The 72089-nt window shown below is 42.2% G+C and overlaps 2 protein-coding genes across 5 annotated transcripts in view; one reads left to right on the forward strand and one right to left on the reverse strand.

Moving 5' to 3' along the window:
• Positions 1 to 2339: 2339 nt before the first annotated feature.
• Positions 2340 to 43809, forward strand: amn (amnion associated transmembrane protein). 4 transcript variants are annotated; one of them, XM_068038301.1, is made up of 12 exons: positions 2340 to 2526; positions 5291 to 5409; positions 5503 to 5547; positions 13443 to 13530; positions 20939 to 21174; positions 21701 to 21838; positions 24072 to 24180; positions 26972 to 27054; positions 30062 to 30248; positions 32480 to 32648; positions 37321 to 37380; positions 41477 to 41554. In XM_068038301.1, exons 1-11 carry the CDS (start codon positions 2487 to 2489, stop codon positions 37331 to 37333), a joined length of 1227 nt encoding a protein of 408 aa, XP_067894402.1. In that variant the 5' UTR covers positions 2340 to 2486; the 3' UTR covers positions 37334 to 37380; positions 41477 to 41554. The 4 variants fall into 4 exon arrangements, with proteins under 4 accessions (XP_067894402.1, XP_067894399.1, XP_067894400.1 ...); XM_068038298.1 differs by lacking the exon at positions 37321 to 37380 and adding an exon at positions 37168 to 37282 and having other exon boundaries at positions 2341 to 2526; positions 41477 to 43809; XM_068038299.1 differs by lacking the exons at positions 5503 to 5547; positions 37321 to 37380 and adding an exon at positions 37168 to 37282 and having other exon boundaries at positions 2341 to 2526; positions 41477 to 43809.
• Positions 43810 to 67614: 23805 nt separating this feature from the next.
• cdc42bpb (CDC42 binding protein kinase beta (DMPK-like)) overlaps positions 67615 to 72089 on the reverse strand; it is a 268863-nt gene continuing 264388 nt past the window's right edge. Inside the window, exons 38-39 of the mRNA XM_068038967.1 lie at positions 68934 to 68995; positions 67615 to 68786 (exon numbers count right to left, since the gene is read on the reverse strand). Of these exons, the coding sequence (XP_067895068.1) occupies positions 68658 to 68786; positions 68934 to 68995 (191 nt within the window). The 3' untranslated portion in view covers positions 67615 to 68657. The remainder of the gene's footprint in view (positions 68787 to 68933; positions 68996 to 72089) is intronic.

Genomic DNA, 72089 nt, shown 5'->3' on the forward strand with positions numbered 1-72089 from the left:
AGATGCTAGCTTAAGCTTTGCCTACAGAGAATTGCTGAAAATAGAGACATGTTGTCGAAGCTTTTCATTTTGCACTTATCAGGACAATATGCAGGAATAACCAATATAAGGGAAAACAACAACTGAGAGTGCTGATTCGTTGGCAAGTGAGCTCTGATTGGTAGAGGCATTGCCATGGAGAATATACCAGTTTACAGTGCCTGACAGTTAACTGCCAAGCTTTGTTTGAAATTTAAACCAGGCATCTTGACTCTGATTGGTCAAGACATTGTCTGAGGTATGAACCAGCAAATGGCTGTCACTTATTCTGTTCAGCTGAAACAGGCGCAATGTGTACATGTTCTTTCTGTCTGCAAAGATTCCAACCACCCTCTGGATGAAATTTTTTTTCCTCGAGTCCCCTCTAAACCTCCTGCCCCTTACCTTAAATCTATGCCCCCTGGTTATTGACACCTCCACTAAGGAAAAAAGTTTCTTCCTATCTACCCTATCTATGCCCCTTGTAATTTTGTATACCTCAATCATGTCCCCCCTCAGTCTTCTCTGCTCTAAGGAAAACAACCCCAGTTTATCCAGTTTCTCTTCATAGCTGAAATGCTCCAGTCCAGGCAACATTTTGGTGAATCTCCTCTGCACACTCTCCAGTGCAATCACATCCTTCCTATCTTTCAGTGTTCTATGGGTGTGTTCACCATATTGTATATTGTTGATAGCGTTTAAGATGCTAGGTCAAGCTATATCTACAGAGCTCAAGTCTGGGTAGGTCTAAACAATAACTCGTTTATTGTATTTACATAACTATATTCTTCTTCTTCTTCTTCTTTGGCCTCCTTATCTCGAGAGACAATGGATAAGTGCCTGGAGGTGGTCAGTGGTTTGTGAAGCAGCACCTGGAGTGGCTATAAAGGCCAATTCTAGAGTGACAGGCTCTTCCACAGGTGCTGCAGAGAAATTTGTTTGTCGGGGCTGTTACACAGTTGGCTCTCCCCTTGCGCCTCTGTCTTTTTTTTCATGCCAACTACTAAGTCTCTTCGACTCGCCACACTTTAGCCCCGTCTTTATGGCTGCCCGCCAGCTATATATATATATATATATATATATACATATATACAGCTATATATACATAACTATATACAACCTCCTTAAGCATATCTTGCTAGCACCTCTTACGATGCTTCTTGTTTCTTCCAAGTATATTACCATGTGACTATTACATCATCACCGCCACTACAGTGGGAGTGGCTCAAACATAAACCCTTTCAGACCCTTATGCTACAGTGGGCACTAAATATAGGAGGAATCAAAAAGTGTGTATCAAATGCCTGCCTGCTTCAAATATTTGTTTACATTTATTCATGGGATGTGAACATCACTGGCAAGGCCAGCATTTATTGCCCATATTAAAGGTTTTAGAACTGCAGTGCATATAGGTTTGCGATTTCCTGATTCAGTAGCTGAATAGCTGCATCGATTTAAAGTGATAGGTAGAAGGATTAGAGGGGAGATGAGGAAAACCTTTTTCACCCTGAGGGTGGTAGGGGTCTGGAACTCATAGCCTGTAAAAAGGTGGTAGAGGCAGAAACGCTCAACACATTTAAAAGGTGTCTGGATATGCACCTGAAGTTGTGTAACCTCCAGGAATACGGACCAACTGCTGGAAAATGGGATTAGGCTGGGTGATTCGTTTTTCGGTTGGTGCAAACACAATGGGTAGAGTGGCCTCCTTCTGTGCCGTAAATTTTTCTACATTTTCTAAATATTCAAAGAGGAGGAACTTGCAGGACTGTGGGAAGAGGGCGAGGGAATGGCAGTACATGAATTCCTCCTTAGGAGGGCCAGCACAGGCACAATGGATTGAATGACCTTTTTCTGTGCTGGAGTGATTCTAGGATTCTATTCTATGACTGGCCTTTCATCTCTCAAGATGTAGTTTTGAATCCAACCTCGACTGATGGGATGCAAATCTTATCTCTCTGCTGGCTATCATGATGCTATGTTAAATGAGTTTGCACAGTCTCAATCCAGTTCCAAGTGGTCAGAAGCCTCAACACAAGACCAATTGGCTACTAAATTGGGAATCTTTCTCCGAGATGCCACAGGATGTCCAGTCTGGGAAATGGAATAATATCACATTGATGCAATAAAAGGTAAACTTCTGAAGTTGCTGTAGAGCTGAGGGAACATTACATTTGCCTATGACCTGGAAGTGCTTGCTATTGCTAGTGAACACCTGGTATTCTGATGAAAGGTCATCAACCTGAAATGTTAACTCTGTTTCCCTCTCCACAGATGCTGTCTAACCTGCATGCCATTTCCAGCATTTTCTGTTTTTGTTACCATGCACTATACTTCATTACTGTTTAACTACTGTACTGCAATTCACTTCTTCACATGACATTTCCACACAGGTTGTTCAAAGTTTACTGTAAAGTACAAACAAAGATTGCATAACAGCTGAGGAAACTGTTCTCGCTGGGTTTAGCAACATGAGGTCAGCACACTTCATCTCCTTCGGCTTGTTTTTCCGTGAGTATTGAGCTAGATGAAGTAACTTCAATATTTGCATTGTTAGGACAGAAGGAAATAGCTGAATTGTACATTGGAATGAGAAGAAAGAAAAAAAATTTTCATTGCAAAGCTTCCTTTATTTGGAAAGTTGGGGGTTTTCCAGTTATACCAGATGGGAATTCTCTTAGAAAAGCTGGCTGGTATCTTTTCCTTGGTGCAGTGAAACAAAGCCAATACAATGATTGTATGTGCCGTCCTAAAATTACGTTCACTGGTTATTGGGGAGAATTTGCAGCTCAGGAATATATAAACAATGGAAGTTTATTATTATTTTACAATCTGTGCCGCCCCATATGTGCCGGAGTTAGCCAGCAGAACGAGCAATAGAAAAAAGCACTTTGCCAATATCACAGGCGCAATTCTACTCATGGACAACATCAGTCACTTGTGCTTTATGTAACTATTTATAAGAAAGATAATAAAATAAATGTGGGTAACTATAAAACCATTGACTTCACATCAGTAATTGACAAAATAATGGAATCAATTATAACAAAGCTTGCACAAAAATAACCTACTAAATGGCAGCCGATTTGGTTTCTGGAGGGGCAGATACAACCCGACAAAAAAGTTTGACTCTTTTGACATCCCGAGTGGATGTTGGAAAGCCTTATGTGACTAGTGGTGTACACAGGGATCTGTGTTGGGGTCTCAAATATTCACCATATTTATGAATGACTCAGACAAAGGGATACAGAGCCACATATCCATCCATGACACAAAGATAGGCGGCACTATAAGCAGTGTAGATGGAAGCATACAATTACAAAGAGATATTAATGGATTAAGTGAATGCGCAAAACTGTGGCAAATGGATTCCAATATAGGTAAATGTGAGGTCATCCATTTTGGACCTAAAACAGCTAGGTCAGAGTACTTTCTAAATGGTGTTAAGCTAGAAATAGTGTAGGTCCAAAGACACCTGGGAGTCCATATGTATAGATCATTAAAATGTCATAGACGGGTACTGAAACTAATCAAAAATGCTAATAAAAGGCTGCCTTTGAGGACTATATTACGAGGGTGACAAAGTTATGCCACAGTTATACAAAGCCCTAGTCAGACCACACCTGGAGTAATGTATTCAGTTCTGGTCACCACACCTTAGAAAAGATTTCCAGGCCTTGGAGGGAGGGCAGCATAGATTTACCAGGATAATATCTGGACTCCAAGGATTAAATTACAAGGAGATATTCCACAAACTAGGGCTGTATTTGCTGGAGTTTAGAAGGTCAAAGGTTGATTTGATCAAAGTTTTCAAGGTGTAAAGGGAACTGATAAGGTAGATAGAAACTATTTTTGCTGGTTGGGTAGTCTAGGACTAGGGGATGTAGCCTAAAGCTTAGGGCCAGGCCTTTCAGGAATGAAGTTAGGTAGCATTTCTACACGCAAAAGTAGAGATTTGGAACTCTCTTCCACAAATGATGAAAGGTCAATTGTTGATTATAAATCTGTGATTGACAGAGTTTTGTTAACCAAAAGATATTAAGCATTAAGTGGCAAAGGCAGGTATATGGAGTTAGGTCACAGATCAGCCATGAGCGAACAATGGCAGAAAAGGCTCGAGGGCCTACTCCTGTTCCTATGTTTTTATGTTCTTATGATATAGTACACATCGACTTCCAGATAACTGTTAATATTCACATATGTTTTAAGCAGTGGGTATACTAGGCAAAACTTGAAAATTGTTTCAGTACTGCACCAAAGAGTCAGTCAAGATTGCGTACTCATGACTCTGGAATAGACCTTGAACCCCTGACCTTCAGACTCAGAGATGAGGGTGCTACCACTGATCTAAGGCTGCCACCTAACTGGCTAAAGCTAAAGAAGGTATTAGCATTAGTTAGGAGAGTAATATTGGGTTGTAAAGTCAAACTGAGTGGAGTGTGCCAGTATTTGATGCTGGAGCTGCTGGAGATTTCTGAACTGCAATTAAATCATAGAATTATACAGCATAGTTGAAGGACATTTTGCCCGTTGAGCCTGTGTTGGGTCTCTGAAAGAGCCTTCCACTTAGTTTCTGTCCTGCCCTTCTCCAACATCTTTTGATTTTAAAAAGATTATCCACTTTCCTTTGAAAAGCAATTGTGGATGCTGTTTCCACCACCGTTTCTAGTGTGGGCACTCTATGGGTAATTTTCAACTTCACCATCTGGGCAGTAACCTGATGGAACAAATTGCCTGCCATTATACAAGCCATACAATTTTCATCTCATTGATTACACTGTTTCTCATAGGTTTCTGCAGCTCTTTTCCTGAAGTTACGGGGAACAAATGTTTTATGGAAAACAACTGCACAAATTCTTGCTTACAAAATTGAATAGAAGTTGTTTAACACTATTCTGTTAACTCATGACAGCAGGACAAGGGACATGGGCACAACTTGGTTAAAAAAGGCAAGTTCAGGATTCATCTTGGGAAGAAATTCGTCATGCAAAAAAAAATGATGAATACCTGGACTGGTCTTCCAGGTAGTGTACTGGAGGGAAAATGCTGTGAGGGAGGGAATTTTCTTCCCTGTGCAAGGATGAACTCAATGGACCAGATGGTCTCCTTCATCTTGCCTTCGTGATGTTTGTAAATTCTATTCACACACCATGTGTGAACTGTTATATACACCTGCCCTGACATTACCTGGTGAGTGAACCTAACTGCCTGCTTCTCTTGGCTTCTTGGTTCCTATAAGTTTATTTCAATTACCTCATAATATTTTTGTTAAAAGATGTTTCGGCTGCCTTGTACAGACAATGGATTCCTGACACCAATTTCAACAATGTCACAAACTGGGACAAGGGGAGAATTCCTTGTAAAAATGACAGAGTTCAATTTCCCAAAGATAAGGTATGTTAGAGTTGGCTTGTTTTGCTTTTCTTTTTATTTTATGTTTACAGTGTGTCAACAAACTCATTTTTTAATCCTATTGTTTCCTTACAGAGGTTTATGGTTTTTGTGCAATCACCACTTGATTTAATGGAAATGGTAAGAATATTGTATTTTTCTAAAGAGGCTTTTGCAAAGGAAGAGGTTAGATTCAAGTATGCTTTTTAGCACTGGTAAAACAAGCACAATTTCAGTACGCATTAATGTGTTGTGCAGGCTGAAATGTTTATCCTTGTAGTTAATATGAGTGCTGAAATTGTGTATGTGTACAGATAAACCTCTAAACGGGGTTCCACTTAAGGTAATGCAGCTGATCGGGAGAATCCCCAATGCATCAATATAGAACTGAATGATCTTACACAGTCTGACATACCTAAAAGCAAATGGGTAGCTTTACAGAGAGTGTTGGGAATGAGAAAAGAGGATGAAATAGCTTTTTAAAAAAATAATTTCCTAATAACTGAGCCATATTTGTTTATATTTTCCTATTTCTTTTACTTTTCGAAGTTTTGTCAAGTTTGTTCCAGGAAATGGAAGACCTCCACATTTTGCACCCAGTGTCAACAGCAACAAATAATTCCACTTATATAGTGCATCTAAACATCCCAAGGGACCGAGTAAGAGTAATAGCAAGAAAAAACTATTTGACACTGAGCCACAAAAGGACAATTTAGGATAGATGACATAAAATACTCCCTAGGTCAGATATAGCTTGTAGCTCATAAAACATCCTATATGCTACCTCCAAAAGGAAATTTCTCACTACACAATTAAGACATTCCCATTTCCACAAACCAGCCAGCCTTGAACCCTCTCAGCAAGATTGCCTAATCATTGTCAAATTCTGAGCAAGCTGTGCACTTGCACCCTTTGTCAACTCATTTGAATCTGTCCAAAGTAAAATGGTGACTCTTGAGATGCTTAATATTTATTGGAGGTGGGGACTGACATTTAGTTTATAATGTTTAATACAATTGCTCAGTATCCTATGGGTATAAAACTGTAGAAGGTTAAATAAAATGTACTGAAAATGGTGTAAACTTCTACTTGTGCTTATAGCTCCACAATAAATTGCAATACTATTTCAGCCCTCACCCAGCATGTCACAATTGCATCAAGATTAGAACAAGTTTTAATCATATTCTGTTTCGCTGAGGCCTTTAATGAGTTTTTATTAATATGATGTGGAACTGCTTAAAGAAAGCAGTTTGCCCAGGGTTCAATCTGCAGTTGAGCTGAAGGAATGAAGAAGATATTTATCAGGCTTGCAACATTTTCACGAGATGTATTGAATTTGAATTCAACTGAACCAAACCACACCTTTTTAAATTAAACTTGAAATGAGTAAACCTGTTTTGAATGGCTCAGCAGGTTATGCTGAATTACAGGACAGAAAGCTAAGACTGCTTAGTCCAAGGTCTACATTGCAACATGACTCTCATTATCGCAGCCGTAGGCAGGATGTGTATGCAAGCAAGGTTGAAATCAGAGCTTGTACTGGGCAATGAAGATTAAGGACCATTCAGCAGCCAATCAGATGATAATTTTACATTCATATATCAATAAATAGTTTATTTGAAACAATTTGAGTTTTTATGCTTCTCAAAATGAGAGATCTGATACTGGAAAAATGGAATGTTTTTCAGTTTTGGTACCCAGAACCAGTATCGAACATTCTGGGCCAGGTCTGGCGCAGCCGGATGTAAAGTTTCATTCACACTCCCTATGTGAATTGCTTCTTATCGATTTTCCTTGAACAAATTCCCTCATCTTTCAGAAAATGCTTGAGTGGCTGTCTTACTGCTGTTCCTATGTGCCTTTCAATGTCCTCTGGCTCTCTGGGTTTCAGTGGGTTTGGGCTTCACTCTCACTGCTCCTCACTCCTCTGCTATAATACTGGATCCACTGGTGTGCATTAGAAATCACTGAGACCAGTACTCACTCCATTGGACTCTTGGATCCGCCTTTGAGTCAGAATTGACTCTGCATGCCTCTTCGACTCTGCACTTGCCACTGGACGACCTCCAGCAGCGATACAGTGTCTTCCAAACAGCTCCTGGACTTGCTCACTCTCCACAGCTGTATCCAAAGCTGCACATTGTTGTGAAGGTTGGGCTCCAACCTGTCTACAAGTCAACTTCATCCCATCACAGGATCTTTAACTTTTGACCCTCATATTGTCTGCTCCCTTCCCTGTTTACAATTAGGACAGAGAGTAGTGGTGAATAGCTGTTTTTTGGACTGGAGAAAGGTAGACAGTGGGGTTCCCCAGGGGTCGGTACTAGGACCACTACTTTTCTTGATTTTAGTTTAGAGATCTTTTGGGCCTCCTTATCTCGAGAGACAATGGATACGCGCCTGGAGGTGGTCAGTGGTTTGTGAAGCAGCGCCTGGAGTGGCTATAAAGGCCAATTCTGGAGTGACAGGCTCTTCCACAGGTGCTGCAGAGAAATTTGTTTGTTGGGGCTGTTGCACAGTTGGCTCTCCCCTTGCGCCTCTGTCTTTTTTCCTGCCAACTACTAAGTCTCTTCGACTCGCCACAATTTAGCCCTGTCTTTATGGCTGCCCGCCAGCTCTGGCGAATGCTGGCAACTGACTCCCACGACTTGTGATCAATGTCACACGATTTCATGTCGCGTTTGCAGACGTCTTTATAACGGAGACATGGACGGCCGGTGGGTCTGATACCAGTGGCGAGCTCGCTGTACAATGTGTCTTTGGGGATCCTGCCATCTTCCATGCGGCTCACATGGCCAAGCCATCTCAAGCGCCGCTGACTCAGTAGTGTGTATAAGCTGGGGATGTTGGCCGCTTCAAGGACTTCTGTGTTGGAGATATAGTCCTGCCACCTGATGCCAAGTATTCTCCGAAGGCAGCGAAGATGGAATGAATTGAGACGTCGCTCTTGGCTGGCATACGTTGTCCAGGCCTCGCTGCCGTAGAGCAAGGTACTGAGGACACAGGCCTGATACACTCGGACTTTTGTGTTCCGTGTCAGTGCGCCATTTTCCCACACTCTCTTGGCCAGTCTGAACATAGCAGTGGAAGCCTTACCCATGCGCTTGTTGATTTCTGCATCTAGAGACAGGTTACTGGTGATAGTTGAGCCTAGGTAGGTGAACTCTTGAACCACTTCCAGAGCGTGGTCGCCAATATTGATGGATGGAGCATTTCTGACATCCTGCCCCATGATGTTCGTTTTCTTGAGGCTGATGGTTAGGCCAAATTCATTGCAGGCAGACGCAAACCTGTCGATGAGACTCTGCAGGCATTCTTCAGTGTGAGATGTTAAAGCAGCATCGTCAGCAAAGAGGAGTTCTCTGATGAGGACTTTCCGTACTTTGGACTTCGCTCTTAGACGGGCAAGGTTGAACAACCTGCCCCCTGATCTTGTGTGGAGGAAAATTCCTTCTTCAGAGGATTTGAACGCATGTGAAAGCAGCAGGGAGAAGAAAATCCCAAAAAGTGTGGGTGCGAGAACACAGCCCTGTTTCACACCACTCAGGATAGGAAAGGGCTCTGATGAGGAGCCACCATGTTGAATTGTGCCTTTCATATTGTCATGGAATGAGGTGATGATACTTAGTAGCTTTGGTGGACATCCGATCTTTTCTAGTAGTCTGAAGAGATACAGCACTGAAACAGGCCCTTCGGCCCACCAAGTCTGTGCCGACCATCAACCACCCATCTATACTAATCCCATATTCCTACCACATCCCCACCTGTCCCTATATTTCCCTACCACCTACCTATACTAGGGGCAATTTATAATGGCCAATTTACCTACCAACCTGCAAGTCTTTTGGCTTGTGGGAGGAAACCGGAGCACCCGGAGAAAACCCACGCAGACACAGGGAGAACTTGCAAACTCCACACAGGCAGGACCCAGAATTGAACCCGGGTCGCTGGAGCTGTGAGGCTGCAGTGCTAACCACTGCACCACTTAACAACCTAAACTTGGGTGTGCAGTGTACAATTTCAACATTTACAGATAACACATAACTTGGAAGCATTGTAAACTGTGAGCAGATTAGTGATAAACTTCAAGAGGACATAGACAGGCTGGTGGAATGGGTGGACATGTGGCAGATGAATTTTAATGCTGAGAATTGTGAAGTAATTCATTTTGATAGGATGAACGAGGAGAGGCAATGTCAAATAAAGGGTACAAGTCTAAAGGGGATGCAGGAACAAAGAGACCTGGAGATATATGTGCACAAATCATTGAAGATGGCAGGCCAGGTTCAGAAAGTGGTTAAAAAGGCATATAGGATCCTGGGCTTTATAAATAGAGGCATGGAGTACAAAAGTAAGGAAGTTATGATGGACTTTTATAAAACTCTTGTTCGGCCTCAACTGGAGTATTGTGTCCAAATCTGGGCAACGTACTTCAGGAAGGATGTGAAGACATTAGAGAGGGCCCAGAAAAGATTTGAAAGAACAATTTCAGGGATGAGGGCTAGATTGGCAAAGCTGGGGTTGTTATCCTGAGAGATGAGAAGGTTGTGAGGAGATTTGATAGAACTGTTCAAAATCACGAGGGGTCTAGACAGGATATATAGAGTGTAACTCTTCCCATTGGGCAGAGAGGTCAAGAACCAGAGGACACCAATTTAAGGTGATTGGCAAAAGAACCAAAGGCAACATGAGGAAAATCTTTTAAATGCAGTGAGTGGTTAGCATCTAGAATGCATTGCCTGAGAGTGTGGTGTAGGAGAGACAATCGGGACTTTTGAAAGGGAATTGGAGAAGTGCCAGAAGAGAGAAAATTTGCAAGGCTATGAGGAAAGGATGGGGGACTGGGACTGGGACTGACTGAGTTGCTCTTGCAGAGATAAGGACATGACATGTTGAATTGCCTCCTTCTGTGCTGTAGCCATTCTGTGATTGTATGATTCTACGTTTCCAGAGGTTTGCCATGACCATTTTACCTGAATTCACTTTGTGTCCATTCATGTGCGTATTTCAGCTGCTGCACTGGAAGTGAGTTCATTATTTCTATTTCCTTTATTTGTTCTCTTCTCTTCTGCCGTCTTAGGCTCTTCACCCCCTCTCCCTTCATCTCATCTAAGTCATGCCACCTTTTATTTCTCCCCTCTTGAGTAATTTGCCTTACCAATTTCTACTCCAACTCATCACTATTTCTCTGGCTTTCAACCACTGTCTCAGGCTTGATTCCCTCTTGGATAAGCCCTCTGTGCCTCTCCTGGCATTCTCAGATTGGTCCATCAAGGCACATCACTGCCTTCTTGGAAACAGTAACCCCAAAAGCCCTTTTCTCCATTTTCACTGATTCTCCTGCCCAGTGCACTTGTTGGGGGCTACTGTCAGCAATGCCCTTCCTAACCCACTCATCCCACTCACCACTGCTCCTTCGACTCTATCAACCCGCAAGGCTACGGACCAGGTGCTAGAAGGTGGGATTAAATTGGACGGCTAGTTTCTTCGGCCAGCACAGACGATGGGCTGAATGGCCTACTTCTGTGCCATAACTTTTCTATGATTCTATTCTATAATAATTTCTGCTGCGTTCCACCTTTCCCTTCAAAATGTCAGTTCACTTGTGAACAGGAGCCTTGCCATCCACAACCTTGTTGTAGATGATTGCATTGATATTATGGCTTTGGCAGAACTTGGCTCACAGGTGTGACATTTTGCCCACGGCTGATACCTCCCTATTTGGCTACACTTTCCACCACCTTCCCCATCCAAACCATGGTGGCGGTAAAGCTTTTGTCACAAGATCTTTGGTCTCTTCCCCTACGGTCTCTGGCACTTCCTCTTGCTTTGAACATCAGTATAATTTTTTGAGGTTGTAACTAGCAGCGTAGATAAGGGGGAACCAGTGAGTGTAGTGTACTTGAATTTTCAAAAAATATTCAATGAGGTGCCACACAAGAGGTTATTACACAAAATTAGGGGTCATAGGATTGGGGGTAATGTATTAGTATGGATTGAGGTTTGGTTAACAAACCGATAAAAGAGTAGGAATTAATCGATCATTTTCAGGTTGGCAGGCTGTAACCACTGGGGTACCTCAAAGATCAGTGCTTGGGTCTCAGTTATTTACAATCTATATCAATGACTTGGATGAAGGGATCGGGTTTTGGATACTAAGGGAATGCAAGGATATGGGGATAGTGTTGTTGAGGTGGAAGATCAGTCATGATTGTATTAAATAGTAGAACAAGCTAAAGCGGCTGTATGGTCTACTCCTGCTCCTATGTTCAACTCAACTTGTCTTCTCCACTCTGATTTTACTTCCCTTCTCTCCTCTCTCTATTTAAAACTCTCCTACCCATATTCATAGCCATCCCCTTGACCTTGCCTCTCTGTTCCCCTTGTCTTTACCTTAGACAAGGCCAGCACTTCCTTATATTCCTCACCATTTTCAAACACTTTAATTGTCTAGCCTTTGGCTTTCTATTCACCTCTGTGCTTCTGCCACTGAGGTTATTCTTAACCCCTCTACTCCATTTAAGACATCAGATGGGATGCAAACCTGCAACCTTCTGACTTAGAACCGAGAGTGCTACCACTGAGCTAAGGTTGACAACAGAGACTGCTTATCTGATGTCCAGTCATGATGAGCTCCAATCCCCTCCAGTTAAACATTAGGAAGACTGCCACCATTGTTTTCGGCCCCACTACAAGCTCCATACACTCGCCACCAATTCTATCCTCCTTCCCAGCAACTGCCTCAGGCTGAACTAGACTGTTCACAACTTCGGCATCCTATTTGATCCCTGACATCCTATCCTATTCCATCACAAAGACCACCTACTTCCACCTTTGTAACATTGCCCATCTCTGCTCCTATCTCAGCCCATTTCCTTCTAAAACCCTGATCCATGCCTTGGTCACCTCCAGACTCAAGTCTTCCAATGTTCTCTTGGCTGACCTCCCATCCTTCATACTCTGTAAATTTATGTTCATCTGAAACTCTGTTGTCTGTATCCTATCCTGCACCAAGTGCCATTCACCCATCATCCCTCTCCTTGCTAACCTACTTGGCTCTAGTCCCTCAACATCTCAAATTTAAAATTCTTATTCATGTGTTTAAATCTCTTTATATCTTCACCCTTCCCTATGTCTGTGCTTCCCCCAGGACGACAACTGTTCTAGAATTCTGCATTTTTCAAACTTTGACCTCTTGTGCAACCCCCACTCCATTCACCCCACCATTAGTGCCTTCAGTCATCCAGGCTCTACACTGTGGAATTCCCTCCCTAAGTCTCTGTTTCTCCACCTCCCTCTCTTCTTTAATACTCTTCTTAAAACCTACCTCTTTGATCAGGTTTTTACTCACCTCTTGCTAATATCCCTTTCTTTGGTTCAGTGCCAATTTTTTGTCTGATTATTTCTTCCTTGGGTTGTTTTACTACATTAAAGGCACTATGTAAATGCAAGTTAATGGTGTTTTGGAGTGTGAGAGCCAGTTTATGCTGAATTATGGGTAGTACCATGCAGTCATACCCATGAGGAACTGAATTAAGTTTGTCAAACTCATTTGAGATAGGACTTTACAGCCAGCAGAGAGAAGAGTATTTACTTCTAATAGTCTGACATAAACTGCCATAATGTTGCACTAATTGACACGAAGCTGTTCAATGTCATGGAGAGGCCCTGGGTTTCCTGGCACAGGAACTTACAATGTTACACCTGAGCAATAGTAATGTTTAACTGAGGTTGGACTAACGGGACAATGCTTTACTCTGCAATAAATCTCTGCTGACGCTATGAAGTAAATGTTCTTTTCTTCCAGAACTGGAACTTTCACTTTAGCAAGAGTGAATAATCACTGAAAATTGCAGGGGAAAATAATGTATTCGACATGCATGTTAAAATATTACCACACTGGACCACATTACATCAGTGAGCTGATCTAGTACCGCTAGAATGTGTATTAATATTTTTTTTAAAAATGATGATCCATTTGAACTGTCTATTTGGATTGAAAAGAATTTATCTTTTTTTTTACTTGATCTGTTTAGTACATGCCTCTTGATGGGGAGTTCATCCTCAGCCATGGGGCTGGATTTGCTGCCAGTGATGGTCAGAGTGAACCAGGATGTGAAAGAGGTATACTGTAAATAATGACTCACATGTTTTACTTAGAAGAGAAAGCAGTTCAACCCTCCTAAAAAACCTATCAATGTTCATGCCGATTTCTTCCTTGGGTTGTTTTACTATATTAAAGGTACTATGTAAATGCAAGTTAATGTTGTTTCGGAGTGTGAGAGCCAGTTTGTGCAGAATTATGGGTAGTACCATGCAGTCATGCCCATGAGGAACTGAATTAAGTTTGTCAAACTCAGCCTTATTCTCAATAATATAAGCACATTCATTTGCTAGTATCGACCAACATCTTTAATGTATTTCAATTCTAAAGCTGTGGAAGAGCAGAGCTAACGCTGCTGTGAGCAGCAAGAAAATAAAATGGCAGGCACAGCTCTCTGTTAAACTAAAGCTTTGAAAGTCATATCCATATTGTTATGACCTCAGTGAGACTGTTAACATTAAAACCAGAGATATGAACTTCCCAGGCCAATTTAAAGAAGTACATGACAAGATTGCATGATTTGAGACCTTTACTATAACTAAACTAAAAATCAACATTAACTAAACAGCACTCTGTAAATAGCTGACACATTAAATTACAGAGAAAGGTATTTGCCCTCCATTTATTACAATATTTGAAAAACCCACACCGCATTTATGTTACACAGTCCTCATTGAAGAGATATCTTTGCAGTTAATAATCCAAAACTCCTCCCAATTGGATCTCCACGATCTTCTCAAAGTCAATGTCCTCTTTGCTCACTTCTTCCGTGTGCTTTTGACCTGGACTTCCGTGAATATCTGGTGACCCTGTTGGTCTTTTTCTTCCACAAACCTCAGTTTTCAAATTGTGTTCAAGTCGTCGTAGCCTTTCGCTGTATCAGTCTTCTGAGAGCAGGTGTTTTCTCTCCCCCTCTCTCTCTCTGCCACAGCTAGTCTTTGTGTCTTTCGCTCTTCCTTACAGTCTGCAGACTTCTGAAAGCCTATTGAATTTATCCAGAATCAAAATGTCAATAGTCATTCGCCTTTTTCAATATGCAGAGACCACTAGTCTGGCCACAGCTGAACCACCCGGGCCTTACCTTGTTTCCAGGTGTTAAAAACTTTTACTCAAATTTGCACCTTCAGAGCCCCTGGCTCCTTGTTTACGATCTGAGAGTCTGGGAGAGCAAAACTCCATTGTCTTTCAGCTGTTATAACCTTGCATTGTGCTTTCAAAAAGATCTTTGATATGGGTTCTTTGCTCGCATGGTAACCAAGATCCCTTGCTTGTTTCTGGATAGACTTGGTGTGAGGTCACATGTCTCCTCTGACTCTATATTGCACTGCATTAAAAATCACAGTTTTTGAAACATAATCATCCTACAAAGTCCAGCATTCATAACATCTCCCTACTAAATATAGAAAATTAATTACCGTAGTAATGATTTTCTACAACATTATCAACATATAACATTGTAAATTCTTCCATCATTAACATTTTAAATTTTGCACAGGCAACATTATTTTCATCTGAGTTTTTTTCCCTTTCTAGCATTTTAACTTTTGCTGTGGGTCTTTTAACTTTTCTCTTTTGACCTTTGAACTTGCCTCTGGTATGTCATTAACCAGCACAACCAGAGAACTCCAGCTACTTTGATTGGGTTCAGTTATATAATTTAGGATATATGGAACCTCTTCTCTGACGTGAGCCAATTTATAAGGATTGAATTGATAAGGGTTCTTGCTTAATGGGTGTAGTTGTCTCTACATCAACCCCATGAATAGCCAGAGGAGTTCAGTTTGGCTTCTCTGCACATCCTGTTTTAAACTCTTTTAACACCTCAGCTACATCCTTTTTATGTTGTTCAGGAAGATAGCGTAGAACTGTATATGAATTTTGTAACACTTCTGTGTTTGCTAGTTTCATCGCAGGGGGTTCAGTCTGAGAGCTCTCAGTCTCTGCCTCTTTGTCCAGTTCATTAAAAGTAACACTATCCTTATCCTCCTCTTTGGTCATTTGACATACATTTATTGGCTGACAAGGTTCATGGTCATAGTACCTTTTCAACATATTCATGCGTCACACCCTTTGACTTTTCCGTCAGTCTGGGGTACTAATCAAATAGTTTACCTCACTGAGTTTCCTCTTATTGAAGTAAGGTCCACTGAACCTAGCTTTCAATGGGTCCCCAGGTAAAGGCAACAAAACTAGCACCTTTTCTCCACGTTGAAAACTACATGCCTTAGCTGATCTGTCCGCTTGGGTTTTCATTACTTGCTGAGAAATCCTGAGGTATTCTCTGGCCATCTCACAAGCTTCTAAGCATCTCTCTTGAAACTCTGACACACAATCCAAGAGGTTAGTTTCCTCTGTGCTTAAAATCACTCCTTAATGAGTTTAAGGGGACCCCTAACATCCTGTCCATTTAGTAACTCAAAAAGGACTGAAACCAATGGTCTCATTTGGTGTGTCCCTGGTGGCAAATCTGTAAATCTTATCCCAATCATGGGGAGACGCAAAATAATAAGCCTTTATCGCACTTTTTAGGATTTGGTGATACCTTACAAAGCACTTTGTGACTGCAGGCGGTAAGTAGACGCCTTGAGCTGCTTCACTCCCAAATTGCACATGACCTCTTGAAATACCCCTGATGTGAAATTTGACCCCTGGTCCAATTGAATTTCTTCTGGCAACCCATAGCGAGTGAAAAGCTGAATCAACCCCTCAATCGAAACTTTTCGCTGCGATCTCTTTCAAGGGTATTGCCTCTGGAAACCAAGTGGACAAATCCATGATGGTTAGGAGAAACTTGTGACCAGACTTAGTTATGGGTAAGGGTCCAACACAATCCACAAGAAGCCTATAAAACCCTTCGTCAAAAGTAGGTATCGGTATTAGTGGGGCTGCCTTAATCAAAGGCTGTGGCTTCCCAACTACCTGATATATATGTAAGTTCTGCAAAATTCAACCACATCTTTACGCAAGCCTGTCCAATAAAAATGCTGTTTTATTGTGGCCTATGTCTTTTGAATACCCACATGTCCTGCCATCGAAATCTCATGGGCAATTCTTAAAATTTCACTGCGGTACCCCAGGGGAGAAAAAAACTGATGAACAATCCTCATTAGCAGGCCTCTGGGGAGTTCTCCACTTTCTCATCAATATGTCATTTTTACATAATAGCACCCAGAGATTTTCTCAGCCTCCGTCTCAGAACACGCAGTCTGAGATATTTTATTTAAATCCGGGTCTGCCTGTTGTGTTTCAAACAATTCAGCCTCGCTACCCAAATTCTGCAAAAAGGTTTCAGCCAGCCAGACATCTCGCTTGTTTTTTATAATCACCGAGTCTTATTTTATTTAATCTTATGAGCCTGGGATCTTGTTACCACATAATCTGGGAGTATTCCAGGAAATTCTTCCTGCAAAACATCTTTCAGCAATCTCAACCGGCTTCCCGAAACTACTTGTGATGCCAATGCCTTATTCCCAGCTAAGTCATTTTCGAGCAACAAATCCACCCCTTCAATATACAAATCAGGGACAACTCCCACTGTGACCAGACCAGTGACTAAATCACATTGTAAATTAACTCATGCAAAGGAAAGATAAGTAACATCCCTCAATGCTCCACACTATGGTTTTCACATTTATTGAACTACTGGGAGGAAAATTCACAATCCCTTGCTGCTATTAATGATTGGGTTGACCCTGTATCTTTAAGCAGCATAATTGGCTTGCCTGCCTCACTTGATGGTTATGGGATGCCTTACGCTTGAACACAAAACTTCTATAACCTTCAGGAACCAGATTTAATTCATCAGCACACAGGGGAGAACTGCTCTGCTCACTATTCACAATCGCCAAAGCCACTGGCTTGTCAGCAGCGCCACCTATTGGGGCATCCTTTTCAGGATAGGCTTACGGTAAAACTACAACAGCTATCAGTTTTCCTTTTAACTTCCAGCATGCTGATTTTATATGCCTTTTTTAATTACAAAAATAACACTTTGGTCCTATTGACTCCATGCTAGTCTCCTGACTATCTTTTTTTGCTACACTGAGGGATTGCTTGTTTCCTCTCCTTTACCCTTTCTCACAATAAAACCAAATCTCTTCTCCTTCTCTATCAACCTTCCTATCTCTCCAATTTCTCTAAGCTTCCAAACTGGGGCCTGTAACTACTGCTTTTGTGGGTCAATTCGTAATCATCTGCCATTGCTGTGGCATCCCTTATTTTACCAACCTTATGTTCTTTCAGGTGGGACTTTATTCCTGAAGGGATACTATTTTTAAATTCTTCCATTAGGATTACTTCACTAAGGATCACAAAGTCTTGCTCAATCTTCATTGACTTATACCACCTATCAAACATCATTTCCTTGTCTCTAACAGATTCCATAAATGTCTGGCCCTGTTTCTTTTTTAAATTCATAAATTTCTGTCTGTAAGCCTCTGGTACCAACTCATAAGCATTGAGAACTGCAGTTTTAACCATTTCATAACCACTTGACTGTTCCTTCGAGAGTGTAGAATATACCTCGAATGCTTTTCCCCACTAACACATTTGCAATAAAATTGTCCAAATTTCTTTTGGCTATTGTAACTTTGTAATAATTTTTTCAAAGGAATCAAAGGACATTTCAACTCCTTCCTCACTGAATTTAGGCACTAAGTGAATATTCATGCCAAATCAAAATTAGGAGTTAAATTGGATTCATCCTCAAGCCTTCTGTCACTCCCTGCTTGCGTAATCTAAGCTTTTCTTTGTACAGTTTCCTGTCTACTCTTCCTTTTTGTAACTCTTTCCTTCCTTTCGAATTCAAGTTTTCTAATTTCAAGTTGTAATTATCTGTCTCTTTCCCTTTTTTTTGTCTCTCTCTTTCCCTTTCTTTTTCTTTCCCTTCGAGTTCAAGCTTTTTCATTTCAAGTTGTAATTGGCTTTTTCCCTTTCTTCTTTTTCAAGTTCCAGTTGCCTCATTTGCAACTGAATTCTAGCTAACTCAATCTGAGAACCACAAAGATCACCCTTTTCGTCCTCAAGGTTAAAATGCTGAACCAACACTTCAACAATTTCTGCCTTTTTAGTTTTTGATTTTAAACTAACCCCCACTTGCTCCCCTGCAACCATTAACACATCCACTGTGTTAAATCATTGAAAGTCAAAGCTTCTCTCTCTGTCAAGGCTTGCGTGTTAAAACTAGACATGCTGACATTTCTTTGAGTACAGCAAATGTAATTGTGAGATCTTGTTCATTTAAATTTAGCAAATTCCAATATACCCGTTTTACAACCACTGAATTCATATCCTGCATCCAAGCTCCCATTTTGTTATGATCTCAGTGAGACCATTAACGTTAAAACCAGAGACATGAACTCCCCAGATCAATTTAAAGTACACAGCAAGATTTCACGCTTTAAGTATAACAACTAAACTAAAAATCAACATTAACTAAACAGTACTTTGTAAGTCGCCATTATACTAAATTACAGAGAAAGGTATTTCCTTTTAACTTATGAACACTTGAGAGCCCCAGGCCACACTTATACGTTACACAGTGTCCTCATTGAAGCGAGATTTTTGCAGTTAAAAGTCCCAAACTCCTCCCAGTTGCAATGGGTTGGATCTCCAAGACCTTCTCAAAGTTAATGTCAACTTCGGAGTGCTTTTGACCTGGACTTCTCTGAATAAGGCGATCTCTGGTGACCCTGTTGGTCTTTTTCCTCTGCAAACCTCAGCGTTTGAATTGGGTTCAAGTCGTCGCAGCCATTCGCTGTATCAGTGCTCTAAGAGCAGTTGTTTTCTCTACCTCTCACTTCTGAGGCTGCCACAGCTGGTCTTTGTGTCTTTCGCTCTTCCATACAGCCCGCATACTTCTGAAAGCCTGTTGAATTTATTCAGAATCAAATGTCAATAGTCATTTGCCTTTTTCAATATGCAGAGACCCCAAGTCTGACCACAGCAAAACCACCCGAGCCTTCCTTTGTTTCCAGGTGTTAAAAATTTTAACTCAAATTTGCACCTTCAGAGCCCCTGGCTCCTTGCTTACGATCTGAGAGTCTGGGAGAGCAAAACCCATTGTCTTTCAGCTGTTACAACCTTGCATTCTGCTTTCAAAAGGGTCATTGATCTGGGTTCTTCGTTCGCATGGTAACCAAGACCCCTGGCTTGATTCTGGGCAGACTACATGTCTCCTCTGACTCCATTTTACACTGCATTAAAAATCACAATTTTTAAAACATAATCATACTACAAAATTCAACATTCATAACAATATCATGAGCTAAAGATAATATATATCTAACCCTACATTAGGGTCTCTAGAAAAGATAATTTTGCCTTTGATAAATTTATTTATCATGACCCCAGTGATTTACCCAGGATTCCCTTGACTTATGCTTCCAGTTCTGGATCACAACTTTCTGACAATTTTGGATCAAAGTTCCCTCTTTCGCTCTGTTCCTTTTGCATATCAATGACCTTTTGGACTCGACATGCAGCCTTAAGCACATTGTACTCGGTGGTTACACTCAACATTTATTAGCATCTTTCAGATTACGTGCTCTCAGTGCATGCAGCCTTCATTCCTTTTACAGTACAACAGGTTCAATCACCACACTTTGAGATCTCCTCCATACCCTTCAACAGGGAAACAGAAGTCTTGTAATTCTTCAAATCCATAGTTTCGTCATACTTTTAGTAAGTCTGACCTACATGTATCATATTTTAAATAAAAAACAGAATAAGTGGGTCTTTCAGCACTGGAAAAGGGAAAACATAGGTTAAACATTTCTCTCTTTCTTTCTGGTGAAGTAAATACACCATCCTACATGCTACTCCTCCTTTCTGCATTCAAACAAGTGTTGAAATCATGATTGCAGCTCAATGCGTTTTTTCCCAAAACCTCAAAAATGTGCAGCTTCTTACTTCCTTCAGGTTGTTCCTTTCTCCAGCAGCCTTCAGTATTGACATGTGTCCAAGTTTACATTTGGGCCAGATTTAAATCTGTCACAGATCCTTCCTCTGATGCTTATAAGGGTCTCAAGCTAAATGAATTTTCAATCAAGTCCCAAGTATTATCAGGCCCATTGGTACAAACTGTCCATAATTCACCACTGCTCACAGCCAAGTTGTCTCTCCAAGATGCTACGAAGTGTGCTATAGTCAGAAATGGGACTATCGAACACTGGTAGTAATGAGTATGCCGTTGGAATTCCAGTTAAGGTGCTTTGCGGAGGTTGTCTAGGAGTTTTCATTTAATGGATAAAGTTTAGTATTGATACTGGATTCACAAAGTGGGAAATAGTTAATTTATCAGCATTATTTGCTCTCACCAGATTGAGCACAACAAATAACCCCACACAGAAAAAAAACTAATAGAACAATAAATACTCAGATGTTAATTCTGAAGTGCTAAAATTACAAGCCCCATTTTTTCAACTGCAGGTGAAGATATCACTTTCAAAGACCCTGATCAGTATAAATGGTATGATCCCAAATATTGGCACACAGCTTTATCCATGAGCGACCTGGAAAATGAGAAATATCAATTCACTATAGATGAAGAAAGCGTCCCCTGCCAATGTGACGATATTATTTTCCGACCTGAAACATCTTTTCGTGTGGACTTGGACAGTGATATACAAAATATCAATGTTAAAACCATTACTATAATGAATTGGGTGAGTCCTCCATTTTTTCAAATGTTAACCGAGTTTTGATCCTGCACATGGATCCATATCACCTGTATTTTCCAATTTAAAATATGAAGCTCATGCTTTGTGAAAAGGTCTACCGAGAAAAAAAGTGACAAATTGAGTGAGGCCATTTTTCAAGGGTCTGGTGCATCTACCTAAAACAGACTTGTTTTAAAATGCCTCTGGGAAATTGGGCTGATCTATACCGGGCAGACATCAGGTTTTCTCGATTATGGATGCAGCCGAGTCAGCAGCTGCCACTGCAAAGGTAAATGTAATTATATTTTTCAGCTCCAAAGCACTCCTTCCTGCCATAATTGGCCTCCCACCTGCTGCCCTCCTCACCCCTCCCAGGAATTACTGGCACTTGAAAACTTGTTTATACGAATTCCTAGCCCTTCAGCTCTTTGAAGACTTGAAAGGATACAAAATGATGCTAATAGATCATGTGTTTAACTATTGTCTTTTGCTCATTTAAATGACAGGTTAAATATTTTGTTTTACATAATAGAAATTTGCTAGCAGTGAAGAGTTTACTGAGTACAAGTGCTCAAACACTGGAAAACTACAGTTCCATGGAAATGGCTCACTCACTGTAACTAACACCAAGTGTGAAGACAAATCTGGCTGTGAATGTGGTAACTCTGGTGTAAGCATCAAGCTCACATCAAATTATTGTGTTAATCTTAGATTTGTGAAGCATATATTTTCTAGACTTCCATGAAGAAGTTGTTATTTAGACACTGTCAATGCATAAGCATTCTTTGGGTCAAAAAATACAATTTCTCTGGATAATAAGTTTAATATGCAACCTTTTGACTTCCATATATTTGTTGGCAATAGGGTAAAACATATTTTAAACAGCTGGCTTATTTACATTTTTAACCTTCCCTCAAATATTTCTGTCATTGTGACTGCCAAAGTTCGCTCCCATAAGTGTTCCCTATGAACCAGTGTGTGACATTGTATACCCTGCTTAGCTGTCAGCTTGGCTCAGTTTCATGCCACTCTTGCCTCTGAGTCAGAATCCACTCCATACTTGAGCTGTTAGTCTATGCTGACACTGCAGTGCAATGCTGAGCGAGTGCTGTACTGTTGGATGAGCTGTCATGTGAAACGTTAAACTAATGCTCAGTATGCCTGATATGGTGGTTGTGAAAGGTCTCGTGGCACTAGTTGAAGTTCCCCCAGTGTCCTGACCAGCTAACATCCCTCAGCTACCACTATCAAAATGGATTAGCTGGTCAGTCATTCATGAGGTTTGCTGTGTGCAGTGGGTACCTGCACAACAATGGCAACTGAACTTGAATTGGTTAGAAATACTTTGGGATATCCTGAGGATATGATATTGGAATTAAAAATCCTTTCTTTTGCATGGTTAATAGAACAGCTTTCTGCAATTGAACCTTTTGTACTCTCGCAGTCTTCCAATAGCAGACAAATGAACACTCCATTGGATTACATGTGACTTAGGCTATGAATTAAAACCCAGATTTATTACAAGCAGAAGTTAAGCAACAGCATAAAGTCCATGCAGCACCTTTCACTTGATTATAGAATTTCTCTTACATTTTTGTATTCAAAGAGAAATCAAAAGGTGCAACATTTTGCTAATTCTATTAATAATAACAAACCTGGGTCATGAGATTTCATATGATCATCATGGAGTTTCTATGTGCTACCTCCACCCAGGCTCCAGTACAGTGGTATGAGAAGAACTAGTTGAGGCTGTCACATTTATCCTTCAGAATCAGTTAGCTTCCTGAATTGCCCATCAAAACAACCAAACCCACTTCCTCAGAAACCTGTCTCCAATGACCCAAAGGGACAAAATTTCAATCAACCAGATTCAATAGAAAGATAATGTTGTATGATCACCTCCAGAGTAATGTCCCTTTAAGAACTCAGTATGCTAATGAACTAAGTGCCAGGATGTAGTCATATGACCAGAAGCCATAGTCACTCTGCAACTGTAACTCCGTAGACAAATGTTCTGTATATAGTTTGCTTCATATTGTATACAATAGTTAGCTGTTAATAAACCTGTTTGAGATCTTGAAGGAATTGGAATCCATGTAACTCATTGTGTTACTTAAGACAACATAAAGAACACATGACAGATAACAAGGCAGCTAGTTAACACTAAGTATTTCTCATGAGATCAATATTTGTTACTTTGCATATAAAATGTGTTAATATATCAAGGCCCACTAGTGTCATGGAACCATATTTGGCTATGTTGATTGTGGATCTGGTTTGCCTTACAATTTAAATTCTAGCCATACCTTTGAAACTTGGAAATATTGTAATACATATTTAAAGTGATCAATCTTTATTTCATAGGTAGATAGTAACAAAATACAAAAAAAAAGCAAGAAAACTGCAAATACCGGAAATCTGAAAACAAAGAACAGAAAATGTTGCAAACACTTCAAGGGTGAGGCAGCATCTGCTAAGGGAGCAAACGAGTTGAATTTTCAAAATTTTGACAAAGGGTCCACACCTGAAATGCCAGCTGCTTTGTTCTTTTCAATGGCAACATTCTTGTCCTGACTGCTAGTAAGAAGTTTCAATTAGAGAAAAATAAGGATGTTAGATTCAGCTGGTTTAGTACACAGGAGGCAGGGTAATTTATATAGGGTAGAGCAATGAATCAGTTGGTGTACTTCTCTAATTGCGTTCTCCACTTAATTAGTTTCAAGTGGAAAAGATGCTGCAAATTTGAAAGGAGTATAGAGAGGATTGGGATGGGATGTAAGGAAAAACAAATAGACAAAGAAGGCTGCTGTGGAAGGATAGAGCATCTCCCAATGCAGTTGGAATAAAAGTCTCGTAAATCATTGAACATACTGTACTGCTATAGCTCATGTTTTCCTTTGCAGAACCACAGAAGGATTTGTTCTAATTTGCAGCAAGAATCAGGAAGCCATTGTCCCGAGCTTGTTTGTACAAACCCCTTGAAGCCTCAAGGACACTGCTGTAAAATATGTGGTGAGTGTGGCTAATGTTGTATTTACTTTTATATTCAATTTCAAACCACTTCAATTTTATAGATTTCTAACATCCAATTTCGTCACTTTTAACTATTTCATGTGAATTTCATGTTCATTAAGTTGAAGGTCATTAGTATTACGAGAGTGGGACATTGCTATTACCAACACACAGCATTTCCCAGTCAGGTATAGGACAATTAAATGCAGTTTTTTAAAAACTCGTTCTTGGTATGTGAACGTTGCAGGCTAGGCTAGAATTTATTGCTCATCTCTAATTGTCCTTCAGAAGGCGGTGGTGAACCTCTTTCTTGAACTGCTGCAGTCCATTTGGTGTAGGTACACCCACAGTGCTGTTAGGAAGGGAGTTCCAGGTTGACTCAGCGACAATGAAGGAATGGCGATTTAAGTCCAAGTCAGGATGGTGTTTGACTTGGAGGAGAACTTGCAGGTGGTGGTGTTCCCATGTGCCTGCTGCTTTTGTCCTTCTAGGTGGTAGAGGCCGCGGGTTTGGAAGGTGCTGTTGAAGGAGGCTTGGCAAGTTGCTGCAGTGCATCTTATATATGGTACACACTGCTGCCTCTGTGCAACGGTGGTGGAAGGAGTGAATGTTTAAGGTGATGGGTGGGGTGCTGATCAAGCGTGCTATTTTGTCCTGGATGGTATCAGGTTTCTTGAGTATTGTTGGAGCTACACATCCAGGTAGGTGGAGAGTATTCCATCACATTCTTGACTGCTTTGTAGATGGTGGACAGGCTTTGGGGAGTCAGGAGGTGAGTTACTTGCCACAGAATTTCCAGCCTGTGACCTGCTCTTATAGCTACAGTATCTATATGGCTGGTCCAGTTGGGTTCTGGTCAATGGTAGCCCCCAGGATGTTGGGCGATTCAGCGATGATACTGTTGAATTTCAAGGGGAAGTGGTCAGATTGTCTCTTGTTGTAATGAGGTCTGGAGCTGATTGGCCCAGGTGGAACCCAAACTAAGCATTGGCGAGCAGATTGTTGCTGAGTAAGTGCCGCTTGGTAGCGCTGACGATGACACCTTCTATCACTTTACTGATGATTGAGAGTAGACTGATGGGATGGTAATTAGAGTCACAGAGTGATACAGCACTGAAACAGGCCCTTCAGCCCAACGAGTTTGTGCTGACCAGCAACCACTCATTTATATTAATCCCATTTTCCCTCTCACATCCCCACCTTCCCTCAATTCTCCTACCTACACTAGGGGCAATTTTTTTTTTACAATGGCCAATTTGCCTATCAACCCGCAAGTCTTTGGCATGTGGGAGGAAACCGGAGCATCCGGAGGAAACCCACGTGGTCACAGGGAGAACTTGCAAACTCCACACAGGCAGTACCCAGAACTGATCTGGGTCACTGGAGCTGTGAGGCTGCGGTGCTAACCACTGTGCCGCCCTTAATAAATTGGTCGGATTGGATTTGTTCTGCTTTTGTGGACAGAACGTACTTGGGCAATTTTCCACATTGTGCAGTAGATGGCTGTTTTGTAGTTACACTGGAAAAAATTGGCTAAAGGTACAGCTATTTCTGGAGTACAGGTCTTCAGCAGTACAGCTGGGAAGCTGTTGGGGCCCATATCCTTTGCTGTATCCAGAGGAAAGCTCCCTCTACTCTTCCCAATTACTGTGCCTCAGTATGAACTTCATAAAAGAAGTCCATAGTGCAGTAAACTTCTCACACCAACCATCCTGTGGCCTCTCTAAGTGGGATTATCAGTTTAGTACCAAATTAGGAGCAGTTTATATCACAATGAGCAATTAGAATGGGCCCAAAATGTGTCAAAATTTGATGTCTGTTTGTCTGTATAAATTCTTGAATTATGTATCCTGAATCAAAAAACAAAATCTCAAACCCCCTTCCCCAGCAGGATTTAGATATATACCAATGGCTACATGAATACAACGTATGAGCAATGATGAATGGATAAATACCCCTTGGTCCATTCAGCCTGTCCCACACAATTGTGTACCACAATGTATACACTCTCTGTCCCATCCAAAACCATGTGATCTCCTGGGAGAGGGGAAAAAGCAGATAATAACCAAGGCCAGTTTGGGGGTGGGGGTGGGGGGGAGAAAATCTGGGAAATTCCTCTCTAATCCATCTAGGCGACTTATTTCTTCCTGTATGACAAAATGCAATTTATACCACCTCTCACATTCACTGATTAACGTCCACACTCAAAAAAAGAATTGATTTAGAACAATGTCTAAGCATATACGTGTTTCCAGCAATACAATACCTGTACACATAAAACTCAACTGGCCTCATAAATCTCTAAGGATGCATTTACACTATAACGCCTATACCGATGTGAATCGATTTCTCTTCACCGTAGTGCTATCATTCCTGTGTAAATACAGCCTGAATCTGGGGCTATGGCCAATCCTGACACCCCGGGATGGATTCTCGCTCCCCTTCACTCTGGAGTCAGTGTGGGTCCTAACACCTGACTTGCACTACACAAGTTTAGTGCCAGTGTGCTTCAAATTGAAACATAATAAGGAGCTGGTGAGGAGGAAGCCAAAAATTATTGTACAGTGTACAGTACTGTAAACTATTATATTTATAGGGAAGCTGGTAAATTATCACATGGCAGCGAATCCATTGTGCATCTCATATTTGTAAGATACGTTATTAAATCAGGGATAAAAGACTAATTACAGGTTCTTATTATACAATAAGAAATATAATTATATAATTCTGCAGTAGTGAATTTTTCAAGAGGCTGGAACAATAACATTATTGCTGTCACATTGAATTCCAGGTGCCATTATTTATTTAGAATATGGCCTAAAATTTGATCTGGAATCATACCGGGCCCAACTCATCCACTCATTCCTTGGCTTGGTATGTTGACTCCAAATCTCACAATATTTCATTTCTTCTTTATAAACTAAAGAAATAAAGCTAACTGAGTAGCATCAGCCAAATATTTTTCAACTTTGTTTTTCATTTGTTCTCCTTTCTTTCTTTCAACCTTATGCAGTAGCTGTAAGAGCAAGGATTCATACACCAATGTTTTTTTATTATTATTACAGTATTATGTTTTATAACCTTCAATCAGTCACAGTTTGCTTTAAGTTCTGAGATTGTAATTTCCCTGTAGGTGGTCAGTGAAGCTTAACTCGTAACACGTGTTTTTCTCCCTTCCTTTCCTGAAGCACCATTACCCAGGCCCTAGTAGTATTACCTGAATGATTTTCTTTATATGTGAGCATAGGTAGTAAGTGTTTGTGCGTTTCTTTGACTATGGAACAAATTACACTCGAGCCTGATTCTATCCTCACTCAATCTTCACTTTTTGTCCAGAAAAACTGCATAACAAGCAGGAGTAGAAATCATGGCTGATTTTCCCCTCTCTTGTTCAGAGTGTTATGATTGAGGTGGGAGGAGTGCACTGTCTTTCTCTAGTTCCACTTCCGCACAGGTCACAACATATATTTAAATGTTTACCCAGTTACCGATGTGGTCAATCATATACTCTGTCCCAGAATAAAATGTACCAACCAGGTTTCTTTAATAAACAAAAAAATTATCAGTTTATTATAAAACAAGACTTAACCAGTGATGAAGCAAAGTATTAACACACAGATTGAAATATGAATGTTCCCTTTTTACCTTAGCCACGCACGCACGCACGCACGCACGCACACACACACACACACACACACACACACTGTCTCTCTCAATCTCTCTCTCTCTCTCAATCTCTCTCTCTCTCTCTCAATCTCTCTCTCTCTCTCTTAATCTCTCTCTCTCTCTCTCAATCTCTCTCTCTCTCTCTCTCTCAATCTCTCTCTCTCTCTCTCTCAATCTCTCTCTCTCTCACACACTCTCACTCACTCACTCACTCACTGAAAAATAGAGATTTTCTCTTTAGAGCTCTGTTACAAAAAGGACAAAAAAATGCTTTAGGCAAATACTTGCTAATTCTTGAAGAAAAAAAAGAAATATGGAAAGATGTCAGTTGTCCCTTTATTCCAGTGTCCCAAAAATGCATAGACGCTGTCACTGGGATCTTTCTAGAACAGTTCTTTTCAGGCAACGTTGAAGATCAGTTTAGCAGGCTTTCCAGGAGAATTGTGGCAACAAGGGTTTCTGGCAGGCCTTTCAGGAGGAATGCAGCATAAATTTCTCCATTTCTTACATTCATTTCTAAGAGCTTCTCAAAGAGATGGAAAAGGCTGAGCTGGGGTTTTGCTCTTGGCAGGTAGATTTTTAAACTCCTTTCAAAACACTGTCCACACCCCAACTGGCTGTCCAAAGCAAAAACAAAACCATATCTCCAGAGTCAAGCCTCCTGACCCCTATAAATCTTGACCTGTCACTTCTCTGTAAACATCTTTCCCAGAATAAAAAGTCCCTGCTGGGTACTTATCTGAAGACAGATGACTTCCAGTAAATGTTTCCAAACAACCTCTCAGTGACCCTTGTGAAAAAAAAAATCTGTGGAATCCTTCTCACTTTTAAAACACAGGTCCTCAAAACTTAACAAAAAATGGAAGCACTTGTGTAACGAGTGGCACTCAGACTAATTGTAGTGCTTCTACCACTGCTTCATTTGCAATACAGACCAGGAATCAAACCTGGATTGCCTTTATCTTTTTAAGTCATGTGTTTAACCACTGAGGAGCTAGATGGCTGAATTTTGCGATCAGCTTTGAAGCAAGGGTGCTCGCCATTGATGTTGAAAAAAACTGCGCTGCGAGAACTAGTGATCTTTGTGGCGCACAATTAATTGTAGTGTAGTTTAATGGGTGTTCCTAGCATCAAGTTCTGGTGATATTATCAAGCTCTCCAAGCAGCTTTAAAGATTTCTCACAGGCAGCTAACAAGAAAATAAAAAGCACGAACAATCAAATCACTTCTAAAAATGTTAACATAAAGTGAAATAAGGACTAGGGCATGCACATAGAGTTAAGGTAAAAGTTGAAATGTCATGAACAAACTTTAAACAAAAATTTAAAAATCTAGTTAAATTTAGTACTTAATCATGCTGGAGATATTTAACAACATTCCATAAATATGAAATTATTTTTTCAGGGCCATTTTGGTTGTTCAGCAATATTTATTCCTCAGATTGCTGTTAAGGGGCATGTGTCCAGAGTGCAGCCTGTGGCAGAGCAGTGAATGACAGACTGCAACTTCAGGTTTTTCACCTTAATCTGCGCTTGCGTTAGGCAAATCCTAACATTGTGGTCAGATTCAGAGGGGTTATGACAGAAAATGCTGATCGCCATCAAAAACCTCACAAATTCCAAGCTTTCACCACTATGGTATTTGTATACTCTGAGGTTCTAGCCTAATGACCATAGGGTCCTATGAATTTATACTACTGCACTTTCTTCTGGATCTGATATCTCTCCTGTATATGGACTGGGAACTTTAAAACCTGACTGTTTTCTAGTGTTTAATCTGTGAAGTACTGGTAGTAAGTAGTGCTGTAAATATCATAAATCTGCTAATGCTAATTAAACAGTTGTTAGCCTCCGGAACGCCTTCAAACCAGATGGCATTTTTAGTGTGTGCTGTTTAAGCTAATTAATATTTAAACATGGCCATAAATAGAAAATCAGCAAAAGCATGACTATTATAATTCTTTGGAACGTTACCTGTATAGGGAGGATTGCAGTGAAAGCTAAAACTGCAAAGGGATTGATTTGCATTTCATCAAATGCTCACTAATGGTATTTAGACTGAGTAGAAATGAGTTTGTTTTGACTGATGTCTGATGACCAACCCTGAACCTTCCTGTGCAGTGGGTCTGCAGCCTTGTATAATAAAATTACTTACTGAATATTGTAATATTTATCTGCTATATAATGCAGTTGAAAATTTATTTTCACTTTATCAGAAAAAATACAAAGGTGTGAAGATGTCTATGACAAAAGTTTACAAAAAGCTGTCTTCCAAGCAAACCATCCCAAATGATGCAGTTCCCCGTATTCAGATCATGCTAATTGATAATGAGACTGAGTCAGCAACAGGAACACTTGCAGCTGCACTGGCATATGAAATTATGGAGGATATCACCTCCCGAGGTAAATACATTTGCACTGATACATTTGATTAAATCGTCATGCCTCTGGGGTAGAAACTTCCCTATAATCTTAGCTGATACTCCAAGGCTATATTGAAGGTATGCTGCGCTGTTTATGATCTGGACTGGATATTTGCATCTTTCACTCTTCCTGTGTGAAAAGAAAACAGAAAATGCTAGAAATACTCAGCAGGTCTGGCAGCATCTGTAGAGAGGGGAACGGAATGAACAATTCAGATCAATTACCGTTTTTCAGTATTCACAGTATTTTACTTTTGTTTCAGTGAGCGAAGGCTTGGTACAATTCAATGGACTGCTTTATTTCATAGTAAGGTACAGAACTGTAGCAAAAATCAGACTTGCATTATTCAAACAGGAGGGGGAGGAGGGTAGAAGGCAACCAGCACACCTCCTTTCCAGTCGGGCTTTGCTGGATCGCTTCGTTTGACTATGGTTCCACTGAACACAACCCAAATTCCCATTGTACAGCAGTCAAGCTTACCATCCCTCTTTTAAGCACCATTTGGGATGTAATGCTGAACTAAAAGCCACCACAAAACAACCATTCCATTCCAAACCAACTTTATCAAACAAACCAGTTAATATTTCATATAAAAGTGAACTAATCACTCTTGTGCACTTTCTTAGTACCTATCTTGTGGGTACCTTTGCCTGTCCTAGTGCTCGTGTGCAGTGCTACCCCAGTGGGTGCAGCATGGCTGGTGGAAGGCTGCTGACTTTCACTGGGGGAAACTGCAGATGACCCTGCAGGACGACCTCGAGCAGTTTTGGGCCTTGAGAGCCCAGCTTCAGATGGCATAGTTTGCAGCAGTCTGTGCTGGCTGGCTAACAGGCAACAACAGGGGCGCTGGTGGAGTGGCAGTGCTGTCATCCAGATAGAAGACAGCAGGTTCCTGCTCCTTGGTGCCCCCGCCATTCCCCTGGGGTGGTGCCTCAGCATGTAATCTGCTAGAGCACAGATTGCTGGACTGCTGTGAGAGCCTAAAAGCCCCTTTGAACATTAGTGCCAGCAGTCTGAGCTTATATGGCACCAAGCTGGGCTTGCATGGCTACAAGCTGAGATTTCATGATCTCAGTCTGAACTTCCACTGCAGCACTCAGATGTTGGATGGTTTCTGCTTGTGCTGCAATGGAAGATGAAACATTGGCCATCAGATGCTACACCATGGCCGGGTCCGCAAATCTTCTAATAGGGTTGGCCACCACTTCCACACTGGAAGGGATGATTTCCAAGGTTTGTGTGAAGCCCTGTGCCAAGTTGGAACCAGATTCCTCTATACTCTTTGACGGTAACAGCAGGTTTTCTGGCAGCCGTGCCAATGCACCAAGCATTTTGGTGTGCTGTGTGAGCCTTTTTCTGAACACTGCCCCGTCAAAGTCCTCATCTGAGTCCTCTTCAGCAGAACCAGTGTGCAACCTCATCCTCCGGGGAGCTGGTACCTGCGCTGTCCCTGCTCCCTAGCCTGGCTGCAGAGCCTGGTGACTCACCACATGCAGATCCCACCTCTATGCTACCCTCTATATGCACAGTATCAGCAACTGCTGCTTCTACTTTGTCTGTGTTGGCAGCACAGACTAACATCTGTATTCCGCCAACAGAGACAGGGTGAAGAGGCAGGTCTGTAGCGCCATTTCCATTCCTCATTCTGCTCAGAGACTCTTCTTGAACCAGCTGCAGCAGCTGCTCCAACCTTTAGGAGGTGCAAGCTAGCTTTAAGTAGCACAGGCTAGCTTTAAGTAGTGCAGACTAGCTTTAAATGCTGCTAACCTCGCATGAACTTGAGTGCCCTGCTGAGGCACGCAGCCACTCAACAGCATGCTTAGTGCTGGACTGCATGCCACTATCATTTAAATTAGTAGGCAGCACAAAGTTTGTGTGCTTGCTTCGTGCATCATTATGAATGGGCATGGGTTAATTGTGATCACCGCACCCAATTACTGATCTAATCTAATCTTTCCCCCTTTATTTTAATTGTCTGACTATTCTATGCCTTTAAGAAGCTGATATTAAAAGAAATGCTTTATTCTCCTGAATCATTTCTATGAAAAAATGATTGTAAAATCCCAAAATGTGATGGAGTGAATTAGATCTCATAGCACAAGCTCAAGGAGTTTAATCTTTTAGTAAAAAGGGAATCATGCAGTTACAGCAAAACAATGTTCTGAATTTATGGCTTTCAAGCAGGCTGTGTTTGTTGTGTTTGAATACAGGTGACATACTTGGAATCACGAATGCTGAACTTAAGGAAAGCACCAAAGGTGAAGGAGAGGAGGGAGGAAACATAAGTGCTGGAGAGATTACTGGGATTGTTGCTGGTGTTTTCATTACTGCCCTGTTAATTGGAAGCTTGATATTCCTCATCATTTCAGGAAGAATCAGGTGAAAACAAATTCTCATGGAATAGCAGAAATTTGCAAAAGTTCAGTTTGAATCCAGGAAGAAAACATTCTGGCCTCACTATCAGGATGCTTTTTACAAACGATTCAAAGAATTCTGATAAATATTACCAGCCTTCGGGTAGAATTTACACTCCTTTATGCTATTAATATCAGTACAATCTGGACGGAACTGGCCGAACCAGCGGAAAAGATCGGGGAATTTAATTGGTGTTTTGTTCTGCCCATTTCTGTTGATTTAAAAAAAAAATTATTTATTTAAACAGTGAGTCCTGATGGCTTCATGATCGGGGTGGGGTTGAATTAGGTTGCTCAGCTTGTGTGCCTGAGTGTAATGGAGCTGAATTGGTATAATTTGTTGATGCAGCTCCAACAACACTCAAGAAGCTCAACAGCATTCAGGACAATGCAGTCCACTTGATTGGCATTCCAGCCATCACCTTCAATATTCACAGTGGTGCAGTGGTTAGCACCGCAGCCTCACAGCTCCAGCGACCTGAGTTCGGTTCTGGGTACTGCCTGTGTGGAGTTTGCAAGTTCTCCCTGTGACTGCGTGGGTTTCCGCTGGGTGCTCCGGTTTCCTCCCACAGCCAAAGACTTGCAGGTTGATAGGTAAATTGGCCATGGTAAATTTCCCCCAGTGTAGGTAGGTGGTAGGTGAATTGTGGGGATGTGGTAGGGAATTTGGGATTAATGTAGGATTAGTATAAGTGGGTGGTTGTTGGTCGGCACAGACTTAGTGGGCCAAAGGCCTGTTTCAATGCTGTATCTATGACTTCCTTCACTACTGATGCACAGTGGCAGCAGTGTGTACCATCTACAAGATGCAATGCACCAAGGCTCCTTAGACAGCACCTTCCAAACCTGCAGTCTTACCACCTAGAAGGACAAGGGCAGCAGATGCATAGGAACACCACCACCTGCAAGTTCCCCTCCAAGCCACACACCTTCCTGATTTGGAACTATATTGCCTGTTGCTGGGTCAAAATCCTGGAACTCCCTTCTTAATAGCACCGTGGGTGTACCTACCCCACATGGACTGCAGCGGTTCAAGAAGACAGCTCACCACCACTTTGTCAAGGGCAATTAGGGCTGGGCAATAAATGCTGGCCTAACCAGTGACACCCACATCGCATGAATGAATAATAAAAAAAAAGGAGCTGAACTCCAGAGGTGAGGTGAGAGTGACTGCCCTTGACAGCAAGGCAGCATTTGACCGAGTTTGGCACATCGGAGCAGGAGTAGGCCATTCAGCCCATCAAGCCTGCTCCGCCATTCAATGCGATCATGGCTGATCATCCACTTCAATGCCTTTTTCCCACACTATCCTCATATCCCCTTATGTCATTTGTATTTAGAAATCTGTCAATCTCTACTTTAAACATACTCGATGACTGAGCTTTCACAGTCCTCTGGGGTAGCGAATTCCAAAGATTCACAACCCTCTGTGTAAAGAAATGTCTCCTCATCTCTGTCTTAAGTGGCTTCCCCCTTATTTTGAAATTATGTCCCCTGGTTCTGGACTCCCAAACCAAGGGAAACATCTTAGCTGCATCTACCCAATCTATCCCTTTAAGTATTTTGTAGGTTTCTATGAGATCACCTCTCATTGGCATCAAGGAACCCTAGCAAAACTGAAGTTAATGGGAATCGGGGAAAACTCTCCTAGTTGGAGTCATACCTAACACAAAGGAAGATGGCTGTGGTTGTTGGAGGTCAATCATTTCAGTCCCAGGACATCACTGCAGGAGTTCCTCAGGGTAGAGTCCTAGGTCCAACTATCTTCAGCTGCTTCATCAATGACCTTCCCTCCACCATAAGGTCAGAAGTGGGGATGTTGACAGATGATTGTACAATGTTCAGCACCATCCGTGACTCCTCAAATACTGCAGAAGCCCGTGTCCAGATGCAGCAATACCTGGACAACATTCAGGCTTGGACTGATAAGTAGCAAGTTACATTCGTGCCACACACGTGCCAGGCAATGATCATCTCAAATAGGGCGGCACAGTGACGCAGTGGTTAGCACCACAGCCTCACAGCTCCAGCGACCTGGGTTCAGTTCTGGGTACTGCCTGTGACTGTGTGGGTTTCCACCAGGTGCTCCGGTTTCCTCCCACAGCCAAAGACTTGCAGGTTGATAGGTAAATTGGCCATTGTAAATTGCCCCCACTGTAGGTAGGAGAATAGTGGGGATGTGGTAGGGAATATGGGATTAATGTAGGATTAGTATAAATGGGTGGTTGTTGGTCGGCACGGACTCGGTGGGCCGAAGGGCCTGTTTCAATGCTGTATCTCTTAAAAAAAAAATCTTTTAAAAAAAAAAAGAGTATCTAACCATCTCCCCTTGATGTTCAATGGCATTACCTTTGCTGAATTCCCCATTATCAACATCCTAGGAGTTAGCATTGATCAGAAACTAAACTGGACCAGCCACATAAATACTGTATGGTTACAAGAGCAGGTCAGAGGCTGCAAATTCTGCAGCGAGTGATTCACCTCCAGACTCCCCAATGCCTGTCCACCATCTATAAGGCACAAGTCAGGAGTGTGATGCAAAACTCTCCACTTGCCTGGATGGGTGCAGCTCCAACAACACTCAAGAAGCTCAACGCCATCCAGGACAAAGCAGCCCATTTGATTGTCACCCCATCCACTGCCGTCAACATTCACTCCCTTCACCACCAATGCACAGTGGCAGCAATGTGTACCATCTACAAGATGCACTGCAGCAACTTGCTGAGTCTTCTTCAACAGTATCTTCCAAACCCGCAACCTCTACCACCTCGATGGACCAGGGCAGCAGATCATTGGAACACCACCACCTGCAAGTTCCCCACCAAGTCACACACCATCCTGACTTGGAACTATATCGCCGTTCCGTCACTGTCGTTGGGTCAAAATCCTGGAAGTCCCTTCCTAACAGCACGGTGGGTGTACCTACCCCACATGGACTACAGCGATTCAAGAAGGCAGCTCACAACCACCTTCTCAAGGGCAATTAGGGATGGGCAATAAATGCTGGCCTATCCAAAGATGCCCACATTCCATGAACGAATAAAAAAAAATGAAATATGTATAATACACCACCACAAATTTCTGCTCCCATCTATGTCTTATTGTCATATCATCATTGGAGGGATTGCACAGGCAACAAAGCAGTACATTTACTGGGCTCAGCAAGATCAGGTGCAGCCAGGAAAACCCAATAAACCAAATCTTCCCAGTAACTGGTGTTAAAAAGTTGAACATGTTTAGGGTGTGGCTGTCAGCAGTTGAGCAATTCCCATAGGTTGGGAACTGACACCATAAAAACCGTTTACAATACTTGTGTCTTTTTTTTAATTCATTCTTGGAATGTGGGTGTCGCTGGCCAGGCAAGCATTTATTGCCCATCTATAATTGCCCTTGCGAAGGTGATGCTGAGCTGCCTTTCTTGAACCACTGCAGGCCATGTGTGGTAGGTACACCCACAGTGCTGTTAGGAAGGGAGTTCCAGGATTTTGACCCAGTAACAGTGAAGGAACGGCGATATAGTTCCAAGTCAGAATAGTGTGTGACGTGGTGGTGTCTCATGCTGCTGCTGCCCTTTTCCTACTAGGTGGAAGAGGTTGTGGGGTTGGAAGGTGCTGTCAAAGAAATCTTGACAAGTTGCTGCAGTGCACCTTGTAGATGGTATGCACTGCTGCCACTGTGTGTCGGTGGTGGGAGTGAATGTTGAAGATGGTTTGTGGGGTGCCAGTCAAGCGGGCTGCTTTATCTTGGATGTTGTCAAGTTTGTTGCAGTTGCACCCATCCAGGCCAGTGGAGAGTATTCCATCACACTCCTGACTTGTGCCTTGTAAACAGGCTTTGGGGAGTCAGGAGGTGAGTTACTCGTTGCATAATTCCCTGCTCTTATAGCCACAGTATTTATACGACTAGTCCTGTCATGTTTCTGGTCAATGGTAACCACCATGATGTTGATGTTGATGGTGGGGGGTTTCAGCAATGGTAATGCCATTGAATGTCAAGGGGGTTGGTTAGATTTACTCTTGTTGGAGATGATCATTGGCTGGCACTTAAGTGGCAAGTGACATTCATGCCACATATCAGTGCTTGCCTGAATGTTGTCCAGATCTTGCTGCTTGCAGCCATGGACTGCTTCAGTACCTGAGGAGTTGCAAATGTTGCTGAACATTGTGCAATCATCAGTCAACATCCCCATTTCTGACCTTATGATGGAGGGAAGGTCTGTGATGAAGTAGCTGAAGATGGATGGGCCTTGGACACTATCCTGAGGAATTCCTGCAGTGATGTCCTGGGACTGAGATGATTGGCTCCCACAACCTCCACCATCTTCCTTTGTGCTATGTATGATTCCAGCCAATGAAGGTTTTCCCCCGATTCCCATTGACTTCAATTTTGCTAGGGTTCTTTAATACCACACTTGGTCAAAAGCTCCCTTGATGAAGAGAAATGCCGAAGAAATGATTAACAGTCTTTTATGAATTCTTCTACAGAGCCAAGATTCCATCAGCTCTCATCAGTTTCAGAAAATATGATCACTTTGACACTGAAGAAACCATTGATACATTCAGCAATCCCATGTTTGATTCATCATTAAATCTGTCACCTGTAAGTCTTTAAACTCTGATCCTTTCCTTTAAAAACAGGGTATTTGAATGATGCTTAACATTTTACCCAAATGAGCTCTCGATGGTAGCTGTTTGCAGGTAGGCTCTTCGCATTTATTTGTTTCAAGCTACTTTTTAAAATAGCATATTTGGTCAGAATGTGAGGCAGGAGGCTGCACCTAGGGACCAGTGCAGAAGGTCCCTAGTGTCAGATAAGTAGATCAGAGGATGGGGGAGAAGTAAACAATTGTGGTTGGGGAGAAGAGGGAAGTAAAACCCAAGGCAGGGAATGCCCAAGTTGTCCTTGTGGGGCCCAGGAGCATCCCTGCTCTTCTTGGATGACAAGGAAACCATTTAAAAAAACATTCATGGGCTTGTGTCTGCTGGCTGTCAGCTTTCCCTGGAATGGCTAGCATCAGGCACTGACCTCACAATATTTAATTTGATTAACTTCACCAGTCCTCAAATTTTGAATCTCAATGAGGTTCTTGTTTGCCTGAGATGAGGGCCTCGCACACTCTCAAAATTCTACTTGTTAAAAAGGGCTGTGATGCAAGGTCGACAATAAGGTGGTTCCTGTCATGCTACTGTCATCTTAATCCCTATCACACTCTGTTCTTGGGAGTTAAAATGTATCTCACAAGATGACTTCCTGATTGAACTCATCTCAGCAAGACTGGTAGTGGAGGGAACGTTTACATGATAGTTAATCCTAAGAGTTAAAGCCTTATCAATTATAAAGTGGGCCACCACTAGGGGCCTTGTTCTTCAATCTCCTGACAGTCTGAAACATCACATGAAGCTGAAATATTAAATTGAATTACCTCCTTCAGTGGTTACGCAGTTCAGAGTTCTAGATGTTTCACAGCCTATACTCCTAAAAATGTAGACTTAGTTCAATCTAAAAATAGGTTTCAATAAAGACTACTTACTGCCATCAACAAAGATTTAACTATTAGAGCTCCTTCAAAGTAGAGGGAATGGGATAAAAACAGAAAGTGCTGGAAATACTCAGCAAGTCTGGCAGCCTCTGTGGAGACAGAAACAGAGTTAACTGTTTTTATTTCAGATTTCCAGCATCCAAAGTATTTCACTTTTATTTTAGAGGGAATGAGATACTTGTTCTGTAACATTAGAAGTGGATGTTCTTTACCCAGTGAAAGCAATTCAATACAGGCTGTAAAATCAGACTGCAATCTCTTAAGGATGAAATCCTTTTTCCATTAAAGTAGAACCATGGCGTTGTCACACACACATACTTCCTGAGGACAGATATGGACTATTCAATTGTATTCAGCTTGATGCTTAATGGATAACATTATAACTGCCAGTTAACATTAGATATTAATATGTTTATCCTTTATATGCCTGTTACAACCAGGTGAGAAAGGGGTCTAGGGTTCACTCCCAGCTTTCACCTGGTCTTACCGTAACAGGGTTTTATTTTAAATACACCGTTTTCTTTAGCTCCCCGTTAGTGAATCCTTGTTCACTGACTTCCAATTTTAAGGCAAAGAAACTAGCCAAACAGGTTTTCTTAGGTTTAAAGAAAGAAGGTTGAGCTTTATTAAACTTAAACTCTAATTCAGTTAACGCCTACGGATACACAACGTGCCCACGCTAGCATGCATACGCGATACACACAGGCAGATAGAGACAGAAAAGAGCAGAATAAATAAAGTGGAAAAATTTGAGGCAATATCTGAAGGTGGTTTTCGTTACTGTTCTTCGAGCTCGCTGTAAAGTCCTTGATTGTAGGTAGGTCTTGCTTTTCATTGGGGCCCAGTATTCTTCTTAAACCTTGTTCGATGTAGGAGACTTTTTTTCTCTTGTGGTTCATGTGTCCTCAGTGGGTCCAACGGCTTGTGAGAAAGAGATGGGAGCAAACAGGAGAGGTCTTTCTCCTTGCAGACGCTTTGTACAATTCAGAAAAAAACAGGTTGCCAAGCAGGCTAGTCATGTGACTAGCTGGTCTTACCACGTCTGTTTGTGGATTCTCTTGTCTTAGCTGACCCTGGAATGTCTCTTCTTATGCACAATACCTGGTGCTCAAAGTCCATTGTGGGTTAAATTGGAGCAGGGAATAGCCCCTTTGTCGCTTCAAGCACTGTCTGTTAGAATGCAAATGTTTTTTTCCAGCCACGGCTGATCTGTTTAACAAGTTATTTCCTCGCTCCAGCAACAGTTTAAAATCAATATGCATTGGAGAAAATTAATATGCCTCATTCTTGGCAGGTGGGGGGAGGGGTTTCTGCATGACAATGCCCAAGGATGTCAAGGCCTTAGAGAGGGCACAGATGTTTACCAGGATGATACCAGGGATGAGGGACTTCAGTTATGTGGAGAGATTGGAGAAATTGGATTGTCAAGTGGAGAACGTTAAGGGAAAACGTAGATTTATTCAATACTATGAGGGGTTTTGACAAAGCAAGTAGGGAGAAACTGTTTTTTTTCTGGCAAATGGGTCAGTAACCAGAGGTGATGTATTTGAAATAATTGACACAATACCTAGAGGGAAATGAGAATGTTTTCCACACGGGTTGTTTAAGATCTGGAATGCACTACCTGAAAGAGTGGTGGAATCAGACTCCACAAGAACTCTGACTGAATAATTGGATATGTACTTGAAGGCAACAAATTTGTATAGTTATGAGGCAAAACTGGGTTAGAGGACAGCTCTTTGAAAGAGCCAGCACAGGCACAGTGGGCCGAATGGCCTTTGCTGTGCTGTAACATTGGGTGATTCTCCCGCACCATTCCCTCTGGTATTGCCCAAGGATCTATCCCTGGCCCCCTCCTATTTCTCATCTCCATGCTGTCCCTCGGCGACATCATCTGAAAGCACAGCATTTAGTTTTCACATGTATGCTGACAACACTCAGCTCTACCATCAGATATTGGATGAGCAGAAATTTCCTCCAATTAAATATTGGGAAGACTGAAGTAATTGTTTTCGATCCCCACTCCACACTCCATTCCCTAGCTACCAACTCCATCCCTCTCCATGGCAACAGTTTGAGATTAAGCCAGTCTGTTCTCAACCCTGGTGTCACATTTGACCCCGAGATTAGCTTCTGACCTCATTTTCATGTCATCACTAAGACCGCCCATTTGCACCTCTGTAACATCGCCCAACTTCACCCGTGTCTCAGCTCATCTGCTGCTGAAATCCCCATTCGTGTCTTCATTACCTCTAGACGACTATTCCAACACACTCCTGGCTGGTCTCCCATATTCTACTGTCTGTAAACTTGAGGTCATCCAAAACTCTGCTGCCCGCGTCTTAACTCACACCAAGTCCCATTCCCCAATCACCCCTGTTCTTGCTGATTTACACTGGCTTCCAGTAAAGCAAGTCTTGATTTTAAGATTCTCATCTTCATTTTCAAATCTCTCCATCACCTCGGCCCTCCCTATCTCTGTAATCTCCTCTGTCCCACAATCTTCCAAGATATCTGTGCTCATCTAATTCTGGCCTCTTGAGCATCCCTGATTTTAAACTCCCCACCATTGGTGGCCGTGCCTTCAGTTGTCTAGGCCCCAAGCTTGGAATACCCTCCTTACACCTCTCTGCCTCTCCACCTAACTTAAGACGCTCATCAATACCTACCTCTTTCACCAAGCTTTTGATCATCTGACCAAATATCTCCTCTGTGATTCAGTGTCATACTTTTGTTTTATAATGCTCCTGTAAAGTGCCTTGGGACATTTTCTTACATGAAAGGCACTATATAAATATAAGTTGCTGATGTTATGAAATTCTGTACCAGTACCAATTATTGTGATCACTGGGTTACACAAATTTATCACTACATGAATTTTGAAAATTGGAAAACAAAATGCAATTGTACAGATTGTTATCCCTCCCCTCCTCTCTGCTGCAGACTCTACCACAGTGTAAGATCAGGAGAGCAGCACTGTCTGGTCTGTGACTAACTTGGCTGATGTTGATTTTTCATTTTGATAACGTAGACTAGCACATGCACAGTATTATCAGAGGTTCCAAAACTTGCTGAACCTTCCACTTGCAAGACTGAAACCAGTAATAAGATCAAGGGTGTAATCTATAAACATCTGATGTATATTCTACAGCACTGTGTTGCAAACAGACAGACACATCAAAATTTACTCAGGAGTTAGATGATAGGCAACATATATGTATGTTTCTTGATCTAGACAAACCTCTTTTTTGCAGGATTCTTATGGCCTCTACTCCGGAGAAAATGCAATAACCGTCATTGCAACTCGAGATGCCTCCAATTTTGTTACTCCATACTATGTGCATGCTTCCGGCGAGAAAGATTGTTAAAACTTTGTGTTGCATGTGTGTTCATTTTTTATATTCTAAAAACCCATCAAACTTGCAAGAAATTATTTGCCTCTTCACAGACCAATCACGAAAAAAATTTGCTTGTTAATCACAATTGTTGAAAAATAGTTATTAATTTCATTTTCAAATGTGGTTCAATTAAAGATTTCTCAGGTAGCAATGAGCACAGTGGGGGCATTCAGTGGTATTCTTTCCAATATATTGTGGTAACATATGTTTTTGCCTTTTAATCTACAGACATTAGTTCAGCTGAGCAGCTGTTGCCAAGAACCCTAACTGGTCATTGCCAAGAAAAACTTGTCGATGCACAGCATGTTTTTTCCCTTCTGCCTGATGCTAAATATTCTCTCCCAGTGTTACTCACTAATGCACTTAATTGAATCTTAGACTGAATTAAAGAAAATAATTAGAGTGAAAGAAAACATCAAAGGTCAGATGATGGCAACAAAGTAGATCAATGGGAAAAACATATAAACTGAATGGGATACTAAACTGAAAAGGCAAAAAATAAAAGAACAATAAATGAGATGAAAGAATTTTTTTGATGGATAACTAAACTGATCAGAAACTGGGTTAATGCTTCATTTATCCTACAATCGCTATAGTGAATCCTCCTATTTTGAACCTGGATTATCGGGAGTGAATGTCAGTTAGCAGAATGTAATTCTTGTGCTGGTCAGACTCAGTCCATATTCAGCTTCTGATGTGATTAAATTGCCAGCCTAACACAGACTGACTTTTCCTTTCCGCAGAGAAGGGCCGGGGATTCGAGTCAGACTACCTCATAGATGTTATGTCTTGATCCAGGCCAACTCTGAGGCTAAGCTGTGAGACATGAACAGACAACTTAATTACATTTATTATTTGGTGTAAATTTTATCAAATGTAGACAACAACCAGGCATACCAAACATTGAGACAAGTAAGTAGATAGATCATAAACAGATACCAATCCTCAGATCACTGGTGAGAGAGACAGATCTACACAGATAGGTGATTATCTTACGACTTTACTTTTTTTAATTCATTCATGGGACATGGGTGACGCTGGCTAGGCCAGCATTTATTGCCCGTCCCTAGTTTCCCTTGAGAAGGTGGTGGTGAGCTGCTTTCTTGAACTGCTGCTGTCCATGTGGGGTAGGTACACCCACAGTGCTGTTAGGAAGGGAGTTCCAGGATTTTGACCCAGTGACAGTGAAGGAACGGTGAGAAAGTTCAAGTCAGGATGGTGTGTGACTTGGTGGGGAACTTGCAGGTGGTGGTGTTCCCATGCATTTGCTATCCGTGTCCTTCTAGTTGGTACAGGTCACAGGTTTGGAAGGTGCTGTCTAAGGAGTCTTGGTGCTTTGCTGCATCTTGTAGATGGTACACACTGCTGCCACTGGGCGTCGGTGGTGGAAGGGGTGAATGTTTGTGGATGGGGTGCCAATCAAGCGGGCTGCTTTGTCCTGGATGGTGTTGAGCTTCTTGAGTGTTGTTGGAGCTGCACCCATCCAGGCAAGTGGAGAGTATTCCATCGCTCTCCTGACTTGTGCCTTGTAGATGGCGGACAGGCTTTGGTGAGTCATGAGGTGAGTTACTCGCCACAGGATTCCTAGCCTCTGACCTGCTCTTGTAGCCACAGTATTTATATGGCTACTCCAGTTCAGTTTCTGGTCAATGATAACCCCTAGGATGTTGATAGCGGGGGATTCAACGATAATAATGCCATTGAATGTCAAGGGGAGATGGTTAGATTCCCTCTTGTTGGAGATGGTCATTGCCTGGCACTTGTGTGGCATGAATATTGCTTGCCACGTATCAGCCCAAGCCTGGATATTGTCCAGGTCTTGCTGCATTTCTACACTATCTGCTTCAGTATCTGAGGAGTCGCGAATGGTGCTGAACATCTCCACTTCTGACCTTATGATTAAAGAAGGTCATTGATGAAGCAGCTGAAGATGGTTGGGCCGAGGACACTACCCTGAGGAACTCCTGCAGTGATGTCCTGGAGCTGAGATGATTGGCCTCCAACAACCACAACCATCTTCCTTTGCGCTAGCTGTGACTCCAACCACCAGAGAGTTTTCCACCTGATTCCCATTGACTTCAGTTTCATGTCTGTCCTTTGTGTTGTTTCTTTTATGTGTATTGTAGACACATTTTATGTTGGACTAATGTTTTTAGGCAATAGTTAAAATAAAATCATAGTTTCAATGACTTATTGAGTAGATCTACAAACTTTTTTATTCATTCATGGGATGTGGGCATCACTGGCTATGCCAGCATTTATTGCCCATCCCTAATTGCCCTTGAGAAGGTGGTGGTGAGCTGCCTTCTTGAACCGCTGCAGTCCATCTGAGGTAGGTACACCCACAGTGCTGTTCCCACTCATGATCCTGTTTTCAAGCACCACTGACAGAAAATTGTCTTTGTGCAGTTAAAAATTTTAATTGTTGTCTTTCACCATCTTCATTTAAAAAGGCCTCCTCCCATCTTTATGCTATCAGACACAGCCATAAAAGAAATTAAATAAGCCATAAGAATGATCAGCTAGCGACTGCTGTATTAAACACTGTTGTTCTGCTAAACTGACACCTAGTATGTCAAGTGAGTCCTATCCTGTTTAAATACTTCTCAATATCAATCATTTACTTTAAAGCAAAATGCTCCACAAATAATTGGAAGTGTTCCTACTTTGAAATGTTGACCTTAAATAGTTTCACCACCAGAGGGGAGTAGTGCACCATAGTGATCATAAACAACAGGCAGCATCACACCATGAATTATGGAAAAAATGACAAACGTGCGAAGGATAATGTGATTGATCAGCTTATGTAACTCTCCTGTGAAACTTGGCAGACAATTTTAGATTATACAAAAACGTTTTTGAGCCAAAATTCTCTCTCAGGGTTTAGCACAATATATAGAGGAATTTCAGTCTACATACAGAATGGGATATTAATGAGATGAATTTTGTGGATAGGTTTTAAGGTCTCAGGATAAGCAAGACAAATGTTCCTCCCAATTGCCTCCAATTACAGTGGAAGAATTAACCAGGTCTAGTTGGAAATTGGGTAGTGAACAGCTGTTCTGGTGATGGATGATCTACGGTTGCCCGCGATAATGCATCGGCTGATTGGGAGGAGCTTGCTTGACTTCGGCTACATTTGCAATCATCTGCAGTTCCAAACATGCATTCCTGCACAGTAAAGAAAATTCTTGATTGTGTAAGACATGTAAGGTCTCTACCAGGTGACTTCCTTTATGCTGAAAAGTTGCTTGGAGTTTGCCTTTTACTCGCAGTTGTGTCCTGCCTGCACCATGTAACTGTACATCTGTCAGTTGTAGGTAATGTCTTTTCACCCAAGGCTCTTGGTCAGGCAATACCATGATGCTTGCCCCTGTGTCAAGCTTAACATTCATGAGGTGTCAATTCACGTAGGTCAACTGGACTGAGAAGGTACAGTAATCATAAACATTAGGACTATCAGAGATCATATGTTATATGAACAAATGAAGGAAACATACGAAGGAATCGGAGGAATATCATTCTTATTCCACAAAAGCAATAGCCAGTAAGACATCTGCAAGGTCCAGATGAAGATGAACAAACTCAAACGGAACAGAATACTACAACCCGTAGAAACGAAAAGCCAAGTCAGCAACCCAGACGTCCTACAACTTCCCAGACAGATTACAACCAGATCAGGGAGAGTTGTCAAACCTCCGATGAGACTGAATCTGTTAAATCAGAGACTTGGGGAGAGAGAGTAGTAGAGAAGTCATAAATGTAGACATGTTTGGAAAAATGTTGGATAAAGACTTGGGGGGGAGATGTAGTATAAGGATGTAAAGGGTTAATACCGAAGACAGTGACTGACACCCTCCCACTGTATGAGCAATGATGTAACAGTCACATGAGATAGGCTCGAGGAAAAAAAGGTATAGCAGCATGAAGGAGACTAACTTAGGTGGCTTGCTGAGAGTATATATAGTAACTGTAAATAATAAAAACTTGATAGTCTTAGACTCCAGTAAAGGTTAACTTTCTCTAAAATGCCCTACAATGCTATTAATACAAACCCAACAACACAACAGATAGAAAAGTTAACATTTTAGGTTGAATCTGCTTCAGAACAGATATCTGGAGGATAAGCAAGCATTTCAGTAGAATCAGAAAAAAGGAGGGCAAAAACGCAAAAAGCCATAAATGCTTCAATTGTTGAGAGAAAATTAATGGGGTCAAAGACTTGTTTAAAAGAAAAGCAGAAATGTGCTAAATTTTATAAAAGATTCGGAGGGCGGAGGTCCAGAGCGGTAAGTATAAAAAACTTACCTCAGAGATTCTCGGAGCAGACTCGGAGGGCGGAGTTCCAGAGCGGTAAGTATAAAAAACTTATCTCAGAGATTCTTGGAGCAGTCTCGGAGGGCGGAGTTCCAGAGCGGTAAGTTGCCTCGGGTGGGGAAAAAAAACTGAAAAAGTGACATCACAGGAAAGCTGTGACCTGATTGGCTGGTAGGGAATCTGTACCGAATTGATAAAAATTGATTAAAACCCTAATTAACTAATTAATAAGTAGAGTAACTAAACCAGAGGGAGGAGATTACTGTATTTAGTTAGCATTTAGTATTTATTGTAGAAATCTAGCACTAGGGACCCTATAGTTAAGTGTATCATAATTTAGTAAGGATTTAATAAGTATTTATTTATTTTATATTCATTAACTAATTAGTGCTAGAAATGTCAGTTAGAGGGGTGAAGTGCTTCACCTGTGAGATGTGGGAGGTCCGTGACGCTTCCAGCGTTCCGGGCGACTACATCTGCAGGAAGTGTACCCAGTTGCAGCTCCTCACAGACCGCATGGATCGGTTGGAGCGGCAACTGGATGCACTTAGGAGCATGCAGGTGGCGGAAAGTGTCATAGACAGGAGTTTTAGAGAAGTGGTTACACCCAAGGTGCAGGCAGATAGATGGGTGACCACTAGAAGGGGCAGGCAGTCAGTGCAGGAATCCCCTGTGGCTATCCCCCTCTCTAACAAGTATACCGTTTTGGATACTGTTGAGGGGATGGCTTATCAGGGGAAAACAGCAGCTGCCAGAGCAGTGGCACCACGACTGGCACTGTTGTTCAGGGAGGGACAAAGCGCAGAAGAGCAATAGTCATAGGGGACTCTATAGTCAGGGGCACAGATAGGCGCTTCTGTGGACATGAAAGACTCCAGGATGGTATGTTGCCTCCCTGGTGCCAGGGTCAAGGATATCTCTGAACGGACAGGGGGCATTCTGAAGGGGGAGGGTGAATAGCCAGAGGTTGTGGTACACATCGGTACCAACGACATAGGCAGGAAGAGTGATGAGGTCCTGCAGGGGGAAGTTTAGGGAGTTAGGTAGAAAGTTTAAAAAAACAGGACCTCTCAGGTTGTAATCTCGGGATTACTCCCTGTGCCACGTGGCTGAACAGCTGGTGTAGAAGGGAGGGTTTCAGATATCTGGACCATTGGGATCTCTTCAGGGACAGATGGGACCTGTACAAGAAGGACGGGTTGCATCTAAACTGGAGGGGCACAAATATCCTGGCTGCGAGGTTTGCTAGCGTCACTCGGGAGGGTTTAAACGAGTGTGGCAGGGGGGTGGGAACCAGAGCAGTAGGACAGCAAGTGAAATAAATGAAGGGGAACTAGTAAATAAGGCCAGTAAGACTAGGAGGAAGAGCAGGCAGGGAGATGTTGCGGAGAACAGCGGGACTGGTGGTCTGAAGTGCATTTGTTTCAATGCAAGAAATATAACAGGTAAAGCAGATGAACTTAGAGCTTGGATTAGTACTTGGAACTATGATGTTGTTGCTATTACAGAGACTTGGTTGAGGGAAGGACAGGATTGGCAGCTAAATGTTCCAGGATTTAGAAGCTTCAGGCGGGATAGAGGGGGATGTAAAAGGGGTGGGGGAGTTTCATTACTGGTTAAGGAGAATATCACAGCTGTACTGCGGGAGGACACCTCTGAGGGGTCATGCAGCAAGGCAATATGGGTGGAGCTCAGGAATAGGAAGGGTGCAGTCACGATATTGGGGGTTTACTACAGGCCTCCCAATAGCCAGCAGGAGGTAGAGGAGCAGATATGTAGACAGATTTCGGAAAGATGTAAAGGTAACAGGTTTGTGGTGGTGGGTGATTTTAACTTCCCCTATATTGACTGGGACTCACTTAGTGCTAGGATCTTGGATGGGGCAGAATTTGTAAAGAGCATCCAGGAGGGCTTCTTGAAACAATACGTAGATAGGCCAACTAGGGATGGGGCCGTACTGACCCTGGTGTTGGGGATTGAGCCCGGCCAGGTGGTTGAAGTTTCAGTAGGGGAGCATTTCGGGAACAGTGACCATAATTCCATAAGTTTTAAGGTACTTGTGGATAAGGATAAGAGTAGTCCTCGGGAGAAGGTGCTAAATTGGGGGAAGGCTAATTATAACAATATTAGGCAGGTACTGAAGAATTTAGATTGGGGGCGGCTGTTTGAGGGTAAATCAACATCTGACATGTGGGAGTCTTTCAAATGTCAGTTGATTAGCATCCAGGACCAGCATGTTCCTGTGAGGAAGAAGGATAAGTTTGGCAAGTTTCGGGAACCTTGGATAACACGGGATATTGTGAGCCTAGTCAAAAAGAAAAAGGAAGCATTCGTAAGGGCTGGAAGGCTAGGAACAGACAAATCCCTTGAGGAATATAAAGACAGTAGGAAGGAACTTAAGCAAGGAGTCAGGAGGGCTAAAAGGGGTTAGGAGAAGTCATTGGCAAACAGGATTAAGGAAAATCCCAAGGCTTTTTATACGTATATAAAGAGCAAGACGGTTACCAGGGAAAGGGTTGGCCCACTCAAGGACAGAGAAGGGAATCTATGTGTGGAGCCAGAGGAAATGGGCGAGGTACTAAATGAGTACTTTGCATCAGTATTCACCAAGGAGAAGGACTTGGTGGATGATGAGCATAGGGAAGGGAGTATAGATAGTCTCAGTCATCTCATTATCAAAAAGGAGGAGGTGTTGGGTGTCTTGCAAAGCATTAAGGTAGATAAGTCCCCAGGGCCTGATGGGATTTACCCTAGAATACTGAGGGAGGCAAGGGAGGAAATTGCTGGGGCCTTGACAGAACTCTTTGCATCCTCATTGGCTACAGGTGAGGTCCCAGAGGACTGGAGAACAACCAATGTTGTTCCTTTGTTTAAGAAGGGTAGCAAGGATAACCCAGGAAATTTTAGGCCGGTGAGCCTTACGTCAGTGGTCGGGAAATTATTAGAGAGGATTCTTCGGGACAGGATTTACTCCCATTTGGAAACAAATGGACTTATTAGCGAGAGGCAGCATGGTTTTGTGAAGGGGAGGTCGTGTCTCACTAACTTGATTGAGTTTTTTGAGGAAGTGACAAAGATGATTGATGAAGGAAGGGCAGTGGATGTTATCTATATGGACTTCAGTAAAGCCTTTGACAAGGTCCCTCATGGCAGACTGATACAAAAGGTGAAGTCACATGGGATCAGAGGGGAGCTGGCAAGATGGATACAGAACTGGCTCGGTCATAGAAGACAGAGGGTAGCAGTGGAAGGGTGCTTTTCTGAATGGAGGGCTGTGACTTGTGGTGTTCCGCAGGGATCAGTGCTGGGACCTTTGCTGTTTCTAGTATATATAAATGATTTGGAGAAAAATGTAGCTGGTCTGATTAGTAAGTTTGCGGACGACACAAAGGTTGGTGGAGTTGCGGACAGTGATGAGGATTGTCAGAGGATACAGCAGGATATAGATCGGTTGGAGACTTGGGCGGAGAAATGGCAGATGGAGTTTCATTCGGACAAATGTGAGGTAATGCATTTTGGAAGGTCTAATGCAGGTGGGAAGTATACAGTAAATGGCAGAACCCTTAGGAGTATTGACAGGCAGAGAGATTTGGGCGTACAGGTCCGCAGGTTCACTGAAAGTGGCAACGCAGGTGGATGAGGTAGTCGAGAAGGCATATGGCATGCTTGCCTTCATCGGTCGGGGCATAGAGTATAAAAATAGGCAAGTCATGCTGCAGCTGTACAGAACTTTAGTTAGGCCACACTTAAAATATTGTGTGCAATTCTGGTCGCCACACTACCAGAAGGACGTGGAGGCTTTGGAGAGGGTACAGAAGAGGTTTACCAGGATGTTGCCTGGTCTGGAGGGCATTAGCTATGAGGAGACGTTGGATAAACTGGGATTGTTTTCACTGGAACGACGGAGGTGGAGGGGCGACATGATAGAGGTTTACAAAGTTATAAGCGGCATGGACAGAGTGGATAGTCAGAAGCTTTTTCCCAGGGTATAAGAGTCAGTTATTAGGGGACATAGGTTTAAGGTGAGAGGGGCAAAGTTTAGAGGGGATGTGCGAGGCAAGTTCTTTACACAGAGGGTGGTGAGTGCCTGGAACTTGTTGCCGGGGGAGGTGGTGGAAGCAGGTACCATAGGGACGTTTAAGAGGCATCTTGACAAATACATGAATAGGATGGGAATAGAGGGATACGGACCCCGGAAGTGCAGAAGGTTTTAGTTTCGGCAGGCATCAAGATCGGCGCAGGCTTGGAGGGCCAAATGGCCTGTTCCTGTGCTGTACTGTTCTTTGTTCTTTGATTCTTTCGGTGAAACAATGGAGAAACATTTCAAAACAAAAGAATGTTCAAAAGCTAAGATGGTGAGAGACCCATCCAATGAAAAAAAGTGTAGAAATGACAGGAAATGGTATAATTAATAGTCTGGACATGTATTTTCTCCAAGTATTCATAAACAGTGATAAACTAATTAGAACTAGTGATTTTGATCTAAATAAAAAGGCTGTAAACAAATAAATCCTCAAGAATAAATGGTATTTATGTCAGAGTACTAAAAGAGACAAGAGATGAGATTTGTGAAGCATTATTGCTTGTTACTCAGGAGTCATGAGCAGTCTGGAGACATCAGTAGATTGAAAATAGGCTTACATGGTATTATTTTATTTAGTGACAAAGTAGATGCAGACAGCTATAGATGCATTTGTTTTACTTCAATACCAGCTGACATAATTGAATCAATTATAAAGGGTAAATGAGGATTATCTGTACAATGATAATTTAACAACAGCCAGCATGGATTCAGAAGAACATCCCATTTAATCAAACTTATTGTTTTTTTTTGAGGAAATGAGATTCCAGGTGAACTATGGAAATCCCTATGGTGTATACCTCGACCTCCAAAACACACTTGACCAAGATCTGCACCAAAAGCTCAAAGCAATGGGGATTCAGGGTAATCCTTGGAAATGGATGACAAATTTTCTACAGGGCAGAAAACAGCAGAGGCCAGTTCTGTTTTGTGCGGTTGAGGGTTTGAGTGTTGAATGTAGTTCAGGCAAAGATTGGTATTGGGGCCACTACAGTTTCTAATTTATATTAATGAATTGGATTCAGATGCATAATGTAAATTGGTGAAATATGCAGGTGATGCCAAACTAGGAAGAGCAACTGATACTGAGGTGACAACTCGGGAAGTACTGAATCAGTTGGACAAAATACTTAAGTGGCAGATAAAAATTTACTTTAGGTACTGCACATAGGAAAAGAAAATTGACAAATGTACTCGATGAAAGCTGCTTGGTTAAAAGAAAACAACAGAAAAATGATCTTCGAAAGCACTTGAATCTAATGTGGTAGCTGTGGCTCACTTAGTAGTACTCTTGCTGCTACCTTAGAAGGTTGTGGGTTCAAGTCCTACTCCAGGACTTAAGCTCAAAAATCAGTGAGGAAGCAGTGCACTGGTGGTGGCTGTGCTGTCATTTGGGTGAAGTATTAAACTGAATCCCAACCTGCTCTCAGTTGAATGTAAGCAATCCTATGGTGCTATTTTGACAAAGAATAGGTGAGCTATCTCCAGTGGCCTTGCCAATATTTATCTCTCCAATAACGTCACAAAAAAATTAGCCAGTCATTATCATAATGCTGTTTGTGGAAACTTGCTGTGCACAAATTGGCTGTTGCGTTTCCTACATTACAACAGAGACTACAGTTCAACAGTATTTCATTGGCTGTAAAGTGCTTTAAGACATCTAGTGGTCATGAAAGGCGCGATATAAATACAAGTCTTTTTCTTTTAGTAAACAAAGTGGAAATTCAGAAAATGACTGGCTAAATTATGAGAATATGGCAGGTTCAAAATGGCAAATTTACACCTGGCAGTAGTATTTTTTTCACACACATGCACACACACATATGATCAACATTTGGAATGGATTTCAGGCCGATGACCTTTCTTCAGAGGTGTCCTGACAAAAGATCATTGACCTGAAACATTAACTCTGTTTCTCTCTCCACAGATGCTGTTCGACCTGCTGGGCATTTCCAGCATTTTCAGTTTTTATTTCAGATTTTCAGCATCCGCAGTATTTTGCTCTTGTTTCTTTCCTGTTGAAGTGCACTAGAAGGGCTGCTGGCTTTTGGCCCTGTTATGTTTATGCCTGCAGGAGAAAATAGGACATTTATGAAGGCCACTGAAAGTGAAACCCGCTGCAGAGAGGCAATGCTTTTAATGTCAAGAGATATTATTCAGATGCACATCCGTCCGGAAACTGTGCTGTGGAACAGAAGATCAAAGATCATACTTATTGAAGAATTGACTGTCCTGTGGAAGATGCCATGAAAGTAAAGTTACAAAGTGTGTAGAAACAAAGGATTAAATGGAAGACGAGGACTGGTGTTGTGAGATGATGCCAATTGAGGTGAGTTTAACCCTTGCTTAGATTTTAACTTATGAGTGACAGAAAGTCAGGGTGTGTTGCAGAAATGGGATGTAGAGACATAGGAATTACTGCACAGCAGGTGGTCCATTATGGCTGTGTCAGTGCGAATGTTTCAACTGGAGCTGTCTCTTTTATATCCCATTTACCTGTCCGTTATCTGTATGCTACAGCTTCATATGAGTGGATTTGACATCACTTTAACCGTAGGAAAATACTAACATCAACCTCATGAGTGACATAACTGCTGGTGTCCCATCACTTTGGAAGGCACAGGACTCAGTGGGTTAAAATCATTGATGAATGGAATCCAATCAGGGTGCTTCTTTCTATCAATAGAACATGTGCAGAATAACTCAATAGTGAAAATTCAAAGATCATACACATGAAGTGTAAGGTATTGTTAGTCATACACCACTTCAAACAAGACTGTCATCAATGATAATATTCTTCAGGAAGTAGGAAGAGCTCAGCACAGAACAATCAGTAGATGGAGACAGTGCACCTATTTTGAGCAAATGTATTTTAAATGAGAATAACCTATTCACTCAAGTAACAATCAGTAGTGTATCTCCTATACACCATTGCTACCTAAGGTGTATCCTGGAGCCACAACTTTAATATGTAAGATGTGCCAGACATTGCAGTTGGTAGCACTTGCAACTGAAAGTCAGAAGGTTGTGGATGTAAAATATCCCATAGCACTGTTCTAAGAGCAGGGGAGTTCTCCTCAGTGTCCTGGCCAATATTTATCCCTCAACGGAAAACAATAAAATAGATTATCTAGTCATTTTCTCATCACTGTTTGTGGGAATTTGCTTTGTGCAAACTGGCTGCCACATTTTTGGGATTGAAACAATGACTTCACTTCAAAAGTACTTCATTGGTTGTCAAGCACTTTGAGGCATTCTGAGGTTATGAGAGTTTGTGAAAGGCACTACATAAATGCATTCATTCATTCCCTCCTTTTTTTCTTTTCTTTCTCTCATTACAAGAATTTCTGCATCTTCTAGACTCTCAGACTTGGTGAACATGGAACATTTTCCACTCAGTCACAACTAGTAAAGCTAATATGCTGCCTTCATTTTCCAGATTTGTTCTCTTTTTTTTTTAAAGAAAAAGATCACTATAATATCCAGCAGATGTAAAAGAATTCATGTATATTTATATTGTTTCTGCCCTAAAGTTTCTTTTAATGATTTAAACATTATAAAAAAGAAAATCTACTATTCCAATGTCGCAAAAATGCTAATGCCTGGCTCAGGTGTCAGTGATCTGTTATTTGTTGGTCAGCTAAATAACTGAGGCGCTGCATTATGAGAGGATATTGTCTCAGAGGGAGAAACAGATGTTTGTGCTAGCTAATTACAGAGCCACATTGACAGCAGTAGTGGAGCCAGCTGTAGCTCACACCATCCTCCCCTGTCTGAAGGAGGTCGAGCTGGGAAACGTCTCCTGTGGGAAATACTGAGAGAGTAGTGAAGATTAATGTAAAGAATCACCACCTATAGTGACACCACCTGTCTGCACTGGGGGGGGGGTGTGGGTTGATTAGTGCCTAAAGTTAAATAACAGCTCTGGCTTGAACATGTAATTGTAATCCCTCCCCGTCCCCATCTACAAAGACCATCTGGTGACTTCTTTCAAGAAAATTCCAATATTGCAACTGCTGCTCAACAATCAAGACCCTACATAAAAGTGCAGTTAACTGAGCATTTCATTTTCTGACTTTTTGTGGATTTTTAGATTGCAGACTTAGCTAAAACAATGAATTCAGATGAAATCATCCAGGAAAATGGTCCTGAAGACTTCTGGCAAGGGAGACAAATTAACATCCAGTTAAAGCTGTAATGCTTTGAGATAATGAATATATTTCTGTACGAATGTTAACTCAGCTCCCTCTCAATGTTTGGGCTCAGGACATCTACAAGTCAGTTAATAAGAGCATGTATTTTATAGCGCAGCTTATCACACCTCTCAGAAATGCCTCAAATTATTTTGCATAGAACTAATTACTTTAAAATACAGTCACACTGTTAGAATTTGGGAAAACATGGCAAGAAATGTTTTACACAGCAGGGTCCCACAGACAAAAATGAGATAAATGACCAATTAATCTGTTTTTGTTTGTATAAGTTAAGGAAAAAAATGCTGCCCAGGACATCAGGAGAAACACTTGCTCTTTGAATAATATCATGAGAACTTTGAAGTCTACATGAAGCACTGGAATAGGCAGATAGTGCCTTGGTTTAACCAAGGATGAACAAAAGTCCTAAAACACTTCAAAGAGGCACAAGGGAAAATAATGAGTGACAAAACAAAGAAGGATATTAGGCAGGGGGCAAAATTCTTGGATGAAGACGTAGGTTTAAGGAGATGACTAGGTGGTTTGGTTTTCACACTTGCACCTACCATAGCGCAGATTTTGATACCGACCTAATCTATTAGCAGTAGCAGAGTGAAGGTGCACCCCTGAAAGTTTCACAGCTCCAAACACAACGGCCCACCACGCATCAATATCCCTTACATAAGCAATGATGTCAAATATCAGCACTTGGCACTGTCATTAGAACACTTGCTACCCACCAAAGCCTTAATGGGATTTACTCTGTTCCCTATACTTCTCTTGTAGCTGGCGTATGAAGAAGATCATGTCCACAGTAGATCTGCTGGCATGGAAACTGCACTGTGCTTCTGGGTGCACTCGGTCTGCAAGTAAGTGGAGTCTTTTAAGTATGACCCTAGCAAAGGCCTTCCCTGTGACGTGAAGGAGTGAGATTCCCCTGCAGTTGTTGCAGTCTCCTCTGTCACCTTTGTTTTTGTATAGTGTGATGATCAATGCTGGCATTGATGAAGCTTTGAAGTCACTGAGCTCAATCATCTATGAAGCAGCAGAAGCATCATTTGGTAAAGGTGGAACCCACAACAAGGGCTGGTTTGAGACATACGCAGCTGAGATTATCGCTGTCATTGATGCAAAAAACAAAGCCTACATGATGCACAACATAAATACAACAGCTAAGACACTGCAGGACCTGAAAGTAGCCAAGACAGCCATACAAAGGACAGGGAGATAATGCACAAACACTGGATCAGCTTATGTCAAGAAATCCAAACTGCAAGCAACAAAGGAAATCTACGAGCTATGTACGAAGGGATCAAGAGGCTGCTTGGCCCTGCCATCACCAAAGTTGATCCCCTGAAGTCCGCAGATGGTGAAGTACTCACTGACAGAAGTAAACAGATGTCCTGCTGGACTGAACACTACTGCGACCTGTACTCCTGTGAGTTGGACATCTCCCAGTCTGAGCTCGATGCTCTCCCGCAACTTCCTGCCATGGATGAGTTAGGTGAAGAACCCTCATTACTGGAACTCGAGACGGTCATCGACCACCTAGCAAACAGAAGAGCACCAGGCAAGAACGGAATCCCAGCCGAACTGCTCAAGGAAGATAAGTCCCATCTATTGCCACACCTTTATGACCACCTCCTTCTCTGCTGGAAAGCAGGTTCTGTTCCGCAGGAGGCACGTAATGCCAAAATCACCACACTATACAGAAACAAAGGCAACAGAGGAGACTGAAACAACTACAGGGGAATCTCACTCCTTAGCATCATGGGGAAGGCCTTTGCTATGGTCATACTTAAAAGACTCCATTTACTTGCAGGGCTGTACAAGATTTTGGGAAAAATTGGCTGTCCACCAAAGCTTCTCAGTCTCATCCATTCCTTCCATGACAACATGTACTGCACTGTACAGTTTGATGGCTCCACTTCCAACAGTTTCAGAGTGAAGAATGGAGTGAAAGAGGGTTGTATCCTAGCCCCCACTCTGTTTGGCATCTTCTTCTCCATGCTCCTGACCTTTGCCTTCCCTGCAGATATGCAAGGCGTCTACTTGCACACTAGGTCAGATGGCAAGCTCTACAATCTATCAAGGCTGAAAGCGAAGATAAAAACACATCACGTCCTGATCAGAGAACTCCCCTACACTGATGCTGCGCTAGTCACTCATATGGAAACTCCGCTACAAAGACTCATGCCTGTAACTTGCTCTCCTTGACTATAAGTGTCAAGAAAACCATGGTCATGGGACAAGGTGTTGCATCTCTGCCCCGATCACATTAAATGACGCCCCACTGGAAGTGGTTAACTGATTCTGATACCTTGATTCCATGGTGACAATCTGTCCCTTGATGCAGAGCTTGATACACGCATAGGGAAAGCAGCTACCACCTTTGGCCAACTTATGAAACATGCATGGGATTACACCAAGCTGACCATTAGGACCCAGCTGATGGTTTATAAGGCCTGTGTTCTCAGCACCTTGCTGTATGGCTGTGAAACATGGGCGACTTACGGCTACCAGGAAAAGAAGCTCAATAATTTCCATCTTCACTGTCTGTGGTGCATTATGGGTATATCCTGGCAGGACAAAATCACAAATATGGCAATCCTCTCAAAGGCAGAGCTCCCAAGTGTATTGGCGTTAATCAGAGGCGGCTTCGGTGGAACGGGCACGTTCGCAAGATGGAAGATGGTCGCATACCCAAGAACCTTCGATATGGTGAGGTAGCTGAGGCCAGACAACCAGTTGAGTGCCCAAAGCACCGCTTCAAGGTTGCTTGCAAGTGGGACATAAAGGCCCTAAATGTCGACTATTGCACCTGGGAATCACTAGCTGGTGAAAGAGGGAAATGGAGACACATCCTGTGGACTGGTGTGCACTACCACAACGAGCAGTTGTAAAAGCAGCTTGGCAACAGGCGCCAACGTCAAAAACAACAACTCACAGCATCACTTGGCAGCTTCACATGCAGCACTTGTGGCAGAACCTGCCTCTCGAGGATTGGCCTTCACAGCCAACAGCAAAAGTACACCAAGAGAAGACACCTCACCTAAACGGATAGTTTGCTCCATGCCCATTGTCTTTTGTAGATGGAAGGATGCCATCCAGGTTGTTTGGTGCTAAGGGAGGGAGGAATGCCCAAGAGAGCATAGTCAGAGGAATGAAGGGTATGGTTTTTAGGGATTTAAATTTTAAATTTCGGGTGTTGAGGATATGGAGCCAATGTAGGCCAGCAATGACATTGATCAATGAACAGGGGAAAAAAAAGTTGTCATAATTTAAGGTAGTAAAAATAGAAAATGCGGAAAATACAGTTAACATGAGAAGAGAAAAGACAGGCTGTGATGTTTCGGATCGCTAACCTGCATCAGGAACTGTTATTAAAATGATGCTGGTTGCTGATTATTCATTTAAATGATTGGTAAGAAGGTTCAATGAGACTGGCATGGTGAGACTTGCTGTGCTGTAATTTCTTTCCTGTGGATCAGTTGAGAAAACAGCAGGAGAGTTCCTGAACTCCCAGCAGCCTATCTAAACACAATTTAAGGGGAAAAATAATAACGGCTAACTTCCAGCAAGTGGGCTCGGTACAAATAAAATAACTAGATAGGTTACAAGGAAACATTTGGGGGATTTTCAAATGTTCTAGCCACGTGAACCATTTTAAACATATCTGGTTGGCAGCTAAAATAATAGTTATTTACTCAATATTGTTTTATGAGATTTTTTTAAATTGGTGACACAAGAACCCACAGCATAAGGCATAGAAAATCTGATGAAATTTTCTATCTTTAGACTTGTATCCATTAAGCTAACAAAGGGTGTAACCTGTCAAATAATGAATGGATACAGTTCTTCTTGTCGGAGTGTGTGCCTTTGCTGTTGGAGCTGGCCTGTGAAACATTTAATCCAGACTTACATTTCAAGTCTCAGCAGAATACACCTTTTTAAAATCATACAGGTTATAGATTATTAGAAATATCCAAGTCATTTGTGACACTTTTTTGCAAGTCACTGCAGTGGTGCTCATTTACAACTTTGGTGTATAAAAGCATTCATTGTAATTTTGGACATGACAAGGGCATTTCATAACCCAACAATGGAGTTATTAACAAGAATGAAATCGAAAAGTAACTGAGGTAACTTATCAGCAAATTATCCAGATAGTTCAGAATGTATTTAAAACCACACCCTTACAGTAAGCAAGTTATTTCACTATTGCAATACATTTACACTTATGTGAAACTTTCAGCCAGTGCTTTCACACCCATTGCGTGCATGGTATGCTGCAATATTCAACTTTAATCACTCACTGGGGTTGGTTTTCATCTTTACTACCTGGGCATTCAAATGTATTTGAGCAGAGCGCAGAAAGGAAAATCAAACGGAGAGGTTTGCACATCCCTGATTGTACCTGTCAGGTATTCCTTCCAATAAGGGAATAGAAAAGCAGGATATTGTTTAAATGGAGAGACTGCAGAATGCTGCGGTACAGCGGGATCTGGGTGTCCTTGTACATGAATCACAAAAGGTTAGCATGCATAGCAAGTAATTAGGAGGGCAAATGGAATGTTGGCATTTATTGCAAGGGAGATGCAGTAATACAGTCGGGAAGTCTTGCTATCACTGTACAGGGCATTGGTGAGACTGCACCTAAATTACTGCATAAGTTTTGGTCTCCTTACTTAGGGAGGGATATATTTGCATTGGAAGCAGTTCAGAGAAGGTTCACTAAGTTGACTGCTAGGATGAAGGGATTGTCTTCTGAGGAAAGGTTGAGCAGTTTGGGCCTATACTCATCGTAGTTTAGAAGAATGAGAGGTGATCTTATGGAACCATATAAGATGCTGAGGAGGCTTGACAGGGTAGTAGATACTGAGAGGATGTTTCCCCTTGTGCCAGAACCTAGGACTTGGGAGCGCAGTTTTTAAATAAGCGGTCTCCCATTAAGACAGAGACGAGGAGGAATTTCTTCTCTCAGAGGGTCATTAATTGTTGGAATTCTCCTCTTATTGAATGGCAGAGCAGGCTCAAGGGGCTAAATGACCTACTCCGGCTCTTATTTCTTATGATCTTATGAATTTCAATAGGAGAATCAGACATATCGTATGACTTTTGTGTGATCCTCCTGCTAGATTTTCCAATCTACATTCTGCCCAGGGGATGCTCAATGCCCAGTCAGTGAAAAACAAAAATCTACCTCAGTATCAACTGAGCATTGCCATTTGTAGAAGACAGTGGCACGAAATTCAGTGGTGTAGCGGTGCTTCCAGTAGCACTGTAAATGCCTATCACTGTTTCCTGGGGGCAGGATGCACCACCAGCTAACTTAACTGGCTGATGTGATACCAGGATCCCAAATTTGGGCTGTGAATGTGCAGGCAGCATCTGCTTTGTATACTCAAGGCAAAACAAGCATGAGGCTGCCAGATGGGCCCTGCAGTAGAGTTATTTAAAGGGCCAGTCACCTGATTACTTGTGGTAATTCTTTGGAACTTTTTCTATTGCAAAGTACCTGGTAGTACACTGTGCCATCCCTTCTACCAAGTTGGAGCCATGCTCCTTGACTGACAGGAGGCTGTCTGACAGACCAGCCAAAGGACCCAGCCTCTCAGTATGCATGCCCATTCAGCACTCTTCTGTATGCCACACCAGATGATGACCTCATCTGAGTCCTCTGCAGCAGTACTTGTTTCGGCCACTTTGTCCTCTGGTAAGCTGGCACATAAACCATCCTTTACCACTGACCTGGCTGCAGCCCACTTCTGCCCAGATGATTCAACATGTGCCAATCTCATAGAAATATAGAAACTAGAGCAGGAGTAGGCCATTCGGCCCCTTGAGCCTGCACTACCATTCAATAGCACTCCCTCCAAGAAAATCATTCCCCAGATAAGGAGACTAAAACTGCAAAAACAGAAAGGCAGATTATTATCTGAACAGCGCTAGACTGGGAAAGGGGGAGATGCAGCAAGACCTGGCTGTCTTTGTGCACCACTCGCTGAAGGTAAGCATGCAGGTGCAGCAGGCAGTTGAGAAGGCAAATGGTATGTTGGCCTTCATAGCGAGAAGATTCAAGTACAGGAGCAAGGATGTCTTGTTGCAATTATACAAGGCCTTAGTAAGACCACATCTGGAGTATTGTGTGCTGTTTTGGTCTCCTTAACTGAGGAAGGATGCTCTTGCTATGGAGGGTGTGCAGCGAAGATTCACCAGACTGATTCCTGGGATGGCAGGACTGACGTATGAAGAGAGATTGGGTCGATTAGAAGAATGAGAGGGGATCTCAGAGAAACCTACAAAATTCGAACAGGACTGGACAGACTAGATACAGGAAGGATGTTCCCGATGGCAGGGGAGTCCAGGATCAGGGGTCACAATCTAAGGATAAGGGGTAAGCCATTTCGGACTGAGATGAGGAAGGATTTCTTCACCCAAAGAATGGTGGAATTCTCTACCACAGAAAGCGGTTGAGGCCAAATCATTAAATATATTCAAGAGTTAGATATAGTTCTTAGAGTTAAAGGGATCAAGGGACACAGAGAGAAAGCGGGAACAGGGTACTAAGTTTGGATGATCACACTAGCATGCATAAGAGATACACACGTGAAGATAGAGACAGAAAAGAGAAGAAATAAAGTGGAAAAACTTGAGGCAATATCTGAAGATGGTTTTGGTTACTATTTTTCGAGCTCGCTGTAAAGTCTTTGATTGTAGGTAGGTCTTGCTTTTCGTTGGGGCCCAGTATTCCTCTTAAATCTTGTTCGATTCGGAGACTTTTCTCTCTTGAAGTTCATGTGTCCTCAGTGGATTCAGAAGCTTGTGAGAAAGAGATGGGAGCACACAGGAGAGATCTTCACTCCAGGAGCAAACAGCCTTTGTTCAAAACCTCTGTGGCTCGTTCAAAAAACCTTGGACCAGCCAGTTAGTTATGTGACCAGCTGGTTTAACCAGTCTTGGCTTTTGTGCATTGTATCACCTTAGCGGTCTCTAGAATGCTCTTACTTACACCTTCAACGTTTGGTGATCAAAATCCATTGTGGGTTGAATGTCTCCACAAGCACTGTATGTTAGTATGCAAATGTTTTTCAACTAAGTGTCTGGCAGCCCTTGTAACAGGCCTTCTCTTCTTCCCAGCAACAGTTTAAAATCAATGATAAATATGACAAAATTAATATGCCTTATTCTTGGCAGGTGGGGGCCTGCATGACACTAACATTAAGAACCTCCATTTTCAGTTTTCATAGATTCATAGAATCTTACAGCACAGAAGGTGGCTATTCGGCCGGGCATGCCTGTACTGGCTGTCCAATTTAGTCCCATACCCCAGATTTTTCCTCATAACTATACAGATTTTTTGTCTTCGAGTACATAGCCAATTGCTCTGTCAAAGTTCCTATGGAGTCTGATTTCCCCCACACTTCCAGGTAGTGCATTTCAGATCTTAAACAACCCCTGTGCGGAAAACATTCTCAGTTCCCCTCTAGTTCTTATGCCAATTAATTTAAATACATGACCACTGGTTAATGATCCATTTGCCAGAGTAAACAGTTTCTCCCTACTTGCTTTGTCAAAACCCCTCATAATATTGAATATCTCTAAGGGTTCTCCTTAACCTTCTTGGCTGGAAGGAGAACAATCCCAGTTTCTCCAATCTCCCCCCATAAGTGAACTCGCTCATCCCTAGTATCATCCTGGTAAACCTCCTCCGTACCCTCTCCAAGGCCTTGGCATTCTTCCTATTGTGTCCGGAATTGTACACAATATACTTCAGCAGTCATAACCAGAGCATTGTAAAAGTTTAGCCTGACTTCCCTGGTTTTTGTACTCAATGTCCCTATTTATAAAGCCAATATCCCATACATTTACCATCAAGGAGCCCCAGCAAAATTGAAGTCAATGGGATTTAGGAGGAACACTCTTCACTGATTGGAGTCATACCTAGCACAAAGGAAGGCGGATGTGGTTGTTGGAGGCCAATCATCTTAGCCCCAGAATATCATTGCAGGAGTCACTCAGGGTAGTGTCCTAGGTCCAACTATCTTCAGCTGCTTTATCAGTTACCTTCCCTCCAACATAAGGTCACAAGTGGAGATGTTTGCTGATGATTGCAGTGTTCAGTATCATTCACAACTCCTCAGATACTGAAGCAGTCTGTATGCAAGACCTGGACAACATCCTGGCTTAGGCTGATAAGTGATGACATATGCACCACACAAGTGCCAGGCAATGATGACCTCCAACAAGAAAGAATCTAACCATCTCCCCTTAACATTCAACAGCATTACCATTCCTGAATCCCCAACAACATTGGGGTGGCCGTGCGGGGGAGGGGTGCGCAGTGGTTACCATTAACCAGAAAATTAACTAGACCAGCCATATAAACACTGTGGCTACAAGAGCAGGTCAGAGGCTCGGTATTCTGCGGTGAGTAACTCACCTCATGACTGCCAAAGCCTGTCCATGAACTCCAAGGCACAATTGAAGAGTGTGTTGGAATACTCTCCATTTGCCTGGATGACTGCAGCTCCAACAACACTCAAGAAGCTTGACACCATTCAGGACAAAGCAGCCTGCTTGATCCACACCCCAATCTCCACCATAAACATTCACTTCCTTCATCACCGGCGCACCATGGCTGCAGTACCATCCATAAGATGCACAGCAGCAACTCACCAAGGCTCCTTCGACAGCACCTTTCAAACCTGTGACCTCTACCACCTACAAGGACAAGGGCAGCAGACGTATGAAAACACCAACTGCAGGCTCCTCTCCAAGCCACACACCATCTTGACATGGAACTACATCTCTGGTTCTTCACAATCACTGGGTCAAAATCCTGGAACTCTCCTCCTAACAGCCCTGTGGGTGTACCTACACCACATGGACTGCAGCAATTTAAGAAGGCAGCTCACCACCACCTTCTCAAGGTTAATTAATGGCAGGGAATAAATGCTGGTCACATCCCAAGAACAAATAAAAAAAAACCTCATCAACTTGCCCTGCCACAAAAGATTTATGAATATGCACCCCAGGTCCCTCCACTCTTGTAATCCCCTCAATATGGTAATGTTTTGGACAGTAATCCAAAGGTCCAGACTAATGCTCTGGAGATGAGTGTTCAAATCCCACCACGGCATGGGTGAATTTAAATTAAATTAATAAATAATTGGAATAAAATGCTCATCTCATTAATAATGTTCATGAACCTACTGAATTGTCATAAAAACACATCTGGCTCACTAATGACCATCGGGGAGGAAATCCGTCATCCTGACCTGGTCTGGTCTACGTGATTCCAGATCCACAACAAATTGGTTGACTCTTAACTGCCCTCTGAAATGGTGCAGCCAGTCATTCAATTGTATCAAACTGCAACAGAAATAAAGCACAGTGGGTGTTCCTATTCCATATGGATACAGCCATTCAAATGGCAGCTCACCACCACCACCACCTTAAGGGCCATTAAGGATGGGCAATAAATGCTGGACTTGCCAATGACGCTCACATCCCAAGACCAAATTTTAAAAAAAATTATATGGCTGCTCCCTGTAGCTTCTCACAAAGCACATCACTTCACACTTATCCATATAAATTGCATGTTGTGTGTCTGCCCATTCCACCAGTCTGTACATCCTCCTGAAGACTGCTACTATCTTGCTCACTATTTACTATATTGCCAAGTTTTGTAGCATCTTCAAACTTCAAAATTGTACTGCCCATACCCAGGTCCCTGTCATTTATATACAAGAAAAGCAATAGTCCTAATACCAATCGCTAGGGATCCAATTGTGTACTTGCCTCCAGTCAAATAACATCTATTGGCCGCTACTCTCTTCCTCCTATCCCTCAACCAATTATGTACCCACATTACCATTATTTAATACCATATGTTTCCATTTTCTGAATATGTTTGTTATATGGTACTTTAATTGATTTTTATCTCCATTTCACATACAGGGAACTTTAGCTTTGTATGCTCTTCCTTTTCTCCTCACAGGAATGTGGTTAGTCTGTACCCAAACTATCTCCCTCCTTGAAGGCCTCACATTGCTTATTTACAATTTTACCTGACAAGTCTTTCTTTCTCTCTGATGCTTCATCCTGTTTCTGTGGAGAATGATCCTAGACCTGTTCAGGTGCAACAAACCCAATCATATACAGGACTCTTATGCCTCAGAACTGATGTCAATGCTTTAAGAATCTGAAGACCTCCTTGCTGCACTATTTCTTCTGCTATTTATTAACCTGCTTTATCCTACTGTTCCTATACTCACTAGCATGTGGCACTAAGATTACCACTTTTGAGGTCCTGCTTTTTCATCTACTTCCTAGCTCTTGAAACTGTCAGTAGGATCTCAAACACTTTATGTCATTAGTTCCAACATGGACCATGACTTCTCGCTGTTCCCTTTCCCCGCAGTATATGGACAAAAGAGCTGAATTTCAGACATTGACATCAATGCAGCATTTCACTGGGTGTGGCATCAAGGTGCCCTAGCAAAACTGCAGTCAATGGGAATCAGGGGGAAAACTCTCTGCTGGTTGGAGTCATACCTAGCACAAAGGAAGATGGTTGTGGTTGTTGGAGGTCAATGATCTCAGTCCCAGAACATCACTGCAGGAGTTCCTCAGGGTAGTGTCCTAGGCTCAACAATCTTCAGCTGCTTCATCAATGACTTTCCCTCCATCATAAGGTCAGAGGTTGGGATGTTCACTGATGATTGCCCAATGTTCAACTGTACAAAACACTGGTTAGGCCACAGTTGGGAACATTGCGTACAGTTTTGGTCACCACATTACAGCAAGGACATAATTGCTCTGGAGAGAGTACAGAGGAGATTTACAAGAATGTTGTCAGGGCTCAAAAGTTGCAGCTATAAGGAAAGATTGGACAGGCTTAGGTTGTTTTCCTTAGAATAGAGGAGGCTGAGGGGTGACTTAATAGAGGTGTACAAAATTATGAGGAGCCTAAATAAAGTATACAGGAAGGATCTGTTTCTCCTAGCGGAGAGGTCAATTACCAGGAGGCAGAGATTTAAGGTGATTGGTAGAAGGATTAGAGGGGACATGAGGAAAAACTTTTTCACCCAGAGGATGGTGGGTGTCTGGAATTCACTGCCAGGAATGGTGGTGGAGGCAGAAACTATTCTTTTAAAAGATACCTGGACATGCACCTGAAGTGCTGTAGCCAGCAAGGCTATGGACCAAGTGTTGGAAAGTGAGATTAAATTGGGCGGCTAGTTTTTTTGGCCGGTGTGGACACGATGGGCTGAATGGCCTCCTTCTGTGGCATAATGGTTCTATGGCTCAGCACCATTTGCAACTCCTCAGATACTGAAGCAGTCCGTGTCCATATGCAGCAAGACCTGGACAACATTCAGGCTTGGGCTGATAAGTGGCAAGTAACATCTGTACCCCATAAGTGTCAGGCAATGACTATCTCCAACAAGAGAGAATCCAACCATCTGCCCTTGACATTTAATGGCATTACCATTGATCAGAAACTGAACTAGACAAGCCACGTAAGTACTGTGGCTACAAGAGCAGGTTAGAGGCTGCGGATTCTGCTGCGAGTAACACACCTCCTGACTCCCCAAAGCCTGCCCACCATCTACAAGGCACAAGTCAGGAATGTGATGGAATACTCTCTACTTGCCTGGACAAGTGCAACTCCAACAACACTCAGCAAGCTCAACACTATCCAGGACAAAGTAGCCTGCTTGATTGGCATCCCATCCCCCACCTACAACATTCACTCCTTCCACCACTGACGCACAGTGGCAGCAGTGTGTACCATCTACAAGATGCACTGTAGCAACTCACCAATGCTCCTTCAACAGCATCTTCAAACCTGCAATCTCTACCACCTAGAAGGACAAGGGCAGCAGATGCATGGAAACACCAGAAACTGCAAGTTCCCTAGCAAGCCAATAACCATCCTGACTTGGGACTATATTGTTGATCCTTCACTGTCGCTGGGTCAAAATCCTGGAACTCCCTTCCTAACAGCACTGTGGGTGCATCTACACCACATGGACTGCTACTCACCACCACCTTCTCAAGGGCAATTAGGGATGGGCAATAAATGCTGGCCTCGCCAAAGATGCCCACATCCAATGAACGAATAAAAGAAAATGCACTCAGAAAACCAATGAGAGTGCCATAAGCCTTGTTATTTCTGCACTGCCTGTCTCTTCTTTCTACCATGCCAGATAGTCACACTCACTTCCCACCTGAGATCACTATGGCTGTGAGACGAGCACCTCCGGAACTATGTGATTCAAGAAACTACCATCCTCCTGTATACCCTGTAGCGATACCAGCTACTTAAGTTCAGAAATGTGAACTTGAACTGCCAAAACCACATTCTGCACATAAGGTTGTTTTGGACACATGAAGTGTCCTAGAGTTCCCACATAGCAGAGGATGTACCTGCAATGGGTCTCAGCTGTCCTGTCATTTTACTTAACTTTACTGTCTACATACATAAAGTTCATAGCTCAGTTTTTGCCTTTGCCTCTAATGTACATACATTTTTAAGTTTAGTAGCCCCCATATCATCTACATAGTTTAAGATTAAAATGTAAATAAATAAATGAAACAGAGCTATTATTCCCTGGGCTTCACTGTTCTTGCCTCTGTGTTTGCTATGATCTCCCTTTTCAGAATTTTCTCACCTGGTGCTTCACTGTCTGGCCGCTCTGATACTCCACACCCTTTTTAAATATTCACTGGGCCTCTCCTGCAATGCTGTGTTCTTTGGCCACTTGGGTACACTGCAGTCTTTTTAAATACTCATTGGGCCTGCTCCATTCCCCGCACCCACCCACCACCACCGCCCCCCCCGATGCTTCTCTCTCTATTCGAACAGAGGCCCTAAGCCATTCAAGCTCTTTTTTTTTTAAATGGCTTATCGAAGCTGCTAAAATAGTGAAGAATTTCAGAACAATGCATTAATGTTCCTTTGACATTTCAGGGTCTTTGTTCATGTAAACACAGACTATTCAACAGTTTGGTACCTCCCTCTTATGCTTTATTGACAAGTCAATTTGCAATATTTTGTCAAAGCACAATTCCATAATTACAAGAGTGGTTAGCTGATTTTAACACTACCCACTTTCACAAATTAACATAAAAAAACAAACTGTTTCACCAGTAGTGTTAGGCTCCACAGCGAGCCCTTTTAAGTAAATGAGAGAAAAAAAGTTTGATTAGTTGCTTAATGTGGCACATCACAATTACCATCCAGTCAGTCAGGGATCTGGGTGACTAAAACATGCAAGCTCTTTACAGTGATCTTGAATAGGGAAATCATACTGCATTTGTATGAATAGTAAATTGTCATAAATACTTCACAGAAGGCACACGGGTGTGATGAAAAAATGGATTATACTGGCTGTGGTGTATAAGCCTTTAATGCAATATGGACACAATTCAATGAGTAATAATGTTATCATACACTGAACATGAGTTATATATACATTGACACACCTGCACACATACTAACTGCATCCACCAGGAGCACATCATCTGGTGCATTTCAAAATGTACAAGACCGCTGTGGATATTTGTTTTTAAAGAACATAACCAGTACAACACATTTTGAAGGAATGTATATTCATGCAAAGACTGATTTTGAAAATGATCGATTAAAGTAGCTTTCTTGTATCCCAGAGTCCACTGCCTTATATCTATGCTACCTTTTGATCAGCAATTAGGACAGTCACACATTGTTTTTTTTGAGTCTTTTACAATAATTATATATTTGAAGATGTAGTAGGTCCACATCTGGCCTTTCCCAGCATTAACGTTTCTGCATTGCGTCCATAGACATTTATAGACATAGATATGGTCTTTCACTACAATACAGCACAAAGAGAGGACATCTACTTCAAAAGTTAAAAACGGTAATACAAAAAGCAACTAAAATTCTTATTCACAGTATTATTTACTGGTGTCATGTATACCCTGAAGAAAACATTTTTTTCTTTTTTTATATATATAAACTAAGATGCACAAACAGGAACAGTACATGGACAATTTCATTTCACCATTTACCAACTATATTAGAAATTTGGAAGGAAAGTTTGGTGTGAAAGAACATGTGGGCCTCACAATCCCAAATTTATTTGGCTGTTAAAGGCTGCAACTTATCAACACTGCACAAAACCGTAATCACCACAGAATGTGTGTGACACTTAGTCATTTTATTGGGCTGACAGTCAAAATAAGCTGGAATTGTTCATACAGGAGCGCAAATACATAATTTAATGTGCAATCAGCAAGAATTAACGGAAGAAGTTATTCTTCATTCTTGGCACTTTTTTCTTGGAGTAATTCAGCAAAAATCCATTTTTCAAGAGGAAAAGAAATCTATGAAAATGGAGAATCCTATTGGTGCGTGGCTTTATACACTGTAAAGTGTTACTGGAGGCAACAGTCATGCATCACATGTGGCGTGGTCCAAACCATCCAGTGTAATTTGGTTCCTGTGAGGAGAGTTTGGGCTTGGTGGGCTACTTGGGTTTGAGCTGTTTGAAGGTGTTGAATGCCTTGTTGAATCAGAGTCCTGCCAATAAATAAGGTAAGCACATCAGTTTATGTTTGCTGCTAATCTCCATCAATAAAATATAATCAAATGTTGAGAAATATTCTATTTTCACTACGTTTCCATTGCCTACGAACTGAACCTGAACAAGTGCATCTAAATACCTACCTCTCTCTCAAAATCTTGGTCAGGATCAGAGATATTACGTGTTGTCACAACAGCCTCCCCACCTAAGTATAAGAAATAAGTACATCAAAAATTAGTACTTTGACATATTTAAGGAGTAGTACAGCTACTTCTAGATACCATATTTAAGAATCACATCCCCAGCAACTACAGAAAACTAATGGAATCAATAATCAGAAGTAGAGATGAAAAAATATCCAAATGAAAATAACCTAATAAATGGCAGTCAACATAGCTCCAGAAGGTGCAAATCTTGCCTGACCAATCTGAGACTTTGATGAGTGACATCGCAAATTGGGAGCAACGCTACACAATATAGTGCATCTAGACTTCAAAAAGCCTTGGCTATAAAGATAAGTCAGTGGGTATCAAGGACAAGACATGGGCATGCATTAGTAACTGACGAAAAGGAAGCAAAAGCCAATCACGAGGAAAGCTAGGTTAACTGGGGACTAATAGCATACAGTAGGATGCACCAGGGATCCTTCCTGTAGCTGGTATAAACAAATGACCAATGCTCCAGTTTCAATACCAAGTGGTTAAACTGCAGATGGCAGCAAGCTAGAGGAAACTATGAATTCAGATGAAGCAGCCAAGATCATATAAAGAGCGCTTCACAAAGTACGAAACTTGGCTGATAGTGGCAAATGAAGTTCAATAATTCCAAATCAGAACTAGAATAAGTGGCACAGATACTTCTTCGCTGGAATAGAACTTGTCAAAGATTAAATTTAAAGAAATCTAGAGGTGTTATCTTGCCATAATCAAACTGAGGTGGCAATAAACAAATTAACATGTTGCTGGACTGTTTTTACAAGTTAGTTGAGATAAATCTCCAGAAGTTATGCTGAAGCTGTTCAATGCTTCGGTTTGTATCATTTGTAGTTCTGTCATCATCCAAATACTTTAGGCAGTGAAGAAAGGAGCATTCAGGCTTATTTTGTGTGCTATAAGGATGAGCTAGAGGAATAACTTATAAGTTAGGGCTCTTTCAGCATTGAAAAATGTCTCAGAGGGACATCTAAAGGTAAAGCAGCAAGACAATAAGGTATAGGCTCACGGGTAATCAACAGCAGGAATGGGTTGCCAGGTGGGTGTCTGTGGATAAAATGCTTGTGTCCTGAAAGCTAAATGCTATTAAGGAAAAATTATACGGTTGATATTCAGGAAGGATGTGATCAATGACCGCGATCCCTTTTTAAAAATCTGAATGCGTCTGGTTCTTCCCCTCAAATTTAGGAAGGCATACAATGTTGCACTGAGAATATCCTTCCAAAAAAAATCAAAAACATTGATTAGTGCTGCTTTGGTGCCTGGATAGCCTTGGCTGCCAATGATGGGGTGAAGGAAAGGGGAGCTGCACAACAGGCCAGAGTCAGAGGAAGAGTTTGGGCTGGGACATAGGGTTAGAAATGGTTACAGAGATAGGTAGGGTTGAGGTCAAAATGGGGTTTAAACATGAGGATGGAAACTGCTAGTACTTTAACATATAAATATTAATGCTAATGGGTCTTGTACAGAGCTAGGAAGAGCTATCCAAGCACCCATCTTGGCATTTATGTGGGATGACTGCATTCTTGATATGAAGCTTTTTCCATTTTATCATCATGAATATCAAATCCTCCTCATGAAACAAACATTTTAAAACTTCTACTGTCTAGTCTAGCTGTATTCACTGGAGGGGTTTGGAATACAAGAGTAAGGAAGTCTTGCTGCAATTATATAAGGCTTTGGTGAGGCCACATCTGGAGTACTGTGTACAATTTGGTCTGGGTACCTAAGGAAGCATGGACTTGCCTCAGATGGGGTGCAATAGAAGGTTCACCAGATTGATTCCTGGGATGAGGAAGAGATTGAGTAGAATAGGCCTGTACTCTCTGCAGTTTAGATGAATGAGAGGTGATCTCAATGAAACAGTGGGCTTGACAGAGAAAATTCCGAGATGCTGATTCCCTTGGCTGGAGAGTCTAGTACAAGGAGGTATCGTCTTAGGATAAGGGGTAGGCCATTTCACACTGAGATGAGGAGAAAATTTTTAGAATTCTCAATCCCAAGGAGCTGTGGATGCTCAGTTGTTGAGTATATTCAAGGTTGATACAGATAGATTTTTGTACTCTGAAGGAATCAGGGGATACAGTGATCAGGTAAGAAAGTGGAGTTGAGGCCGAAGATGAGTCATGATCTTATTGAATGGTGCAGCAGGCTCAAGGGGCAGTATGTCCAATTCCTCTGGTTCTCTAATGTCCTTTAGGGAAAGAAATCTGCTGTCCTTACCTGGGCTGGCCTACAGGTGACTCCAGATCCACAGCAATGCGGTTGACTCTTAAATGCCCTCTGGAATGGCCGAGCAAGCCACTCAGTTGTACCTAACTGCTACGAAGTCGATAAGGAATGAAACCAGACGGACCACTCGGCATCGACCTAAGCACCGGAAACGACAACGGCAAACCCAGCCCTGTAAATCCTGCAAAGTCCTCCTTACTAACATCTGGGGGCTTGTGCCAAAGTTGGGAAAGCTGTCCCACAAACTAGTCAAGCAACAGCCTGACGTAGTTATACTCACCAAATCATACCTTACAATGTCCCAGACACCGCCATCACCAACCCCGAGTATGTCCTGTCCCACTGGCAGGACAGATCCAGCAGAGGTGGCGGCACAGTGGTATACAGTCGAGAGAGAGTTGCCCTGGGAGTCCTCAACATTGACTCCGGACCCCATGAAGTCTCATGGCATCAGGTCAAACATGGGCAAGGAAACCTCCTGCTGATTACCATCTACCACCCGCACCCACCCCCAGCTGATGAATCAGTACTCCTCCGTGTTGAACAGCACTTGGAGGAAGTACTGATGGTGGCAAGGGTAGTACTCTGGATGGGGGACTTCAATGTCCACCAACAAGAGTGGCTCGGTAGCACCACTACTGACCGAGCTGGCAGAGTCCTAAAGGACATAGCTGCTAGACTGGGTCTGTGGCAGGTGGTGCAGGAACCAAGAGGAAAAAATATATTTGATCTCGTCCAACCAATCTGCCTGCTGCAGATGCATCTGTCCATAACGGTGGGAGTGACCACCGCACAGTCCTTGTGGAGACGAAGTCCCGTCTTCACATTAAGGATACCCTCAATCGTGTCATGTGG

The sequence above is a fragment of the Heterodontus francisci genome, chromosome 9 (genome assembly GCF_036365525.1).
Source record: "Heterodontus francisci isolate sHetFra1 chromosome 9, sHetFra1.hap1, whole genome shotgun sequence".
NCBI lineage: Eukaryota > Metazoa > Chordata > Chondrichthyes > Heterodontiformes > Heterodontidae > Heterodontus > Heterodontus francisci.

Bases quoted from the DNA above. Each gene is read 5' to 3' on its own strand.
- amn (XM_068038298.1), top strand. From the start codon at position 2,487: ATGAGGTCAGCACACTTCATCTCCTTCGGCTTGTTTTTCC. The intron at 5,548-13,442 runs GTAAGAATATTG...TGATCTGTTTAG, and splicing joins CACTTGATTTAATGGAAATG to TACATGCCTCTTGATGGGGA. The intron at 21,839-24,071 runs GTAAGCATCAAG...TTTCCTTTGCAG, and splicing joins GTGAATGTGGTAACTCTGGT to AACCACAGAAGGATTTGTTC.